Source organism: Xenopus laevis, chromosome 4L (assembly GCF_017654675.1).
Source record: "Xenopus laevis strain J_2021 chromosome 4L, Xenopus_laevis_v10.1, whole genome shotgun sequence".
NCBI lineage: Eukaryota > Metazoa > Chordata > Amphibia > Anura > Pipidae > Xenopus > Xenopus laevis.
This window is the reverse complement of record NC_054377.1, coordinates 153,074,868-153,135,815: the sequence shown is the minus strand read 5'-3', so window position 1 is coordinate 153,135,815 and position 60,948 is coordinate 153,074,868. Positions and strand designations below refer to the sequence as shown.

The 60,948-nt window shown below is 43.1% G+C and overlaps 1 protein-coding gene across 1 annotated transcript; it reads left to right on the top strand.

The window, feature by feature from the left end:
* The first annotated feature begins 660 nt into the window (after positions 1-660).
* LOC108704038 (protein Wnt-7a) lies at positions 661-27,231 on the top strand. The gene is made up of 4 exons (XM_018240409.2): positions 661-1,618; positions 4,879-5,105; positions 8,341-8,612; positions 25,052-27,231. Exons 1-4 carry the CDS (start codon positions 1,548-1,550, stop codon positions 25,529-25,531), a joined length of 1,050 nt encoding a protein of 349 aa, XP_018095898.1. The 5' UTR covers positions 661-1,547; the 3' UTR covers positions 25,532-27,231.
* The last annotated feature ends 33,717 nt before the right edge of the window (positions 27,232-60,948 follow it).

Genomic DNA, 60,948 nt, shown 5'->3' with positions numbered 1-60,948 from the left:
ATCTGCTTCAGTGAGTCTCAGGGTACCCCCAGATCACAGGCTGGCAGTAATGTACCTCATTATCAATGAACGCCTGAAGAGCTGTTGGGCTAGTGCAATGTACCCCTTGATTGATTTTGGGTAATTCAATGTACCCCTGGACTGGAGAGATTGTGGGTAGTACAATGTACCCCTGGAGAGATTGTGGGTAGTGAGTACAATGTACCCCTGGACTGGAGAGATTGTGGGTAGTACAATGTACCCCTGGACTGAGGTGCTGGGCAAGGGCTGGGTGCTCAGATGACCCCACTTTGCCCCAGGAATAAATCAATGCGAGTGGGAGGCGAGTGAGACAACAATGGGTCATTTCTCTGGGCTCATGACTCCCAGTCTCGCCTCCCATTAATAAATTCTGATAAGATCTAAATAGTCCTAAGGTGGGTGGGAGTGTGGGCCCCCCTGTGCCTGTGGCCCCTGTGTGTATCTGCCCCCCACTAGGGGTATCTCTGCCCCCTCTCCCCTGCTCTGGGAACTGTAGAGAAGACCTGGGGGAGTCATAGAGGGAGGGGCAATTAATGAGAAATCCTGCCCCACACTCCCTCCTGCTCCTCATAAAGAACAAGTGGGGCCAAGTCTAAACACAGGAGTTCCGCCCGCGCAGGGACACTGACACCCCCAGGGACCCCCCCCCCCCCACAGGTGAATTCTGAGCTACAGGGAAAAGGGTCTGAATGTGCCGACCTGGTGCTCACTGAGTCTCAACTCACACTCACACCTGGAGGGGGCACTCACACCTGGAGGAGACACTCACCTGGGGACACTCACACCTGGAGGAGACACTCACCTGGGGACACTCACAACTGGGGCGGAGACTCACCTGGGGACACTCAGACCTGGGGACGTTACAGGTGAGCGAGTCACCCAGTGAAGCGCAGGAGCAGCGGCTAATTGAGGGCAGGAGGGATTGGCTGGACCCCTGAGGCGCAGGACAAGTGGAATATTGAATATAAATCTATGTACTGATTGTGCGACTTCCACCAACCACTGGATCCCTGAGTCTCAGGACTGATTATTGGAGGCGCAGGGGGTTGTGGATAGGGGGGCGCAGGGGGCAGTTGGATTATGATGAAGGTTCCAGCCCCCCACACACTGAGCTCCAGGACAATCTATCGGGCGACTCCCCCTGTGTCTGGGGCACTGGATCGGGACAAATAGGGGCTCAGTGTGACATGGGCACAACTAGTCGGACTGGACAGTGTCAGTAGCAGAAAAGATCATCAGCCCCAGAGTTGTCTGTAGCCACTGAGCGGGGCACGAGGGGGTCGGGGGTAGAAAGCTGGTGGTGACACAGGTGAACTGGCGGTTCTCCCAACCCAAATCCCCGCCCAAGTGAGAGGCAGAAGAGTCAGACAGGAGCCTCATGCAGGACAGGGGGGGCAGCAAGTATCTCTCTGAAATGCCCCCCCTCCCCCGGGATTCTCTCACTGCTTGATACAGAGCTGCTCGTGCTGCTTGTCACCGTCTGTCCGACCCCCCCAACTCTATCCGACCCCCCACAATCCGGGAATATGAAGAGAAAGACTCGGCGCTGGATCTTCCACTTCTTCCTCAGTCTGGGGATCGTCTTCATCAGGATCGGGTGAGTTGTACAAAGTATTGGGGCGACTTTATCCTCTAGTCTGCCCGGTCCTACATCTGCGCGATCTGTAGCGATATCTGAGCGACTCTTTTACTTATAGCTCTTTCTGATCTACACACACGTGTCATATATATATATATACATCCAATATAGACACAAACACACACACACACATATATATAATCTACACACACACGTGTCAATCCACTAGAGGCAACAAGACTGTTGATGTACAAGGGGCTAATACTGAGGATGAGACACTGGGGGGCACAGGGATGGGGTGCGAGGGGCTAATACTGCTGGTGAGACAAAACCCTCCCCTGATAAACAAGGGGTACAGGTGATTCTCCCGGAGTCCCGGACACTTTCTCTGTAAATCCGTTACGTCTGGGTTATTACTGGTCAAGTTCCTGGGAATCGCACAATCGATAAAGGAAACATTCATTTATGAGCGATTGTTCGCGGATCAGGGCGATCAGGGCGGGGCAGGTGAGTGAGTCAGAGCAGGTGAGTGAGTCAGGGCAGGTGAGTGAGTCAGGGCAGGTGAGTGAGTCAGGGCAGGTGAGTGAGTCAGGGGCAGGTGAGTGAGTCAGGGCAGGTGAGTGAGTCAGGGGCAGATGAGTGAGTCAGGGCAGGTGAGTGAGTCAGGGCAGGTGAGTGAGTCAGGGCAGGTGAGTGAGTCAGGGGCAGGTGAGTGAGTCAGGGCAGGTGAGTGAGTCAGGGCAGGTGAGTGAGTCAGGGGCAAGTGAGTGAGTCAGGGCAGGTGAGTGAGTCAGGGGCAGGTGAGTGAGTCAGGGCAGGTGAGTGAGTCAGGGGCAGGTGAGTGAGTCAGGGCAGGTGAGTGAGTCAGGGGCAGGTGAGTGAGTCAGGGTAGGTTAGTGAGTCAGGGTAGGTGAGTGAGTCAGGGGCAGGTAGGAATGATGATTGGACACAATGTGTAGAGAGGTACAGTAGGTAGGACACAGGGCACATGGGTAAGTGGTACCGGGTGGGCAGGAGGAAACTACTGTATCTAAATATTTGTTGCTCTATCCGAGAGTCTGTCCAACTGCAACTCTTTACTGGAAGTTCCATTGACCCAGTATCTCCCTACATTCCTAATCTATTTGTGTCTCAGCCCCTACCCCTTACCTCCCTGTGCACCTGCTCTCACCTGTCCCTCTGTCTACCTAACTGTCATGTCTTTCCTTACCTTCTTGTACTGCCAACTATCTACCTGTCCATCTGTCTACTTACCTCTGTATGTTGTCTTCCTATCTTATATTTACCTGTCTGTCTACTTACCTGTATTGTCTATCTGTCTATCTACCTGTCATCCACCTGCCCACCTGTTTGTATTTCTGCTCAAATCCTTCTGATCTCTTCTCTGTCCATCCCTTCCCTGTGATTAAAGTGTCTGTAACACTAATGATAGTTAGCTTCATGGTCACCTTAAAGGGAATGGAAACCCAACAAGACAATTTTGTTTAATGAGAGAAAGTCTAATTCTAATCAACTTCCCAATATCCATTCATTCCTCATTCTCACTGGGTTTATAGTTCTGTGTAACTGTCATTGTGTCTGTCCCTTTCTCTGCACTGCTGCTTCTGACTCCTGATACAACTTCCCAATATCCATTCATTCCTCATTCTCACTGGGTTTATAGTTCTGTGTAACTGTCATTGTGTCTGTCCCTTTCTCTTCTCTGCACTGCTGCCTCTGACTCCTGATACAACTTCCCAATATCCATTCATTCCTCATTCTCACTGGGTTTATAGTTCTGTGTAACTGTCATTGTGTCTGTCCCTTTCTCTGCACTGCTGCCCCTGACTCCTGATACAACTTCCCAATATCCATTCATTCCTCATTCTCACTGGGTTTATAGTTCTGTGTAACTGTCATTGTGTCTGTCCCTTTCTCTGCACTGCTGCCTCTGACTCCTGATACAACTTCCCAATATCCAATCATTCCTCATTCTCACTGGGTTTATAGTTCTGTGTAACTGTCATTGTGTCTGTCCCTTTCTCTGCACTGCTGCCTCTGACTCCTGATACAACTTCCCAATATCCATTCATTCCTCATTCTCACTGGGTTTATAGTTCTGTGTAACTGTCATTGTGTCTGTCCCTTTCTCTTCTCTGCACTGCTGCTTCTGACTCCTGATACAACTTCCCAATATCCATTCATTCCTCATTCTCACTGGGTTTATAGTTCTGTGTAACTGTCATTGTGTCTGTCCCTTTCTCTTCTCTGCACTGCTGCCTCTGACTCCTGATACAACTTCCCAATATCCATTCATTCCTCATTCTCACTGGGTTTATAGTTCTGTGTAACTGTCATTGCTATTGTCTGTCTGTCTTTCCCTTTCTGCACTGTGGTTCCTGACTTTTGAAACAATGTAGCAGAAGTCAGCCTTGTATACTTCTTCACAGGGCTAAGTGCCCTGGGGTTAAACTATCGCATTATCACAATATCACCCACTCATGAGGGACCTGTCGGAGGAAAGATTTCCTAATTTGATGAACTCATTAAACAAGCAAATCTTACTGAACTGCTGCTGGGAAATCCCAGAGGGAAAAAATTAAAAAAAAATCGCTATTTTTAAATTAAAAAAAACTGTAAAAAAAAAAGTAGAATGAAGCAATGGGGCAGGGGGCACCAGTGACCACCAAACTGCATAGCAAAAGCTTTAACTCACTTTAGGGGTTGGAGGGAAAGTAGAGGCAGAAAAAATGTCATCCTTTTGTTACTCGTGGGGGGTTACATACATTTTTGAACTTGTAGGATGTAGAAGATACTGATATTTCATAAGCCAGTTTGCAGTTGCTCTTCATTATTTATTCTGTATTGATTTTGGATGATCTTACATTTCATTCTGCAGATATTCTGTTGCCAGGGCTCCACTTAGCTTAGCAACCAGGCAATTTTAGATTATTAATTGTAATTTAAAGGGGTGGTTCACTTTTAAGTTACATTTTAGTATTTTATTGAACGGCTCATTCTAAGCAGCTTTTCAATTTTTTTTTCAAATAGTTTTTGCCTTCTTCTGATGATTTCCAGCTTTCAAATGGGGGTCACTGACCCCATCTAAAAAACAAATACTCTGTAAGGCTACAAATATATTGTTATTGTTACTTTTTATTCCTCATCTTTCTATTCCGGCCTCTCGTATTCGTTCGGGCACAGACATTGGTGCAAATGGGCACAGCGAGGAGACAATTTGCTGACATTAAACTAAATTTTCTCTTTTTTCCCTTTTCCCCTTTTGTTTCCTATAATAGAGGACTCTCTTCGGTGGTGGCCCTTGGGGCCAGTGTAATCTGCAGCAAGATCCCAGGTTTGGCCCCCAGGCAGAGGTCGATCTGTCTCAGCAGACCCGACGCTATCATTGTGATCGGGGAGGGGGCGCAGATGGGAGTAAACGAGTGTCAGTTCCAGTTCAGACACGGCCGCTGGAACTGCTCGGCGCTGGGAGAAAGAACAGTATTTGGGAAGGAGCTGAAAGTGGGTACGTAGGCAACGATCATCCCAAACTCTCATGTCCTTGTATCTAGGTTGGTTCCAGGACACAACTATAAGGATTTTATCTGCTCGACTCTCCCAGCTGCATAACTGGGCCAAGAATCAGCCACAAAGCATTTATCAAAGGGAGAAACAGCATTAAAGTACTCAGTTACTTGTCTGGGGGTTATGTAAGAAAAGGCACTACGTTTGCCCAGGAGCAGTAACCCATAGAAACCAATCAGCACGTTGCATTCTATTTAAAAGCAAACATCTTATTGGTTGCTATGGGTTACTGCTCCTGGGCAAACTTAGTGGGGGTCATTTATCAACACTGGGCAAATTTGCCCATGGGCAGTAACCCATGGCAACCAATCAAACTGCTGCATTCATTGTTCTACTTGCAGCTGGCTTTAAAAAGCTAATCACTGATTGGTTGCTATAGGTAACTGCCCATGGGCAAATTTGCCCAGTGTTGATAAATGCCTTTTATTACATATGTGGGTTGGTTTTTTAATTCTGAACTGGGGGGCCCATTCACTCCTTTGTACCAGTGGCGGAACTACCGGGGGAGCAGGGTGTGCGAGCGGGCCAGGGCCCGCACCCCCCTCAGGGCCCCCGGCAGTCCGTTCGCCATTGAAAATGTGGCCAAATGCGGCCGCACGGAGGGGGGCGGGGCCCAGCTGCGCGTCAACGCTACTGCTCAGTACTATTATTCTTCCTCTCCTCACTCAACCCCTATTCTCCTAGTCTATTTTCTTTACATACTATACTCTATGTTTCCATCTATTTAGCCTCTTTGTTCTCATACAAATAGGGAATGGCCATGAAATAGGCCAAATGTTTAGCAGCATGAGGGCCCCCTGACACCTGGGCCCACCGGGACTTTTCCTGGTTTCCCTGTGGGCCAGTCCAACAATGGCCTTAAGGAGCATTTGTTTTTAGATGGGGTTAGTGACCCCCATTTGAAAGCTGGAAAGAGTCAGAAGAGGGGTACTGACTGCTGAGGGCCCCTGTGCAGCTGCACTTTGGGGAGTGAATGTCATTTTCTGACTGTCAGGGGCACATTTACTAAGGGTCAAATATCGAGGGTTAATAAACCCTCGAATTCGAACCTCAAAGTAAAATCCTTCGAATTCAAAGGATTTTAGTGCAAAACCTACGATCGAACGCTCGAATAAAAAAAAACGATAAAATCCTTTGAATCTAAAGGTTCGAACGATTTTAAGCGATCGATCAAAGGATTTTTCTTCGATCAAAAAAAGCTTAGAAGAGTGCTGGGGAAGGTCCCCATAGGCTAACATTGTACCTCAGTAGGTTTAAACTGCCGAAGTAGGTAGTCAAAGTTTTTTTTAAAGAGACAGTACTTCGACTAGCAAATGGTCAAACAGTCGAACGATTTTTACTTCGAATCATTCGAATCGAAGTCAAAGTTGAAGGTCATAGTAGCCTATTCGATGGTCGAAGTACCCAAAAAAATACTTTGAAATTTGACGTTTTTTTTCATACGAATCCTTCACTCGAGTTTAGTAAATGTGCCCCTCAGTGTCTCCAGTGATTTGCCACTCTGTATATTACTCGCCCACTACATCTGAACAGACAGTCAGGGACAAAGAGCTGCAGACAGTCAGGAGAGGAGCTGATCTGGTGCAGTCATTATTACCCCAATGGGAAAAGCAGATCTGCCCAACTGATATCTGGAAGATGTTTGAACCCCATGCAAAGGCAAAGACAATCATCAATAGGCTGTAGGCTTATTAGTCAGGAAGGGAAGGCTTATTGGTTTTATCAGTTGGGAATGATCTACATTCTACAGTATAGTTCCCCTTTAATTCGCTAGTAAAATAACTTCTCCTTGGGGAGACAGAGGGTGAATGTGAGACAGGGACAGAGGGGCTGATATTTACATATTTAATAGACTGCATGGAGACACTGAAGTCATTTTCTAGCACAATCCTGACTCCAGGTATCGGGGGCAGGCAGCCCCCCTATAATATAATGGATGGAACATAAATCAGATTCTGACATTGCAGATTCCCAATGGGGGGAATAAGGGCCTTCCCACTGTCTCCCATATAATAAGTCTGTTCCTGCACTGGAATAACCTGACTGTCAGTTTTCTCTGCTCTGTAACTGATCTGCCTGACAGAGGGAATAGAGGGGCAGCCTGAGTGTATCACCCCGAGTTACCTCTATAGTGAGTGTGATTACAGGAGAAGCACAGGGCATCACTAGCAGTGTCTATGGACTGGACTCATAGGGAATTTAGGGTGCATGTGAGGAGCTGGGAGTTGGCTAATTGTGTAGGGTGCAGGGAGTTGCCATGGATAGCATCATTTGGCAGCACCTAGACCTGTCGAGATCACTGATAGGGGGGTGAATAGTCACATAACAGAAGGAAGGTCGCTGGGCTGAAGGGTTCGGGGAGTGACAGCTCATGTTATATTCATGAAGTGCTAGTTTCATATGTTCCACATTAGTGTCGGGGGGAATGTAACCCCCAGCGCCATGTTTTATGGATTAGATCCCATTTATACTTAGTGATGAGCGTCATTACCATATAGCATTGATTTGGGGGTTTCTGAATGATTTGGGGCTTCACCCCATGTAAACCCAAGTATGGAGACATCGCCTTAAAGTGACAGGTCACCTAAATATGAACATTTAGCATGGTGTTGATAACAAACTGCTCAATATAAATTTTTTATTGATTTCTTTGAATTTGCCTTCATTCAGAATGTGGGATTGAAACCCAGGGGATTGGATTTGTATTGTCACTCTGCTACTGATTCAAGGTTTGTTTCCAGGGTACGTGGTAGTTTCATTTCCAAGCTGGAGATCTGCAGCGCTCTCTCTATTTTCTGGGGTGTGCACAAACAGTGGCATTACTAGAAGTTACAAATTCATTTTAGGGCCCCAGAGGTTGTTCTGTTTTACCAATATATATGTTGAAATTGCTCATTAATTAGGGCCTCATGGGGGGCCCTGCAGCCGCTGGGTCTGCTTCCTCTGTAGTTACACCCCTGTGTACAAAAATCCCATCAGACACATGGGCCAAAAGGTCGGATATTTGATTATTTCAGAAACATTTTTTAATGATTATATTAAGAAATGTTTTATTTTAGTATAATGAAGCTTATATTCATTTTTCATTTTTGTAAAGGTTTCCCTGTAACCGTAGCTCTGTCTGTAGGTGGCTGTTTCTATATATTTTATATTGAGTATCTCCCCTTGTATTACAGGCAGTAGGGAGGCCGCATTCATGTATGCCATCATTGCCGCCGGAGTAGCCCACGCCATCACCAGCGCCTGCACCCAGGGGAACATCAGCGACTGTGGCTGCGATAAAGAGAAACAAGGGATGTTCCACAGGGAAGAGGGATGGAAGTGGGGCGGCTGCTCGGCCGATATCCGATATGGAATTGGGTTCTCCAAGGTGTTTGTGGATGCCAGAGAGATCAAGCAGAACGCACGGACCCTCATGAACTTGCACAACAACGAAGCCGGACGCAGGGTAAGGGGGTCTCTCCCGACGTTGCTCTTTAGGGTTATTCTGGGGTGGGAAGCCCCCCCACATGTAGTGATTCCCACCCCCACATGTAGTGAACTCCTGCCCAGGAGTGGTGGGTAGATACCCAGACAGTTACCCAGAAATCAAGACTTTTCCCAATTTCTATTTTCTGTTTGTGCCAGTTTTTCTAATATTGAAGTGTAACGTTTCATGTGTTTGTATGGGGGGGGGGGTCAGCGACCCTGTAACTGATCCATGAGTTGATCCATGTGTTTGTCCCTGCTGAGCAGAATCTCTGCGTTTCATTATTGATACATATATACATACATATAATTGATACAACAGTTGCACTTATATTCCCCATGGATCCTACTGAGAAATGGATCAACTAATGGATCAGCCAATCGGAACCTGTACCTGGATCACTGAGCTGCCACATTCACACTCACACACCAACATTACACTTTGGAAAAACAGTAATAAAAACACAAAAAATGGAAATTAAAAAAGGCTTTATTTCTGGTGAATAATCGGAAAACCGAACTGAACTAAAAAAAAGGGTTTGGAAGGGGAACAAGCCCTTTAAAGTGGGGGTTCACTTTTAAGTTAATTTTTAGTATGTTATAGAATGGCTAATTCCAAAAAACCTTTGAATTGGACTTCATTTTTTTTTTTTTTTTATAGTTTTTGAATTATTTGACTTCTTCTGAATCTTTCCAGATTTCAAATGGGGGTCACTGACCCCATCTAAATAACAAATGCTCTGTAAGGCTACAAATGTATTGTTGTTGCTACTTTTTATTCCTTATCTTTCTATTCAGGCCTCTCCTATTCATATCTCAGTCTCTTATTCAAATGAATACATGGTTGCTAGGGTAATTAGGCTCCTAGCAACCAGAATGCGGAAATTACAAACTGGAGAGCTGCTGAATAGAAAGATAAATAATTCAAAAACCATAAATAATAAAAAATGAAAACCAATTGCAAATTGTCTCAGAATAGCCCTCTCTACATCATACTAACAGTTAATTTAAAGTTGAATAACCCCTTTAATGAATGGAGCTGATTTGTGCAACAACTGTGTGTAAAGTTGAACTGGTGGTGTGTAACTGAGCATTATTTCTCTGATATTGAGTGTTTGGTGTTAATAGGAATAATTGGAGAGCTGAGTAAAAGGAAAGACAAGTAGGAAGTAATTCACATACTGGGAATATCAGCACTGGGTTTGATGCAGACATTTCCTGGCAATACTTTATATGTTTCCCAATAAAAACAGCAAAAGAATATGATTTTTCCCTTTTGTTAATAACTAATTGACTTGTGTGCCCAGAGAATGAAACAAAAGGACCTTTCTATATTTAGTAGAACTCTGTGTTTAGACACAATATAAATCAATATAGCGATTATTCATGGGGCGGAGGTTCAGGGGAGTTGGGGAATGACTATTTCAGAGCTGAAGCTTCTGTTTATTTTTCTCATGAGCAGATAACCCATTGTTACAAGTGCTGACATCTCTAATAAATGCACGGAAGCCAAGGGCAGTTACAGCTGCATGGGTGCTGGTTTTACCCCGGAACACCCATTATTAGATACTGTAGCTGCTTTGAAATCCATCCCATGGCCCATCAGTGGCCAACTTAATACCTACCTGATTTCCTCTACCTACCCCTATAAACCATTGTGCCCCAGACAACCCCCTATCCTCTCATTGAATAGTGCAAAATGGCAAAGGAGCAACTATTGTAACCTGTGTATTTGTGATGAATCCCTGCATTCTGATTGGCCTCTAGCCCCTCTTCTGTCATTGTGTATCAACCATTAGTCCCATTTTCTATGGGATAGTCCCTAAGGCTCAGGGCTAAAAGAAGAAGTGGGTGAGACTTGCGGTTATGCCCAGGGGTAACTGTAACTGGGGCAGCTCAGGGATGTGGCCAAGATTGTCTTATTTTTTGAAAAGGTATTCATATGAGAAGGAGCACCACTTAAACCTAAGAGCATGTGATTAAATCCTGCATTCATATTGCATGTTGCACAGCTCCTTCTCCAGTCATTCCCCAGTCTAGTGCAGAGCTGTTACCCTACCCAGGTTTATTGGCAGTAGGGGGGCATTGGTGAGGTATAACTTGATTTGACCTCAGAGTAACTGTGCATGGTCGAGAGTAACTGTGCATGGTCGAGAGTAACTGTGCATGGTCGAGAGTAACTGTGCATGGCCGAGAGTAACTGTGCATGGTCGAAAGTAACTGTGCATGGCCGAGAGTAACTGGGCATGGCCGAGTATAACTGTGTATGACCAGGAGTAACTGTGCATGGCCGAGAGTAACTGTGCACGGTCAGGAGTAACTGTGTATGGCAGCGGAGTAACTGTGCATGGTCGGAAGTAACTGTCCATGGCCAGGAGTAACTGTGCATGGCCAGGAGTAACTATGTATGGCAGGGTAGTAACTGTGCATGGTCAGGAGTAATTGTGCATGACCAGGAGTAACTGTGCATGGTCGGGAGTAACTGTGTGTGGCTGGAGAATAACTGTGTATGGCCAGGCAGTAGCTGTGTATTGCTGGGAGTAACTGTGCATGGTCAGGAGTAACTGTGAATGACTGGGAGTAACTGTTCATGGCTGGGGAATAACGGTGTATGGCCATGGAGTAACTGTGCATGGCTTGGAGTAGCTGTTCATGGTCGGGAGTAATGCACATTGTTGGGGAGTAACTGTGCATGGCAGTGACTGCGTGGCTGGAAGGAACTGTGCATGGTCGGGGTGTAATTTTGACAGTTGGGAAATAACTGTGCATGCCTGGGACTAAAGGTGGCCATAGACACACAGATCCGATCGTACGAATCGAGGATTCGTACGATTTTCGGATCGTGTGTGGCGTGTCCCGACTTCTTTCGTCCGGCGGAGATCGGTCGTTTGGACGATCGGTCAGGTTTGATTTTGACCCGACCAATCCCGCCGGAACCCAGGGCACATCGTAATCGGATCATTCGGCCATGCGGCCGAACAATCAGATTACACCCGATATAGCCATGTTTGTTAATGGCATATCAGGGAAAGATCCGCTCGTTTGGCGATGTTGCCAAACGAGCAGATCTTTGCATCTATGGCCACCTTTACAGTGCATGGCTGGGAGTAACTGTTCATTGTTGGAAGTATTGTGCCTTGTTGGGGAGTAACTGTGCATGACTGGGAGGAACTGTGCATGATGGATAGTAACTGTGTATGGTTGGGGTGTAATTTTGACAGTTGGAGAATAACTGTGTATGGCTGGGAGTAATGTGCATTGATGGGGAGTAACTGTGCATGGCTGGGAGTAACTGTGTATGGCTGGGAGTAATGTGCATTGTTGGGGAGTAACTGTGCATGACTGGGAGTAACTGTGCATGGTTGTGAGTAAATGTACATGGCTGGGAGTAACTGTGCATGGCTGAGAGTAACTGTGCATGGCTGGGAGTAACTGTGCATGACTGGGAGTAAATGTACATGGCTGGGAGTAAATGTACATGGCTGGGAGTAACTGTGTACATGGTCTGAACTAACTGTGCATGGCTGGGAGTAACTGTGCATGGCATGGAGGGGAACTGTGCATGACGGGGAGTAACTGTGTATGGTTGGGGTGTAAATGTGATTGTTGAGGAAGAATTGTGCATGGCTGGAGAGTACCTGTGCATGACATGGGGTGGAAACTGTGAATGGTCAGTGAGAATTGTACATTGTTGGGGAGTATGCATGGTTGAGGGGTAATTGTGGAGTTGGGGAATAATTGTGCATGGCATGGGGGGTGGAACTGTGCATGGTTTTGCTCTAGTCTCTTGTTTGGTAGGGGTGGGGTGTGTGATTCTACAATATCTAGAGAGATTGTATTGTGTGTGTGTCTATCTTTATCATCAGACCTGGGACATCAATAAATGAAGCATTCTGGGAAATACTACTTCCAATAACTGATTAGTGATAAAGAAGAAGATCAATATGGTTGTTTTGTTCTTGCTACAGACACAAGATCTTTACACTGGAGTTACTTTCTCCTGCCGCCGGCACAATTTAAGATTTGGGAGTTGTCTGTTTGTGAGGGTCAGGAGTGGTGTTTCCTGAAGCATGAAGTCAAACTCTCAACAATGGAGAAGTTCATTCTTCATTCTCCCTGACAGGAGGGTTTCTTTGGCCAAGTGCAGGCAGCACAAAGTGTAGTCTCGTCGCTCTTCATTCTCTTTTAGCTAAACAGTGAGTGGCCTGTCAGGTTGGGACTGGGGGGCTGGTGGGACCCTCCTCACTTGTACAGTGCAGGCAGATATTGTGTAGGAGGAAAGCTGAGCCGAATATCTTAGCACCAAGGAATTCTTCTCACAAGGTCCTTGCAGGGGTGGTCATTAGATTCCCGGTATACAATCCCCCCTCCCTTCACCCTTTGTTGTGTCAGTTTTCTTAGCAGGAGCTTATTATGCTACTATTAACTATGCACTGCCAAATCGAATAATAGACAACTGCTTTCTAAACTGTTTGTTGTTTGTATATGGATAGGAAACTGGCTACAGGATTGGGTACAAAGGGTGGTTGTTAATGGTACAGCTTCAAATGGGAATTATGAGACATATGATCACTATATATAAATATATAAGGGGATATGATCACTATAAATAAATATATAAGGGGGATATGATCACTATATATAAATATATAAGGGGGATATGATCACTATATATAAATATATAAGGGGATATGATCACTATAAATAAATATATAAGGGGGATATGATCACTATATATAAATATATAAGGGGATATGATCACTATATATAAATATATAAGGGGATATGATCACTATAAATAAATATATAAGGGGGATATGATCACTATATATAAATATATAAGGGGGAAATGATCACTATATATAAGTATATAAGGGGATATGATCACTATATATAAATATATAAGGGGGATATGATCACTATATATAAATATATAAGGGGATATGATCACTATATATAAATTTATAAGGGGGATATGATCACTATATATAAATATATAAGGGGGATATGATCACTATATATAAATATATAAGGGGGATATGATCACTATATATAAATATATAAGGGGATATGATCACTATATATAAATATATAAGGGGGATATGATCACTATATATAAATATATAAGGGGGATATGATCACTATATATAAATATATAAGGGGGATATGATTACTATATATAAGGGGGATATGATCACTATATATAAATATATAAGGGACATGAAATAGAGAAAGTACAAAGAAGAGAGACTAAGCTGATAAAGGGAATGGAAGGGATCAGTTATGGGGTAAAGAAAAGTTGGGATTGGTTACACTGGAGGAGAGACAGTTAAGGGGGATTTGATCACTATATACAGGGGCGCGCCGCCAATGAGGCGAGCTGAGCCGCTCGCCTCAGGCGGCAGCACCTGAAAGGATTCCAGGGGCGGCAAAAAGCCGCTCCTGCACCTTTAAGAGCCGAATTTCCGGTTTCTGCCTCCCCTCCCGACGCGTAAGTTGGTGAGGGGGGGCGGCATTGCAGGAGCCGCCTCAGGCGGCTCCTTAGTCAGAATCGCCGCTGACTATATATATAAATATATAAGGGGGTTATACAATATATTCACCAGTAGCGCCTCCCAGCAGACAGGAGGGATCCAATCAGATTAGAGGAAAGGAGGTTTCATGTTAAAGAGGGAAAGGGGTGTTACAGGGAGAGTTGGGAAGTTTTGGGATTTTCTTTCTGAAGTGGCTGTACTGGCAGATACATTAGACAGCTTTAGTAAAGGGTTGGAAGAGGTTTAATCGTGTCCGTAAGCCAATTGCACTATTAAATAGAGCTGGTGTTCTAATAATGTTGCTGTCTGTACTGATACAGGTGATACAGGTAGAACTGCAGTTACACAGCTCGGTTACACTAGGTTTCCTTTTATGTTTAATACCGTTTTTTCTAGAAGATCCTGCATCTCGTTCTATACAAGTTCAGGCATAACCTTGGACAAAACACTGTTGGAATCAGATTTGCTATTGAGAGAAGTGTCTTTTTTCTTTCTCTTCACTGCTGCTTCTGACTTTTAAAGCATCATAGCAGAAGCTATTGTGGTAACTTTTAGTATGTTGTAGAATACCGATTTCCTAGCAATTCTCCAATTGGTCTTCATTATTTATATTATTTTTGAGCTATTGGCCTTGCTCTTTTGCCTCCTTCCAGCTTTTAAATGGGGGTCAGTGACCCCATCTGAAAAACAAATGCTCTGTAAGGCTACACATGTATTGTTATTGTTACTTTTTATTACTCATCTTTCTATTCAGGCCTCTCCTATTTATATTCCAGTCTCTTATTAAAAAAAGTGCATGGTTGCTAGGGGAATTTGGAGTCTGGCAACCAGAAACTGCTAACTAGAGAGCTGCTGCATAAAAAGAAAAATAACTCAAAAACCACAAATAATAAAAAATGAACAACCCCTTTAACAGGCCTGAACTGAATTCTGCTACATTGTTTCAAGAGGCTGAACAAGCAGTGCAGAAAGGGATAAAAGCAAATACTGCTTCCAATTACAATTACATTTAGAAACAATGATAAAATTATTAAAATTTACAGATTTGGGAGAGTTTAGAATGCAATTCTATTTGTTATGCAAAGTACAGGTATGGGATCCATTATCTGGAAACCCGCTATCCAGAAAGCTCAGAATAACGGAAAGGCCGTATCCCATAGACTCCATTTTATCCAAATAATCCAAAATTTGAAAAATGATTTCCTTTTTCTGTGTAATAATAAAACAGTAGTCTGTACTTGATCCCAACTAAGATATAATTAATCCTTATTGGAGGCAAAACCAGCCTATTGGGTTTATTTCATGTTTATATGATTTACTAGTAGACTTAAGGTATGAAGATCCAAATTACAGAAAGATCCGTTATCCAGAAAACCCCAGGTGCAGAGCATTCTGGATAACAGGTCCTATACCGTAGTAGATTAGAGTTTACATTGGAATTAGTAGGAATTATTTGAATTTGCCTGAACTTGATGGAACCTTTCAGCAACAATATTACAACAGAAGCATCGACTGTCTTACCTGTGTTGCTATGGAAACAATAACTCACACATACTGCCAGTCACCTGCTTAGTAGAACCCCATTATCATCATTTCCCATTTTCTCCCATTTAAATCATTAAAAGGAGGAGCTTTTGTCTCTGCCTGCACTGCTGGTTCTGCCTCTTGATACAATGTAGCAGATCAGCTTTGCCTGCATCTGTACAGATCTGTTAATTAGCAGCAGCAGTGCAGAGAAGAGAAAGGGACAGACAGTCACTGACACTGGCAATTCTGGGTCTTATTTCCATGGCCCCTCATTGAGTCAATACAAGAAGGGGCCACATTTAAAGGGACGGCTGCAATTACGCAGTTCGCACGATTGTTTCTCGCAGTTGTCAGGTGACTCCCCCTGAGAGGTACTGGGGGGTGAGTTGCAAGGGGCCTGAAAAACAACACAGACCCCCCCACTGCAGATCGTACTATAAAATAACGCACGGCCTGACACTTCAGCTCTGTGAATTCTCAGCGACTGTCAGATAACAGGATGGTGCTAAATTAGGAAGGAGAATGAGATGCAACAAAAGCTGAATTCCTGCAGATAAATTCCATACTAGCGCTGCTTTATCAGTCTCCGTTAATCACCCAAACTGTGACACTGCACCCACATTTTATTTATCCCTCTGTCTCCCTGCAGTGATTAAGGGTGGAATGGCCCCTTTGTCCACAGGATTTGTGAGTAGCAAGTATCCCCCTGGATACCAGCACAGATATTTACTTTACATGTTAGCTCCAGGTGTTTTTCACTGCACTGCTTTTCCCATGTACACAAAATGTACTAGGCTTATAGCAAAGCTCAAAGGGTGCTTCTCTGTATATTTGTATTTATACATATGGGAGGAGGTGCCATATTGATTCCCTTAGACAGTACAGTATGAGGGTATAGCTTATTGTGTGCCCAGAACATTCCTTCTCTGTATATTTGTATTTATACATATGGGAGGAGGTGCCATATTGATTCCGTTAGACAGTACAGTATGAGGGTATAGCTTATTGTGTGCCCAGAACATTCCTTCTCTGTATATTTGTATTTATACATATGGGAGGAGGTGCCATATTGATTCCCTTAGACAGTACAGTATGAGGGTATAGCTTATTGTGTGCCCAGAACATTCCTTCTCTGTATATTTGTATTTATACATATGGGAGGAGGTGCCATATTGATTCCGTTAGACAGTACAGTATGAGGGTATAGCTTATTGTGTGCCCAGAACATTCCTTCTCTGTATATTTGTATTTATACATATGGTGGGGAGGAGGCGCCATATTAATTCCCTTAGACAGTACAGTATGAGGGTATAGCTTATTGTGTGCCCAGAACATTCCTTCTCTGTATATTTGTATTTATACATAGGGATGTAGCGAACCGCCGATAATGTGTTCGCGAACGCCGTTCGCGAACACCGGCAAAAAATGCGAACAGTTCGCGAACTTCGAACATCCGAAAATCGTTCGATTCGAACGATCGAAGGATTTTAATCGTTCGATCGAACGATTTTCGTTCAAATCGAACGAAAATCGTTCGATTTTAGCGACCGAATGGTCGAATGGTCGAACGATTTTGACGCGAACGCCTATTGGCGAACGTCGCGCGACGTTCGCGAACTTGCGGCGGACGCGAACAGCCGATGTTCGCGCGAACAAGTTCGCCGCAGAACAGTCCGCGACATCCCTATTTATACATATGGGAGGAGGAGGTGCCATATTGATTCCCTTAGACAGTACAGTATGAGGGTATAGCTTATTGTGTGCCCAGAACATTCCTCCTCTGTATACTGTATTTGTATTTATACATATGGGAGGAGGGAGGTGCCATATTGATTCCCTTAGACAGTACAGTATGAGGGTATAGCTTATTGTGTGCCCAGAACATTCCTTCTCTGTATATATGTATTTATAAATATGGAAGGAGGTGCCATATTGATTCCCCTAGACAGTACAGTATGAGGGTATAGCTTATTGTGTGCCCAGAACATTCCTTCTCTGTATATTTTTATTTATACATATGGGGGGGAGGAGGCGCCATATTAATTCCCTTAGACAGTACAGTATGAGGGTATAGCTTATTGTGTGCCCAGAACATTCCTTCTCTGTATATTTGTATTTATACATATGGGAGGAGGAGGTGCCATATTGATTCCCTTAGACAGTACAGTATGAGGGTATAGCTTATTGTGTGCTCAGAACATTCCTTAGGAAATACTTCTTGCTGACAGGTTGCTATGGGTTACTAGACCTTGTATTTTATATGACATATTGGAATAGCTAGGAGCAGTCATGGCAGAAGGCAATTATTCTTTCTGTGGTTCTGGAACATTTTGTGGCAACATCCGACTTTGGGAAACTTGTATCACTTCTTTTCTCTCTTTCATCTCCCACACCCTGACTAAACAGAGCCAACACTCCCGCTGGATAATGGATCTGCCCGAATTATTTTGAGATGAATTTAGAGATAAGGGAAGAGAAAGTGGGATATTCCAGCCATACATTCAGCGCAGAGCTTAGTGACTAACATCTCTCACTATCAGCCTCATTCTCCATTAAGTCATTAATAATCGTCAGGTTTTATCTCTCCAGCTTCGCCATGTACATTATCATGGGGTTTATGGAGGTGAGAAATTCTGGAGGATAAATCTGGATCCTGATTAAATAATATAAACAGAGAGAAATATATATTTCTGAAAACATTCAAAATATTAGTTGGATATGCCAGTTTCTGAAAGGGAAAGTTCACTCTATTTAAGTGTTTTAACTTGACAGTTTCTACCGATGGGAAAGTATATAAGGGAAGCCTGGCATATCTGTACTTGTTAATGTGAGTGGGAGCTGCAATGAGCAGGAGAGTGGTACAGTGGCTCCCATTCCACTGCCTTCTGCCTGTTATTTGCAGGGAGTCAGTATGTTCTGTCTGTCTGTCTGTCTGTCTGTGTATAGACAAATGGAGAGGAAAAATGGAGAGGAGAAATGTATAAGGGGAGAGAAGAGGTAGGATGGGGGAGAGTAAGGCCAAACAGTTGGGGGAGAAAAGGAAAGGAGAGGGGATGAGAGACAGAAGGAGAGAAGGGAAAGGGGGTTAGGGAGTAGAGAGACAAATGGGGGAGAGGAGAAATATAGAAGGGGAGAGAAGAGGGAGGATGGGGAGAGTAAGGCCAAACAGTTGGAGGAGAAAAGGAAAGGAGAGGGGATGAGAGACAGAAGGAGAGAAGGGAAAGGGGGTTATAGAGTAGAGAGACAAATGGGGGAGAGGAGAAATATAGAAGGGGAGAGAAGAGGGAGGATGGGGAGAGTAAGGCCAAACAGTTGGGGGAGAAAAGGAAAGGAGAGGGGATGAGAGACAGAAGGAGAGAAGGGAAAGGGGGTTAGGGAGTAGAAAGACAAATGGGGGAGAGGAGAAATATAGAAGGGAGAGAAGAGGGAGGATGGGGGAGAGTAAGGCTAAACAGTTGGGGGAGAAAAGGAAAGGAGAGGGGATGAGAGACAGAAGGAGAGAAGGGAAAGGGGGTTAGGGAGTAGAAAGACAAATGGGGGAGAGGAGAAATATAGAAGGGAGAGAGAGAAGAGGGAGGATGGGGAAGAGTAAGGCCAAACATTTGGGGGAGAAAAGGAAAGGAGAGGGGATGAGAGACAGAAGGAGAGAAGGGAAAGGGGGTTAGGGAGTAGAGAGACAAATGGGGGAGAGGAGAAATATAGAAGGGGAGAGAAGAGGGAGGATGGGGAGAGTAAGGCCAAACAGTTGGGAGAGAAAAGGAAAGGAGAGGGTATGAGAGACAGAAGGAGAATGGAAAGGGGGTTATAGAGTAGAGAGACAAATGGGGGAGAGGAGAAATATAGAAGGGGAGAGAAGAGGGAGGATGGGGAGAGTAAGGCCAAACAGTTGGGGGAGAAAAGGAAAGGAGAGGGGATGAGAGACAGAAGGAGAGAAGGGAAAGGGGGTTAGGAAGTAGAGAGACAAATGGGGGAGAGGAGAAATATAGAAGGGAGAGAAGAGGGAGAATGGGGAGAGTAAGGCCAAACAGTTGGGAGAGAAAAGGAAAGGAGAGGGTATGAGAGACAGAAGGAGAGAAGGGAAAGGGGGTTATGGAGTAGAGAGACAAATGGGGGAGAGGAGAAATATAGAAGGGGAGAGAAGAGGGAGGATGGGGAGAGTAAGGCCAAACATTTGGGGGAGAAAAGGAAAGGAGAGGGGATGAGAGACAGAAGGAGAGAAGGGAAAGGGGGTTAGGGAGTAGAGAGACAAATGGGGGAGAGGAGAAATATAGAAGGGGAGAGAAGAGGGAGGATGGGGAGAGTAAGGCCAAACAGTTGGGAGAGAAAAGGAAAGGAGAGGGTATGAGAGACAGAAGGAGAGAAGGGAAAGGGGGTTATGGAGTAGAGAGACAAATGGGGGAGAGGAGAAATATAGAAGGGGAGAGAAGAGGGAGGATGGGGAGAGTAAGGCCAAACAGTTGGGGGAGAAAAGGAAAGGAGAGGGGATGAGAGACAGAAGGAGAGAAGGGAAAGGGGGTTAGGGAGTAGAGAGACAAATGGGGGAGAGGAGAAATATAGAAGGGGAGAGAAGAGGGAGGATGAGGGAGAGTAAGGCCAAACATTTGGGGGAGAAAAGGAAAGGAGAGGGTATGAGAGACAGAAGGAGAGAAGGGAAAGGGGGTTATGGAGTAGAGAGACAAATGGGGGAGAGGAGAAATATAGAAGGGGAGAGAAGAGGGAGGATGGGGAGAGTAAGGCCAAACAGTTGGGGGAGAAAAGGAAAGGAGAGGGGATGAGAGACAGAAGGAGAGAAGGGAAAGGGGGTTAGGGAGTAGAGAGACAAATGGGGGAGAGGAGAAATATAGAAGGGGAGAGAAGAGGGAGGAATGAGGGAGAGTAAGGCCAAACATTTGGGGGAGAAAAGGAAAGGAGAGGGGATGAGAGACAGAAGGAGAGAAGGGAAAGGGGGTTAGGGAGTAGAGAGACAAATGGGGGAGAGGAGAAATATAGAAGGGAGAGAAGAGGGAGGATGGGGGAGAGTAAGGCCAAACATTTGGGGGAGAAAAGGAAAGGAGAGGGGATGAGAGACAGAAGGAGAAAAGGGAAAGGGGGTTAGGGAGTAGAGAGACAAATGGGGGAGAGGAGAAATATAGAAGGGGAGAGAAGAGGGAGGATGGGAAGAGTAAGGCCAAACAGTTGGGGGAGAAAAGGAAAGGAGAGGGATGAGAGACAGAAGGAGAGAAGGGAAAGGGGGTTAGGGAGTAGAGAGACAAATGGGGGAGAGGAGAAATATAGAAGGGGAGAGAAGAGGGAGGATGGGGGAGAGTAAGGCCAAACATTTGGGGGAGAAAAGGAAAGGAGAGGGGATGAGAGACAGAAGGAGAGAAGGGAAAGGGGGTTAGGGAGTAGAGAGACAAATGGGGGAGAGGAGAAATATAGAAGGGGAGAGAAGAGGGAGGATGAGGGAGAGTAAGGCCAAACATTTGGGGGAGAAAAGGAAAGGAGAGGGTATGAGAGACAGAAGGAGAGAAGGGAAAGGGGGTTATGGAGTAGAGAGACAAATGGGGGAGAGGAGAAATATAGAAGGGGAGAGAAGAGGGAGGATGGGGAGAGTAAGGCCAAACAGTTGGGGGAGAAAAGGAAAGGAGAGGGGATGAGAGACAGAAGGAGAGAAGGGAAAGGGGGTTAGGGAGTAGAGAGACAAATGGGGGAGAGGAGAAATATAGAAGGGGAGAGAAGAGGGAGGATGAGGGAGAGTAAGGCCAAACATTTGGGGGAGAAAAGGAAAGGAGAGGGGATGAGAGACAGAAGGAGAGAAGGGAAAGGGGGTTAGGGAGTAGAGAGACAAATGGGGGAGAGGAGAAATATAGAAGGGAGAGAAGAGGGAGGATGGGGGAGAGTAAGGCCAAACATTTGGGGAGAAAAGGAAAGGAGAGGGGATGAGAGACAGAAGGAGAAAAGGGAAAGGGGGTTAGGGAGTAGAGAGACAAATGGGGGAGAGGAGAAATATAGAAGGGGAGAGAAGAGGGAGGATGGGAAGAGTAAGGCCAAACAGTTGGGGGAGAAAAGGAAAGGAGAGGGGATGAGAGACAGAAGGAGAGAAGGGAAAGGGGGTTAGGGAGTAGAGAGACAAATGGGGGAGAGGAGAAATATAGAAGGGGAGAGAAGAGGGAGGATGGGGGAGAGTAAGGCCAAACATTTGGGGGAGAAAAGGAAAGGAGAGGGGATGAGAGACAGAAGGAGAGAAGGGAAAGGGGGTTAGGGAGTAGAGAGACAAATGGGGGAGAGGAGAAATATAGAAGGGGAGAGAAGAGGGAGGATGGGGGAGAGTAAGGCCAAACAGTTGGGAGAGAAAAGGAAAGGAGAGGGTATGAGAGACAGAAGGAGAGAAGGGAAAGGGCGTTAGGGAGTAGAGAGACAAATGAGGGGGAACAAGGGTTTGTTCACTTTTACATAGAGGGGCACATTTACAAAGCTCGAGTGAAGGATTCGAATTAAAAAAACTTCGAATTTCGAAGTGTTTTTTGGGCTACTTCGACCATCGAATTGGCTACTTCGACCTTCGACTACGACTTCGAATCGAACGATTCGAACTAAAAATCGTTCGACTATTCGACCATTCGATAGTCGAAGTACTGTCTCTTTAAGAAAAACTTCGACCCCCTACTTCGGCAGCTAAAAGCTACCGAAGTCAATGTTAGCCTATGGGGAAGGTCCCCATAGGCTTGCCTGAGATTTTTTGATCGAAGGATATTCCTTCGATCGTTGTATTAAAATCCTTCGAATCGTTCGATTCGAAGGATTTAATCGTTCGATCGTTCGATCGCAGGATTTGCGCTAAATCGTTCGACTTCGATATTCGAAGTCGAACGATTTTGGTTCCTAGTCGAATATCGAGGGTTAATTAACCCTCCATATTCGACCCTTCATACATCTGCCCCTAAGTTGTAGTAGAAATAAGTCAAATCAACTGGACTCGCTGTGTTTATCTTGAAGACGTTTCACAAGTCATCTGGCCGGCTTTCTCAATTCAGAAATCTTCAAGAAAAAACACAGCGAGTCCAGTTGATTTGACTTATTTACAGAAATACCATGACCTGGATGAATGAGAATCTTCACAAGCTTCAGTTGTAGTTTGCTATAGAGTGTCCAGTTCTTTGCAAATTTTCAATTGAACTTCATTCATATAGATTTTAAGTTGGTTATTTTTCTCTTCTGCCTCTCTTTCCCATATGTGTAATGGGGGGTCACTGACCCTCCCCCCACAGACAGAAACCTATTGTTCTATAAAGCTACACCATTGTTGTTATTGACACTGTTTATTACATCTCTTTCTATTCAGGCTCCATATATTGCTCTTGGAGTTGCTCATTCAAACCCACTGTTTGGTTGCTATGGTAAACTGGACCCTGGTAACCAGATAGCTGGTGAAATTTCAAACTGAGGAGCTGCTCAACTCTAAACTAAATCGTTCAAAAACATGATAAAATTAAAACCAATTGCAAACAGTGTTAGAAAATGTCCATCGTACGAAATGGTCACTTAAAGGTGAACCAACCGCTGTTTTTATTATATTATTATATTATATTGCTGAGGAGCTACAGCTTCTACTATATTGACTTGTATGTAACTCACGTGCCTTTAGCCTTAAACTAATCCATTGACTTCATCATAATTGGAAGGTCCGTCGGTACCAGAAAACTCTGGGCTGAAAGAGTGCCTGACTCAGCGCATATTGTACAGCGGGGCTAGTGATTGTTGATCCAGCGGCCCACTCAGCATATTCCAACCCAGCGTTGATTCCGTAACTATTGTCTACATCCCGGCTTCCAATGGGATTCAAGGCGAGGAAATGTCTGTGGCTGGTGCACAATATACTGACACATTCAATTAAAGGCCCAGCTTCCTACTCACTGCCTATTGGACAGCAACATGCAAAGATCTGTTGAGAGTTATATACATTGGAAAGTTCTGCTATTTATGGCAGGCATCTCCTCTACAGATCCCTTCCTCTAAACTATTTGCAACCCTACCAATTCATTCTATTACTTGATGGTCTTTACAATAAAGAAAGCCTTTCTATGCTTATGGTGAAATCTCCTTTCCTCCACTCTCACTTGCAATACCCTATACCGATTCAATGTATGTAAGAGGGATGTTTCCTTCTTCTTCTGGTTAAGTCACAATGATTGAGAGCCAAGTTTATAAATAAGCAACCGCTATTCAGCTGGCAGTTGGTATATGATAATCATAGTTTAATGCAATTGGTGGATGCTAATTCACCAATGGATGACAAGGACAGAAGTTGGATTCTGGGAAATTCATATTTTTGGGTGTACTGGGTGTTGGAGGGTGTAAAATCTTGTGTGTTCTATAAGTTTAATGATGCTGTTTGTGGATGCTGGGGATTAGGGTTTAGCTGCTGGGTATGTATTGCTGAGAGATGTAGGATGGTTAGAGTTGATGGGTGATGCTGGGAGTTGAATGCTGCTGTTTGAGATTATAGGAGTTTGTGAATGATCTTGGTGCATAGAGTCGAGGGGTTCGAGTTGGTGCAGGAGATCTGGTTGCTAGAGTCCAAATTCCCCTAGAAACCATACATTGATTTAATAAGATTTAAATAAGAGACTGGAATGTGAAAAGGAGAGGCCTGAATAGAAAGAGGAGTAATAAAAAGTAACAATAACAATACATTACAGAACATTTGTGTTTTAGAAGGTGTCAGTGACCCCCATTTGAAAGCTGGAAAGAGCCAGAAGACGGCAAATAGTTCAAAAACTATAACAAATTAAGGCCAATTGAAAAATTGCTTAGAATTAGCCATTCTCTAACATACTAAAAGTTAGTGAACTATCCCTTTAAAGGATGTCATTGAGATATTGATGTTTGGAGAATATTCTCGGCTGACATTCAGAATGGAAGGGTGATGTAGGGTAATTGTAGTATTGGAAGGAGGCTACTGGGTAATTCTGAGAGCGGGAGGATGGTGTTGATGGGTGCTGAGCATTTGGAGGATTTAAAACTTGGAGAGGGCTGTTGGCAGATACTAGTTGAAGTATCCTCTTGGTGGATGGTAAGAGTAAGAAAAGTTGTTGATGGGTTTTGGTAGAAGAAGAATGTTGCTGGATGTGCTCAGAGATGGGAGGGGGTTTCTGTTGTGGGACTCTATGTAGGGTGCTGTGGCCAAAAGCTGAAAGAAGAAGGGTGCTTTGGCATACAATAATGATTGGATGACTTTGGGTAGGGCCTACAATGAGGTATCCCATTAGCTCAGATCATGTCAGTTAGGATCCTCTATTATATATTAATTGTAGGGCAAAGGTTAACCATTTCCACTGCAATTGTTGCTTTACATTTTCTTCTTTTTATTTTCTATTAGATGCTTGAAGACAACATGAAATTGGAATGCAAATGTCACGGGGTCTCCGGATCCTGCACCACGAAAACCTGCTGGACCACCCTCCCCAAATTCCGCGAGCTCGGCTTCCTCCTGAGAGACAAGTACAACGAAGCTGTTCAAGTGGAGCCAGTGAGAGCGAGCAGAAACAAGCGCCCCACCTTCCTCAAGATCAAAAAGCCCCTCTCTTACCGCAAACCCATGGACACCGACCTGGTCTACATCGAGAAGTCCCCAAACTACTGTGAAGAAGACCCAATGACTGGCAGCGTGGGAACGCAAGGGCGACTGTGCAACAAAACAGCTCCGCACACGAGTGGCTGTGATCTGATGTGTTGTGGGCGAGGGTATAACACACACCAGTACTCCAGGGTGTGGCAATGCAACTGCAAGTTCCACTGGTGCTGCTACGTCAAATGCAACACTTGCAGTGAAAGAACGGAGGTCTTCACCTGTAAATGATTCTCTGTTGCAGCAGCGTCGGACTGGACCACCAAGAGCAGATTAAGGCATCAAGTTGGGTCAGTCACTTGGACTTATAACTTGTAACATTGAGGAAAGCAAGAGAAAAGGAGGGAGGTGATGGAACCAGCATCACGGTTGAGAAGAACAGGAATGGAGAGATCAAAGGAGAGAAGTGGGAAGAAGAAAGGAACACTAGAGAACAGGTGAGAAGAGAGGAGAGGATGCAATTGGAAATTTTAGTGAGATAAAGAAGGAGAGTAGGAACATTATTTTAGAGTGGCCCATGGTCTATGGCTTTCTGGTGGTCTCCTATCACTCCAGTCCAACACTGAGCCAGACAAGAGGACACCCAAAAACCCTGGGAACTTATTTTGTACATTTGCACAAGACTCTCATTTGCATTCTGAACTCTTTGGATGTGTATAACCCCCCCCCCCGCTATTTATAAGGGGCATCTGATGTCACTCATTCAGAGGCAGACAAAAAATAAATGACTGGAGTGTCAGCCAATAAAGAACAGACACGGAATGATAAGAACTGTCTTCTTCTGGGGAAAAGTCAATCACAGGGGCAATAATAGATCTATACAGAGTGTGTGTTCTCACATGGACCCCCAGAACAGCTGGCGTCTGAGGGGATAGGACTCCCCCACAATGGGCCGGCGTGACTTTCTGCTCAGAGTGTGGATTATGCAGATTTTGTTTGTGAAAAGACTCACAATCATTCCACTCTACTCTACTTCCCAGACACCCCCAGCTCCTTCCCAGACACCTCCCCCCAGCTCCTTCCCAGAGAGCCCCCCGAGTCCTTTCCAGACACCCCAACTACTCCTTCCAAGACACCCCCCCTCTCCTTCGGAGACACCACCGGCACCTTCCCAGACAGTCCCCCAACTCCTTCCCAGACACCCCCCTGTTCTTTCCCAGACACCCCCGGCTCCTTCCCAGACACCCCACTGACTCCTTTCCAGACACCCCCCTGTTCCTTCCCAGACACCCCACTGACTCCTTCCCAGACACCCCCCTGTTCCTTCCTAGACACCCCACTGACTCTTTCCCAGACACCCCCCCTGTTCCTTCCCAGACACCCCACTGACTCCTTCCCAGAAACCCCCCTGATTGACTTCTCAATGACTTCCCTTTCTCTGTGTCCCTAATGCATTGTCACTGGACTGAGCATACTAGTTATGATATTTAACAAGATATTATAGATTAAACTAATATTAATTTATTGAATATGTGGGGGAGGATAAGATCACTGCCTGCTGGAAATATTCTGTATAAAAGTAGTGTAACGGCTGAGAGATATTATCTGTAAATAGAGGGTTCACCCTGATGTTCTTGGGGGTTGAAGTTCTTTCTCTGACATCTCTTTGCTGCTCATCATCTTCCTCTTCGCTCAATATTTAATTGTCTGGAAGCAGTTTGGATGCAAAATCAGTGGAATTCTATTGGCAAATCTTTCATCTTTTTGTTAAAAAACCCCAAAAAAGAATATATTTTGTAAGAGACTATTTTTATATGAATATTTTATTTATACTCTTTGCTCGTCTCATTCTATAACCTCCCTTCCTTGGGGCACATAACAGCCGGAGGGCACATGTCGGGGGGTTTCATTGGTGGGTGTAGCCTCAGGCAGGAGAATTGTATTGATTATGATGTCATTGATCCAAACGCACAATGAATGTTATTAATGCGGCCGGATTAAGCTTTTTATTGGCAGTGTGGATTTTTCCATTATCCGTTTGCAGAAGATACACATTGGGCACGCAAGCGCTGGATTAACTCCATTGGATTCATTTCTGCTCCCTCACCCTATTTGTTTCCCACCCATGAAAGCGGTGGCGTTATTACTGGTAAATGCGCTGTGTGTGCTCTCCTCTAAACCTCTGTATTGTGCTGCTGTCACACTGGATTTGATCTCTCGCAGACTATTATAAGCAGCCTGATCTACAGTCTCATACACATACTGGTCTTGGGGTGGGGCAGAACTGCAATTCAAACACCAAAACAATCCTAATTGGGCTTTGAACTCAACCAAATCAATCTATTTATTATCTAAACACAGTTTCCCCAGTTTGGCCTTTAAAATTTACAGTTTTGGATATTGTATTAAAGTAAAACTAAGCTTAAAGGGATTAACTTTGTATTTTGACTTTCATTATATATATATATATATATATATATATATATATATATATATATATATATATATATATATATATACATATATATATATATATATATATATGTGTGTATATATATATATATATATAATGAAAGTCAAAATACAAAGTTAATTATTAATTAATATCCCATGGCAGTATAAATACCAGCATCAGACTTGATTCATAATTAATAACTTTCCTCACTTTCTGCTTGATGATTTCTCCCTACCCCTAATCTTAGCTCCTCCCCAGAAGCCCAGAGCCCACTGAGCATGTGCAGTGCCACTGACACACAAGAGATGCCTAATAAAATAAGGAGATGGTGGGCTGCTGGGGGGCCTCATTTATCCAAGGGGTGGCCTCCTGCTCCAAATCTTTGAAGCAGGCATGTGCTTGAAGGGTGTTTTTTTTTGTTTTTTTTTTATGGAAGTGGGGTGGGAGCGATTGGCTGCACCTGGGGTGACAGTTTGGGGCAGAGGGGTGGTTGCTGGAGGTGCAAACTGCCTTTTTGTAGGGGCGAGTGTTTGAGAGTTAAGGTGCAGGAATTCTGGGATTATGGGGAACTGTTCCACTTCTGTTCCTTTGCCCCTTTCACACTCTTTCTAAATAAGACCCATAGTGATTTCCAGGTTTCCGTGCAGTTGGTCTGGTTTAGTCCAATCCCGGTTCATGTTGACAAGAGCAGCGCCGCTGTAACCGATATCCAATGAAATTGCAGATTTGGATAATTTATTGTCTGACCACTGAACTGATGAAAAACATAAGATTACAGATATTTCTTATATAAAAGACCTTTTTTGTTTTTGTGTAATAACGACTGAAATGGAAACCCGTCTTCCAGTGATGTTTCCTGAAGAATTTCAGCAGTTTGGATAAGTCTGAACCTGATCTCACAGAGAACAATTCGACTTGGCTACGAGATCTGCGAGTCTTGTGGCAAATTTACTACTCGACTGGCTTTGTCGTCTCTTCTATCGTAATGCAAAATATTTGTCATTTATTAAAGTCCTGCTCTGCAATTCTTATTCGCCTGAAATGGGGGCTCACTTTTACCTGAACTTTTTGTATGTTGCAGAATGTCCGAATGTTTCACTTGGTCTTCCTTAGTTTTATTTATAGTTTTTTAATTATGAATCTTCTTCTGCATCTTTCCAGCTGTCAGGTGGGGGGTCACTGACCCCTGCAGCTGAAAAACATTTGCTCTGTAAGTAAGGCTACTTCTTTTGTTATCGTTACTATTTAGTCAGTGACATAACTAGATATTACTCGGCCCAACGGCATATTATTTTTCAGACCCCCAACATGTTTAAAGGTTGACTTGTTTTACCAATATTTATTGAAACTGTACATGAATTAGGGCTTTATGGGGCCCCCATACCCCCAGGGCACCCCCCTGCACCCTGATTTAAGTACTTATCTTTCTATAACAGCCCTCCTCTACTCATCCTTCAGCCTCTCATCCAACCCAATTCCTGGTTGCTAGGGTAAACTGATCCCTAGAAACTAGATATCTGCTAAAATTCCACACTTGAGAGCTGCTGAACAAAAAGCTAAACTATTCAAAAACAAAAAAATAAAACAAAATGCAAATAGTCTTAGAACATGAATGTCTACAATATACTCAAAGTTAATTCCACCCCTTTATAAGGAAACATAACAAAGCTTTTGGCCATGAATTCTTTTTTTCATTGGTGATAAGAGACCAATGATTGTATCAGTTCAGCCATGTACTTAGCATCAATACATTTTTCGATCTGAAAATGTAATTTCTTTGCAATTTTCTCTAAAACTCTCAACAAATGTTACATAGATCATGCACAAAGTATAATGCACCTCGCAAGAAAAGGAGGTGTATCAGCTAGGCAACCTCTAGGCACAGGAGTGGGCAGAACTAGTTCTTCCGCCTACTGTCAATAATAAGGATATTAGAGGGGTTGTTCTGTGACCATATAAAGGCACAAGGCTGCAGGCTGAGTTATACAGGGAACTCTGAGTATCACTCATGTATTATAAGGGATAATGTACCCCCTACTGTAAATGATAAGGATATTAGAAGTCACTGAGGGGTTGTTCTGTGACCATATAAAGGCACAAGGCTACAGGCTGAGTTATACAGGGAACTCTGAGTATCACTCATGTATTATAAGGGATAATGTACCCCCTACTGTAAATGATAAGGATATTAGAAGTCACTGAGGGGTTGTTCTGTGACCATATAAAGGCACAAGGCTGCAGGCTGAGTTATTCAGGGAACTCTGAGTATCACTTATGAATTATAAGAGATAATGTACCCCCTACTGTAAATGATAAGGATATTAGAAGTCACTGAGGGGTTGTTCTGTGACCATATAAAGGCACAAGGCTACAGGCTGAGTTATACAGGGAACTCTGAGTATCACTCATGTATTATAAGGGATAATGTACCCCCTACTGTAAATGATAAGGATATTAGAAGTCACTGAGGGGTTGTTCTGTGACCATATAAAGGCACAAGGCTACAGGCTGAGTTATACAGGGAACTCTGAGTATCACTCATGTATTATAAGGGATAATGTACCCCCTACTGTAAATGATAAGGATATTAGAAGTCACTGAGGGGTTGTTCTGTGACCATATAAAGGCACAAGGCTGCAGGCTGAGTTATTCAGGGAACTCTGAGTATCACTTATGTATTATAAGAGATAATGTACCCCCTACTGTAAATGATAAGGATATTAGAAGTCACTGAGGGGTTGTTCTGTGACCATATAAAGGCACAAGGCTACAGGCTGAGTTATACAGGGAACTCTGAGTATCACTCATGTATTATAAGGGATAATGTACCCCCTACTGTAAATGATAAGGATATTAGAAGTCACTGAGGGGTTGTTCTGTGACCATATAAAGGCACAAGGCTGCAGGCTGAGTTATACAGGGAACTCTGAGTATCACGCATGTATTATAAGGGATAATGTACCCCCTACTGTAAATGATAAGGATATTAGAAGTCACTGATGGGTTGTTCTGTGACCATATAAAGACACAAGGCTGCAGGCTGAGTTATACAGGGAACTCTGAGTATCACTCATGTATTATAAGGGATAATGCACCCCCCTACTGTAAATGATAAGGATATTAGAAGTAACTGAGGGGTTGTTCAGTGACCATATAAAGGCACAAGGCTGCAGGCTGAGTTATACAGTGAACTCTGAGTATCACTCATGTATTATAAGGGATAATGTACCCCCTACTGTAAATGATAAGGATATTAGAAGTCACTGAGGGGTTGTTCAGTGACCATATAAAGGCACAAGGCTGCAGGCTGAGTTATACAGTGAACTCTGAGTATCACTCATGTATTATAAGGGATAATGTACCCCCTACTGTAAATGATAAGGATATTAGAAGTCACTGAGGGGTTGTTCTGTGACCATATAAAGACACAAGGCTGCAGGCTGAGTTATACAGGGAACTCTGAGTATCACTCATGCATTATAAGGGATAATGTAACCCCTTACTGTAAATGATAAGGATATTAGAAGTGATGAGTTCTGTGACCATATAAAGTACAAGTAAATCGGTTGATTCATACTGTGTGGGGTTTGGACCTACAAGTGCTTTGAATGACTGATATGCAATGTACTTCCATTAGGACCACTCAGCAGATGATACACTACAATAAAAACATAAAAACACATGGAGATGCATTCCTCATGTCAGCAGGAGAAAAGGAATAGGGGAGAATAAAAGTCTGGGGGGCACTGTCTGTTTCTGCCGCTGCCCATGCCTCTTGAGTGCACCATTTTGGAAAGTCAGCCTATCGTTTTATTGAAATGTAATATTAAGAAGAGTTCACTACAAATTAATTTAAATCCCCATATATCAGTATCTAGCGAGTCTTTCATTTACATTGTGCCATTGCTTTGCTGTCCCAGCACGTGACACAGGGCAGCTCAAGGTGCCCACGAGAATATATTTACAGTCAAACCCTGATTTTAGGTGCCCCTGTATTACGTTTTCCTGGATTTTGTGATCTACATATCCTACAATACAGTATTTTTATTCTCTGAGCCCCCTAAAAGGCATTCCACAGTGGCGGAACTACCTGGGGTGCAGAGGGTGCGATTGCACCAGGGCTGCACCCACTCAGGCCCGCTGGTGGAAAAAAATCTCCTCAAGAGGGGGGTGTGTGTGGGGGGGGGTCCCGGATGCATGGCCTGCACCCGGGCCCTGCGCCCCCTAGTTACGGTACTGGCATTCCAAATCCCCCGGTGCATTTTATTATGCCAAAAATGCCTCCAAACCAGACATCTCCTTGAACCCTTTTATCTTTTAGCTCAATCTAGATCTCCCCTGAATAGGTTCCAAATTCCTATCAGTATGTACTAAGGCCACCACTTGTAGACTCTAGCCTTTGCTATTAACCCTTCCACATAAATACTCTAAAAGGAGGAGATGAGTGAATAACAGGCATTTCCAGGCTGCACGCTGTGACTTGTCTCCCCTGTGACTGTTGGAGAGACTGTGGAAACATTTTGACAAAAAGAGATATATCTATATAAAAATACTGTAAATATACATGATCACTCCATGGCGAGGAATAGAGCTAGTTCATTCCTGTAGAAGCAAGTAGGAAATCCCCATTTCACTGTATGAGAGCTGATCATTTCTCTGAACCTGTTTCTGACAGGAAGATTCTTAGATCCGATGGAATGAAGAGTCTTTCCGTCTTTCTAGACATGGCTCCAGGTGCTTTTGTTGACTGGGAACTTCTACAGACTAATATCTCATGATGGATGGGATCCAGGGAAAATATTTAGCTCTTCCTCGAGGCAAACTCTTGCCCAGGATGTCTTCATCACAGTAGGTGCTCTTCATTGCAAGTTTGGGAAAGATTCCTACAAAGCCATGTTTGGACAAAGAAGTCCCAGAAGTGGTTCTGGAAAGAATTCATAATCCTACATCTGTTTTATACTTCTCACAAAATGGGAGATGGGACGTTTATGGGTTCTTCAACCTCAAACTCACATAGCATTGTTTCACTAGGTTTCTTTTCAGCCCACATTGGTTTCACTATTGGTTTCCACTTATTATCACTTGTAGCAGGGTGAAGGGGATCCATTATGTAAAATGTTTGTGATTAGTGACACTAGACAAACAGGGCAGTAATTTACATTTTTCCATGAAACTCCTCTAATCATGTTTTTCTATCAGTTGCTTTGGCACAACCATTTTAAAAGGTTAAGGCAGAGGATGTTGGGTTTATATCTTGCAATTTAAGGGAACAAACAATTTAAAATCAAATTCAGTACTCATTTCAGAAGAAAACATTTTAAATCTAAAGGGGGCCATACATGGGCAGATTAAAACTGGTGATAACGGTCCTTTAGACCATGTTTGATTTTTCCTGCGATGAAGGATTGGTCCTACGACCCGTCGGCACCCATTCTCTTCATTGTAAATCGTTTGTTCGGCCTTAATGCCGAATGTTAGGATTAACGCAATATCTTATTGGTGGATCTTATTGTGTATGGTCACCTTTAGTCGTATTTTGGTCTTAAAATGTTTTTAACAAGAGCTTGAAGTCTTCTTCTGGGATTAGATGAAGCAGTTACAAAATTTGGCATCATCTGCCCTTTTTTTTCTGTTGGTCTGAATGTGACCAGTGTTGGTTAAATCACGACCTTGGCTCATACTTGACAACCTTCTCATCTTAGTTTTGACTTCTGCTTGAAAACTCTTTTATCTGGGATGGATAATCAGGACTGGGCGATGGATGTGGTGGTTCCGTCCTCAAGGAGTGTTGACGCTCCATTGTATTGGTCACTTAGCCTGTGAGCAGCAAAGAATGAGGACAACCATGTCCCCATCAGGCACTAATTCATATACCATTTCAATTAATGTTGGGAAAACAGGTCAACCTCTAGGCATTTGCTGTGGGGCCCAGTAATATCTAGTCACACCAGTAACGTAACTAGTAGTTCCCAGGCCTGGGTGGAGGCTGTACACCCGGACCCCCCACCCCCCTCTCCGGAAGAAATTTTTATGCTGGATTTGCTCCAGTGAGATTATCCAGCAGGCCCTGAGGGGATGCGAGCCTGAGTACAGTCCCACCTGCCTCACCTCTGGTAGTTCTGCCCCTGAGTTCCGCCATTGCTTACCACCTGTCTATTAGACATGTTACTTGAGGCTGGGGGTGACATGATGCCACCCCCCTCACTGACCTCTCTGGCAGGTAGAGGCAGGGGCCACTTGCAAGTGCAAAAAGCACAATTGTGCTCTCTGATCTAAAATAGCCAAATTGTACATTTTGATGAACCAGACAGAGCAATCTTCTTCTAACCTACATTTTATTTATTCTTGTACTGGAAAGTAAAGTACAGAACACAAAGGGAATTTTTTAGTTAAAACGTCCCACAAGAATGGGAAAATGGCAGGGATACCCTGTAAGTGCTCCAGCTAAAGTACTGTTTCAATGACTTGCTTGAGCAGAGGGAACGTGGAGGCATCGCTGATGGATGGCTTTCTCTTGGCTTTATCACATCAGCCATCAGTTGCTACAACAACGCTACTGTGCTGCAGAAAATTCTACTGAGCGGCTGAGAGAATCCTGATTATCTGTGAACACAATGTTAGCTATGTCAGACCGAAGAAAAAACATCCGGGTTTTCTTGTGTTTGGCAGAAAAAATAAAGTCAGAGTTTGCAAAGGCCAAGTCATTCTGAAAAGAATTTACATTAAAAAGAGAGATGTTTGGTGCATGATGTCACAATCACTCAGAGATTCTTTTTTACCTCAACGTTTAACTTGGGGGAAAAAATAAGATATAATTTGTTAAAGAAGATAAAAATCTGATTTCCCTTCAACACTACTTGGAGTTTCATGTGAAGATGTTGATTATCACTTTTAACGGATGTAATTCATGATAAGTCTGAGAGAGAGAGAGAGAGAGAGAGAGAGAGAGAGAGAGAGAGAGAGAATATGGGGTATAGCTGAGGCAATAAAGGGAATCTAAAGGATGATACAGAGTGTGCTGCTCATGGTATATAAACGTTTTTTTCTTTATAAGATTAATGATAAAACGGCTCTTTCCTTTCGCAGACTCGATGAATACAAGTTGCAATTTCTAGTAGGACATCCGGTGGCCCTACTCTCCAGCTGCCACATGAGATATACCTGAAAGTTCCCAGAGAAAGATGCTGTGGTTGGCATGTGGTCTTCTTATTACACCAAAAATGCAATTTTATTTGCAATATGGTGCCAAGAACCCAGAAATAAACAATGGAAACCATGAGTTAAGGTGCCCATACACTGAGAGATACGCTCGTTTGGCGATGTCGTCAAACGAGCGGATCTCTCCCCGATATGCCCACCTTGAAGTGGGCAATATTGGGCTGTTCCGATCGTGGGCCCTAGGGCCCAACAATCGGATCCTAACGAATAGCAATGGGCGGTCGGATCGCGGGACCACATCAACGAATAGATGCGGCCGGGATTTTTTGTCCCATCCGATCGAGATCTGGCCGACTTTCAGCCAGATCTCGATCAGTGAAGCCCGTCGGGGGACCCCATACACGGGCCAATAAGCTGCCGACAGGGTGTGTCGGCAGCTTTTTTATCGGCCAGTGTATGACCACCATTAAACTGGTTGAAAGGTGTCTTTGTCAATGTCATAGTCTTATTTCTTTATAGAGAGCAGATCAGGATGTCTAGAAAAAACTTCAGGGACATCTGCCATTGACTTCTACATGACCTTGACAGGTTTGAGATGTATTGGAGTTTATTTTCATATTTGAATTTTTAGCTGCTTTGGGGGTATCATAGATCTCTGAAAATTTGAGTTTTTATTTTTCCACAAAAAATTCAAGTTTAAACTGACCATAAAAAGTCAAGGCTTAATAAATGAGCCCCTTACACACTGTACCAAGTCAAACTAGATCTAACATGAAAAAGCCAAAACCAGTCAAATCCGGATTTGTCCTTTAGCCATTCATTAATGTGTAAAAGCAAGTAAAGTTATTCAGATTTGTTTATCTTCCCACGTCAAGTTCAATCGGCTTTGCTGAGACCTGAAAGCAATGATAATGGGATAAGCCTAAACATCATTTGCATAATATAAGCACAACAGAAAATACATTCTCCTTGGAGGTCCCTCCTTTGTACCATAGAGTAAAGCCAAGGTCAGATGGTCACAGGTCAAAGGTCGGAATGTCATACTTCCCTACATCAGGGTATTTAAATGATGTCTCTTCTTTTCTCTGTCTGCTCCTTTTGTAGTCTTCTTAGAACATAAGTCGCCCTTTGTACTAAATGTAGAAAGAAAATGGCCCCCTTGGAATGTTGCGTTTTGTAAATCTTGTTGGCCATTTCTTTCCTTCTCAGATGTGACTTCAATATAAATGTAGAGCAGGGAATTTATCATTGTAAAGCAAAAGTGGAGCCTACTTCATGTGTTGATGGATTTTGATAATTGACAGTGAATATTCACGTCTTAGGTGCCGGCAATTTTCCATGAAAATAGTTGTCAATGTTGGAATAGAAAATAATGCATTCTAACACATTTCGGAAATGCTAAGATTTGTATCGTGCCTCAGAAGTTTTGCTAAGACCAGCGATGCCCAGGAAACTTCTCACGGGTTTATTCTTTCATTTTGTTAAAAAGAAATTCTCAAGACTCGCATAGGAAATGAAGGATCTCACAGGTCTGGATTGGAGAAGAAGATATGGAAATTGTAATATTCCAGTGCATTGCCATTGCAGTACATTGTCTATTTATGAAGCATCAAAAAGTTTCCATCAAAAGATTCCAGGAAAATCAGTGTTGATATTGAAATAAAAATTTCAGTGAAATGGCAGAATCTTCTTGCAAACTCTTTACATTTCCACGTGATTATTGGGATAATGATCTGTACCTTTATACAGAACCCCACTGTCCCTCTATACTCCTGCACCCCCAAACCTTGGGGATAATGATCTGTATCTCACACATATATTGATACTGTACATCAGTCAGGAACCCCACTGTCCCTCTATACTCCTGCACCCCCAAACTTTGGGGATAATGATCTGTATCTCACACATATATTGATATTGTACATCATTCAGGGACTCCACTATTTCTTCTATACTCCTGCACCCCCAAACCTTGGGGATAATGATCTGTATCTCACACATATATTGAGTTTGTACATCAGTCAGGAACCCCACTGTCCCTCTATACTCCTGCACCCCCAAACCTTGGGGATAATAATCTGTATCTCACACATATATTGATATTGTACATCAGTCAGGAACCCCACTGTCCCCTCTATACTCCTGCACCCCCAAACCTTGGGGATAATGATCTGTATCTCACACATATATTGATATTGTACATCATTCAGGAACCCCACTGTCCCCTCTATACTCCTGCACCCCCAAACCTTGGGGATAATGATCTGTATCTCACACATATATTGATATTGTACATCATTCAGGAACCCCACTGTCCCTCTATACTCCTGCACCCCCAAACCTTTGGATACTGATCTGTATCTCACACATATATTGATACTGTACATCAGTCAGGAACCCCACTGTCCCCTCTATACTCCTGCACCCCCAAACCTTGGGGATAATGATCTGTATCTCACACATATATTGATATTGTACATCAGTCAGGAACCCCACTGTCCCCTCTATACTCCTGCACCCCCAAACCTTGGGGATAATGATCTGTATCTCACACATATATTGAGTTTGTACATCAGTCAGGAACCCCACTGTCCCTCTATACTCCTGCACCCCCAAACCTTGGGGATAATAATCTGTATCTCACACATATATTGATATTGTACATCAGTCAGGAACCCCACTGTCCCCTCTATACTCCTGCACCCCCAAACCTTGGGGATAATGATCTGTATCTCACACATATATTGATATTGTACATCATTCAGGAACCCCACTGTCCCCTCTATACTCCTGCACCCCCAAACCTTGGGGATAATGATCTGTATCTCACACATATATTGATATTGTACATCATTCAGGAACCCCACTGTCCCTCTATACTCCTGCACCCCCAAACCTTTGGATACTGATCTGTATCTCACACATATATTGATACTGTACATCAGTCAGGAACCCCACTGTCCCCTCTATACTCCTGCACCCCCAAACCTTGGGGATAATGATCTGTATCTCACACATATATTGATATTGTACATCAGTCAGGAACCCCACTGTCCCCTCTATACTCCTGCACCCCCAAACCTTGGGGATAATGATCTGTATCTCACACATATATTGATATTGTACATCATTCAGGAACCCCACTGTCCCCTCTATACTCCTGCACCCCCAAACCTTGGGATACTGATCTGTATCTCACACATATATTGATACTGTACATCAGTCAGGAACCCCACTGTCCCCTCTATACTCCTGCACCCCCAAACCTTGGGGATAATTATCTGTATCTCACACATATATTGATATTGTACATCAGTCAAGAACCCCACTGTCCCCTCTATACTCCTGCACCCCCAAACCTTGGGGATAATGATCTGTATCTTACACATATATTGATATTGTACATCAGTCAGGAACCCCACTGTCCCCTCTATACTCCTGCACCCCCAAACCTTGGGATAATGATCTGTATCTCACACATATATTGATATTGTACATCAGTCAGGAACCACACTGTCCCTCTATACTCCTGCACCCCCAAACCTTGGGATAATGATCTGTATCTCACACATATATTGATATTGTACATCAGTCAGGAACCCCACTGTCCCTCTATACTCCTGCACCCCCAAACCTTGGGGATAATGATCTGTATCTCACACATATTGATATTGTACATCAGTCAGGAACCCCACTGTCCCCTCTATACTCCTGCACCCCCAAACCTTGGGGATAATCATCATCATCATCATCATCATTTATTTATATAGTGCTGTCAAGATACGCAGTGCTTAATATGATCTGTATCTCACACATATATTGATATTGTAACTTGCTCTAATATGCGTCCCCACTCTGCCACTCTGAAGAGCCCAGGTAGTAGTCTTCTATGTGCTCTACCCAAAATCAGCTCCGATGTCAGTAGAGTGGATTAAAGACACCTTTTTTTATAAATAAGTAGGAAAGGAAATAATCAAAACTGTGAAATTCCTAAAATACAGTAAATCTTCTGATTAAAGAAGGTACCGTATTGTTGTAGGTATTAACAGAAATCATCTGGATTGAGGTTCAATGGAATTTTTGGCTGAAACTTACACATTGCCAGACCTGGAAATCACATATAATAATACAGATAAATAATTCACAATTCTCGATCGTTTTGCATCTAATGAGCGGCTGAATAGAAATATCTCTCATTTGTATAAATTATTTTCTGCTGGGAAATGCACAAACTCTCAGTGAGACAAAGTGGTGGAAGGAATAATTTCTGAGTTCCAATTTCTAGACTTAACTACTAGCCTTGCAACTACAACAACCTACCCCAGACTATTGCTGGCAATATTTTTGGTAGCAAAAATAAATGAAACCGAACTCAGACATATTACCTGGAAAATCACTAGAAAATAGCACAGCCCAGGCATTTTGACTATGCCCCACATGGTCCTTGACCTCCATCTTGAATTTCTGCCTCCATCTTGTCCTACCGTCTCCATCTTGACCTATTGTCTCCATCTAGTCCTACTGTCTCCATCTAGTCCTACTGTCTCTATCTTGCCCTATTGTCTCCATCTTCAATTACTGCCTCTATCTTGTCCTACTTTCTCATCTTGTCCTACCGTCTCCATCTTGCCCTACTGTCTCCATCTTGCCCTACTGTCTCCATCTTGACCTATTGTCTCCATCTAGTCCTACTGTCTCCATCTAGTCCTACTGTCTCTATCTTGCCCTATTGTCTCCATCTTCAATTACTGCCTCTATCTTGTCCTACTTTCTCATCTTGTCCTACCGTCTCCATCTTGCCCTACCATCTTCATCTTGCCCTACTGTCTCCATCTTGTCTTACTGTCTCCATCTTGTCCTACTGTCTCCATCTTGTCCTACTGTCTCCAGCTTGCCCTACTGTTTCCATCTTGTCCTACTGTCTCCATCTTGTCCTACTATCTCCATCTGGTCCTATTGTCTCTATCTTACCCTACTGTCTCTATCTAGTCCTACTGTCTCCATCTTGCCCTATTGATCCCTGTATTCTTCCCACTTACAACTACTGAACTACATACAAGTCCTAGTCAGTTGCTCTTATATTTGGAAATTCACAAGGGTGTCACTGTTAATTGCATCCTTGGAATGTGTTAGTAAAACCAGTGGTGAATCCCAGTGTAAAACAAATGCAGTCTCCTACCAGCAGAACTCAATTCATCTAAATGTTATTTCCAAATGAAAGATATTTGCTATTTTATTGCCAAGTTGCTGCTTAATGAAAGCCACCCAATCATATATCATTTACAGAAGTCAATTTTGCTTCATGGGGAGATTATGAAAATCCACTTTTATTTGATTTTTTCCTCAGACTGTATCAGTTGCAGGTTCAACAAACAGAGCCGTTCATGCCGGGGCTGGATTATAATGGGAGGTTTTTATGCAGGCGGCTTACGCTTGTTCCATGAAACCTATATTGTGGCAGGTATAATTATGACTCGGAGACTCAATACTTTTTGTATCAAGCCACAACAGAAATCCAAACAATTTTTCTTGTCTTTCTCTGCCGAGGTGGGTGCCAACTTGGGCTTCTTTGATGTTTGCGCCTCGTAGTTAACACAGGAGTTCCCTGCGAAGAGCGATAAACAGGTAACACCATCCACTTCTTTTTATCTTATTTCTACCTCCCCAAGGGCCAGGAAACTCACAGATAAGGCGTCATGTTATTCTAGACGTGTTCCCTATCAGGTCAGTCAGGAGGGGCACCCTTATTAAGGAGTGTGAGTGGCAAATATTGCTCTGTGCCCTGTTCTACATCATCACAATGGGATGGAGCTGAATTAGGGAAGTGTTTTGTATAGACAAAAAGGTATGTACTGAAACTATATGGCAACTCCGATCCAAGTATTTTATACAGGACAATATAGTAAATCCAATTATTTAGGTCCCCCTCATGTCTTGCGCCTTACAATGGCATGTAGGGCTCCTGTAAAGATGGTGGTCACTCAACCTGCCTAAACTGGGTTATTCAACAGCTCTCCAGTTTGCAATTTCAGCCATCTGGTTGCTATGGTCCAAATTACCCTAGCAACCATGCATTGATCTGAATAATAGACTGGAATATGAATAGGAGAGGCCTGAATAGAAAGATGAGTAATAAATGTGTAGCCTTACAGAGCATTTGTTTTTAAGATGGGGTCGGTGGCACCCATTTCAAAGCTGGAAAGGGTGAGAAGAAAAAAGCAAATAACTCATTAAGTATAACATAAATAATGAAAACCAATTGCAAAGTTGCTAGAAATTGGACGTTCTATAACATATTAAAATTTACCTCAAAGGAAACCACCCCTTTAAGGTAAAGAGATTGAAATTTTCAAAAGGCCCCTTATCTGGAAAACTGCATAACAGGTCCCAATACCTGTATATAAACAATATAACAGGTCCCAATACCTGTATATAAACAATATAACAGGTCCCAATACCTGTATATAAACAATATAACAGGTCCCAATACCTGTATATAAACAATATAACAGGTCCCAATACCTGTATATAAACAATATAACAGGTCCCAATACCTGTATATAAACAATATAACAGGTCCCAATACCTGTATATATATACAATATAACAGTCACAATACCTGTATATATACAATATAACAGGTCCCAATACCTGTATATAAACAATATAACAGGTCCCAATACCTGTATATAAACAATATAACAGGTCCCAATACCTGTATATATATACAATATAACAGTCACAATACCTGTATATATACAATATAACAGGTCCCAATACCTGTATATAAACAATATAACAGGTCCCAATACCTGTATATATATACAATATAACAGTCACAATACCTGTATATATACAATATAACAGGTCCCAATACCTGTATATAAACAATATAACAGGTCCCAATACCTGTATATAAACAATATAACAGGTCCCAATACCTGTATATATATACAATATAACAGTCACAATACCTGTATATATACAATATAACAGGTCCCAATACCTGTATATATACAATATAACAGTCACAATACCTGTATATATACAATATTACAGTCACAATACCTGTATATTTACAATATAACAGGTCCCAATACCTGTATATATACAATATAACAGTCACAATACCTGTATATATACAATATAACAGTCACAATACCTGTATATATACAATATAACAGTCACAATACCTGTATATATACAATATAACAGTCACAATACCTGTATATATACAATATAACAGTCACAATACAAAGTTGATTAGTAACGAATTCAGTGTCACGTGAGATGGCAGCATAGAAACCAGTGCAGTCTGCATAATCAGCCCTGTAGCATCAGCTTGACAGATTTGACCCCACTTTATGCTCAATAATTCCCCCGACCCCTTAGCTTAGCTCCTCCCCAGCAGCCCATAGTCCACTGAGCATGTGCAGTGCCACTGACACTAAACCCAAGATGAGGAGCTCCAGTCACAACTATGAAGGGTTGGATCATGACTGTTATAGGGCTGCTCCGTGCTGGTACAGTAAGTGTCAAACACAGAATTTCCAGCCATATTCTTTTGTCCCTTGATGTTTAATTGCATTAATGCAGCACAGGGAGAAGCTTGGAATCATGTTTATATTATGACACCATTGCCTGTTAGAGTTGCTCATCTCCTCGACATGTTCCTTTATTTTTAGTGTGACACCTACTGTATCATTTTAAATAAATAGTTGTGTCATTTGCTATTGTACAGCGGAATCCCAACAAAGCATGTATTTACAAAGCAGTGAGTCAGGAATCCCCCCTATGTGGCCAAGTCTCTCAGAAAGGCTGTCAAGTTGTGCAACTCCCAATATAAACAGAGTGATATCTGCCAACTCCCATAGACTCACTGCTACCATTGATTTATGGATTTGTTCAATTTCCTTACAGCCTACAGACCTCCAGCAACTCCTTTACTGTATTAGTCCTACCACCCCTGCTGGGAGTCTGTTCCCTGTATCTATCCCCCTTTCTGTAAAGTATCACTTCCTTATGTTCCCTTTCACTCTCCCTTCTATTCCTTTACTGTATTAGTCCTACCACCCCTGCTGGGAGTCTGTTCCCTGTATCTATCCCACTTTCTGTAAAGTATCACTTCCTTATGTTCCCTTTCACTCTCCCTTCTATTCCTTTACTGTATTAGTCCTACCACCCCTGCTGGGAGTCTGTTCCCTGTATCTATACCCCTTTCTGTAAAGTATCACTTTCTTATGTTCCTTTCACTCTCCCTCCTATTCCTTTACTGTATTAGTCCTACCACCCCTGCTGGGAGTCTGTTCCCTGTATCAATCCCCTTTCTGTATTGTACCATTCGTTTCTATCAGCCACTATTGCTCTACCCTCAGTGCAAGTCTCAGTGGGCAACACTGCTGTAAGGGAACACTGACCCAATCTCACTGTGATCATCTTTCTTTAGTGCAGCCAAGCTTGCTTTATGGCAATGCTGTGAACCTTCTGGTGACAACCCAGGCCGACAGCTCTGCAATCGGTCATTATATGCCATTAGACAGAGGCATGACAGGGGTCTATTTTTACACGGGGGGGAAAGTGTGATTCAGCCGGCCCGTGCCACAGGAAAGGTTGGGCTAGCTTTATTCCACGATGGCCACTTCCTTCTCTGTTAAACTGGACTTGCCTTGATTGTGTGACAAATGGAAACATGTCATTGTGTTATCAATCGGAGCGGCACATGGCGAGGGAATCAGATATGTCTGTCCGACCACAGGGAATGCAAATATTATGGTGTTGGGAAGCAGAGGGAATGGCAGATTAAACCTTATAATAAAAAAAAGCTGTGGATCAGCCCGGGGGCCGGGTTATTATCAGTATAATGTCAGTGTGACTCGCACTATAACCTTGTTATTGGACTTGCTGCCCAGAATAACACAATAACGCACAATCTGCAGATACACAGATACAAACTGCACTACAGAATGTAACAAGAGAAACGATTGCCTCACACAATCCATGAGGTTCTGGTACCTGCAACATACATATATACTTACTGTACATACATACTATACATACATACATACTGTACATACATACTATACATGCATACTATACATGCATACATACTGTACATACATGCATACTGTACATACATGCATACTGTACATACATATATACTGTACATACGTATGTACGTACATACATACATACCATACATATATACTGTACATACATACATACTGTACATACATACATACATACCATACATACATACATACATGCATACATACTGTACATACATACATACTGTACATACATATATACATACATACTGTACATACAAACATACATACATACTGTACATACATACATACTGTACATACATACTGTACATACATACATACTGTACATACATGCATACTGTACATACATACTGTACATACATACTGTACATACATACATACATACATACTGTACATACATACATACATACATACTGTACATACATACATACAGTGCTGGAGCGATAACATTCAGGGGGTGTAACAACAGAGGAAGAAGACCCTGCTACTGCTGGAGGGCCCCTGAATGTAAAGGGACCAGTGGGGCCCTGACAGATGCCCATTATTACTTTGTACAAGTAGCTTACAGGTGAGAGTTTTTTGAAGCCCCAGAAACACTGCTCTTTAGTAAAGTTGTTTAACTTTAAAGACTTAGTGAGAGAGGAAGGTGCTAGCCTAATAATAGGTACTATCCAGGGTCAGCACCCCACTTGTATACAGAGAGCACCACATTGGGTTACTTTGGGGCACAGCAGATCATGCAGTTGTGTGACTCAGTTTTGCGTTTAGCAATTAGACTGAATAAGGCAACCAATCTGCTGCTTCCGTTAATACTATCAGCTGATTGGTTGCTCAGGGTTCCTATAAGTAGAACCAGGGTTGTACCTTTCATTACTTTACCCAATAGCAGAGGTTCAGTAATTGTGACTTGTCCCCCACAGAGGGGCCAAACCTGAACAGGGCAGACCCATTCACTGCCAGGAAAAGATTTGGAAACAGAGCGAGATATTAGTACTTGCGCTGCCGGTATAGGGATCTGACCAAACTTTGGGCTGAACCCAAAATATCCAGAAGCCTGTGCCCTATAGATATATAGATGATGCTACTGCAAGTACAGGTATGGGATCCATTATCGAGAAAGCCGTTATCCAGAAAAGCCGTCTCCCATAGACTTTATTTAATCCAAATAATTTGAATTTGGAATTATTATTTGAATAATAAAACAGTCACTTGTACTTGATCCCAACTAAGATATAATTAATCCTTATTGGAGGCAAAACCAGCCTATTGGCTTTATTTCATGTTTATATGATTTTCTAGTAGACTTAAGGCCCCAGGTCCCGAGCATTCCGGATAACAGGTCAAATACCTGTATCCATATTAATACAGCAGCTCACTGGGGCAGGGACTGATGGGAATGTGACAGGGACCTTAGATTGTAAACTCACTGGGGCAGGGACTGATGGGAATGTGATAGGGACCTTAGATTGTAAGCTCACTGGGTCAGGGACTGATGGGAATGTGGTAGGGACCTTAGATTGTAAACTCACTGGGACAGGGACTGATGGGATTGTGATAAGGACCTTAGATTGTAAGCTCACTGGGACAGGAACTGATGGGAATGTGATAGGGACCTTAGATTGTAAGCTCACTGGGGCAGGGACTGATGAGAATGTCATAGGGACCTTAGATTGTAAGCTCACTGGGGCAGGGACTAATGGGAATGTGATAGGGACCTTAGATTGTAAACTCACTGGGGCAGGGACTAATGGAAATGTGATAGGGACCTACGATTGTAAGCTTACTGGGACAGGGACTGATGGGAATATGATAGGGACTTTAGATTGTAAGCACACTGAGTCAGAGACTGATGGGAATGTGATGAAAGGGACCTTAGATTGTAAGCTCCTGCGACAGGGACAGATGGGCATGTGATATGGACCTTAGATTGTAAGCTCACTGGAGCAGGGACTGATGGGAATGAAGTAAAATGTTTGTAAATTGCTGTGAATATGCGTGGTTCTACATATCTACCAGCAAGTAAATAAATAAACACTAGTTACCTCATCTGTTCCTTTAATTAATTTGGTTACACAGTTTCATTACTGATTTGGCTAAAATGCTAGAAAGACATATATCTTCCTGCTGAGACTTAGCCCCATCCTATTATTTCCTAAGGGAAGATGAAGAATTTTTTTGTTGGCACAAGGAGAGATACAAAAATCCACTTTTATTCCTACCTACCTGCCTCCATTTCCCAGCAGCCCTATGGGAATTCACAATTTGCAGTTCATAAGCAGCCTCAGGAGCCCCGGGCCCCACTACAGACATTGTCTGAGAGATGGAAATGATTTTATTAAGCTTCATGGTATCTTGTTAATTTTCCAGCTATTTTAATTCAGCCCGGATAAGACAGGAAGACAATTAGAACAATTTAGGAATAACGTGGGCAGGTGCCAGGGGCTTATTAAGCCGGCCGCTCCCTGAATAGACCTCTTGTCTTTGGTGTCATTGATTCATCATAAAGACTCCAGATCTTACCCAGACTGAGACTGGGCCGTGTATTAGTGACAGGTTTATAGGTGCCCCCGTGCCAGAATAAATGGCTCACCCAGCACAAGGGTGGCTGCATGTGCTACAGTCCATAGGCCAGTTCTTTTTTAGGCTGTGTACAAAAATGCATCCCTACTGCTGCTGCATCTCCATCCAATGGAGCTGTATAACTGTTCCATGTGCTGTACTCGCTAGGCCAGTTTTCTGTTTTAATATGTCTACTCATATCTCCCATAGTCTCCATTATATCCAAATAATCCGATTATTTCAAAATGATTTCCTTTGTTCTCTGTAATAATAAAGAAAGATCCGTTACTCGGAAACCCCCAGGTCCCGAGCACTCTGTATAACAGGTCCCATACCTGTAATAGGACAACCTGAAATACAACGCCCAGGCACCCCTGAAGGCAGGAGGGAAAAAGGTTAAAAACACCCCTTACAAACCATGGGGCTTATTTACTAAAAGATTTAAAAAGTACAAAAGTTTTAACCTACAATGCCACATAATTACCCAGAATTCCAGCAAGGTTGTACTCTCAAAATGTCAAATCCCAGTTCATATTTTGCCAAATCCATAAATGATACACACACATTACATTAGGGTTGATGTGGATGTGAACCCGCTGGCACAACTGGGTGTTCCTTTGGATAGCCACATTAGCCCTGTACCTAGTGCTCAGGGCAGATATATATAGTACAGGACTATACGGGTATATTGGGGCATCTCTAGGTGCATGTATGGGGGCCACTACTTGCAATGGTAATTTGCAAAGGTGAAAGTTCAGGGCACATTTATATAGTATTATAATGCAAAATAGTTCCCAATCTGCCCACCTCCTTCAGGGAGATGCTTGGTGGATGCCATCAAACTGGCATAGAGAGTCCAATGTGTGCCAGCTCTCTGTACTCTCTATAATGGAAGGCCAGACAAACAAAGAGCTTTTATAGAGGCTGTAACTAAGGCCCAGCTTGTAAGAATGGGTTGATGCATAATGGGGGCCTCTGGAAAAGAAAAGACAGAGCAAAATTCACAGGAATTAAAGGGGAAGAGCAGAGCTGGCGTATGGAGTCAGGAACACAGGCTGTTTCCCAGTGCGGCAGACAATTCCTGGCAGGTAATGAAGGGAGCGTTTATGTGATATGTCAGCAGTTAGTGCAGTCTGTAGGGGAGAATGAGATCCTGGGCTCAGATAGGATTCTAATGCTCTCCCCGAGGGCCCACATCAGCGCTTTCCTTGCTAAATGGCCATTGTTGCTATTGCTGGTGCCTTTTCTATAGAAACAACATTGGACACGGCGCTGTTAGCTGATACCTGTGCGATTGCTCCTGCCACAAACGCTCCCTGTTGGGTTTTTATACTGGGCCCAGACAGGATTCCGGGGCATCAGGCCTAGCGAGAAGGAATAATGCAAAACATTCACGTGCCACATACAGAAATGGTGGCCACACATGGGCTAACCCACGGGCCACTCAACTGCTGCACAGAAATACTGTATATGTATATAGAGTGAGGTTACATGTGCCTCTCCCCAAACAAGCGCATCTTTCTGTGTGTGTATGGTGTGAGGGCAATGGCGCACATGGCTGCCACAGAGACAACTTTCTGATGTTAAAATTTGCAATTAGAGACGGAATATTCTGAAATGCAGTTTTATACCATGCAAATTATATGTAAAATAGTTGTTAAACAGTACCTGTCCCCCGGCTTCCCCACCTCAGCAGAGAGATTCTCCTCAGCAGCCAGGCCTTATCTCCCATAATCCCCTTCTCCAATCATGTGACTAATGGCAGAGAGATTCCCCTCAGCAGCCAGGCCTCCTATCCCATAATCCCCCTCCAGCCATGTGACTAATGGCAGAGAGATTCCCCTCAGCAGCCAGGCCTCATATCCCATAATCCTCTTCTCCAATCATGTGACTAATGGCAGAGAGATTTTCCTCAGCAGTCAGACCTCCTATCCCATAATCCCCTTCTCCAACCATGTGACTAATGGCAGAGAGATTCCCCTCAGCAGTCAGGTCTCCTATCCCATAATCCCCTTCTCCAACCATGTGACTAATGGCAGAGAGATTCCCTCAGCAGCCAGGCCTCATATCCCATAATCCCCTTCTCCAACCATGTGACTAATGGCAGAGAGATTCTCCTCAGCAGTCAGGCCTCCTATCCCATAATCCCCTTTTCCAACCATGTGACTAATGACAGAGAGATTCTCCTCAGCAGTCAGGCCTTATCTCCCGTAATTCCATTCTTCAACCATGTAATGGGTGGCAGAGAGATTCGCCTCAGAAATATTTACCTTTAAAACAAAAAGAAGTGAGATCTGAGGCACAAATAAAAAACAATGGCTGAATCTCTGTCTCTGGGCTGTGTGTGTGGTTTTGCTGTCAGGCATATAACTAGAGTTGCCACCTTTTCTGGAAAAAAATATCAGCCTTCCTGTATATTTATCTTTTTCCCCTATTTATAACATTAGGATCAGCCATCATTTTTACTGGCCAGGCCAGTAAAATACCAGCCAGGTGGCAACCCTGCATGTAACTTAAGGTGGCTATGCACGGAGAGATCCACTCGTGAGGTGGGCAATAACGGGCTGATCCGATCGTGGGCCCTAGGGCCCAGCAATGAGATCCTAAAAAATAGTAACGGCGGTCGGATCACGGGACCGCATCAACGAACAGATGTGGCCGCGATCCGACGGGATTTTTAGTCCCAGTCGGCCAGATCTCGATCGGGGAAGCCCGTCGGAAGCCCCATACACTGTCCAATAAGCTGCCGACTCGGTCTGTCTGCAGCTTTTATCGGCCCGTGTATGGCCACCTTTAGAGTTCATTCCATTCAGATCTTGACCGAGGGCTCAGCACTTTATTCATGTTAGAGCGATAAACACAAACAAATATGAATATTTAAATTAAGGCAATGTTTCAGTTTAGCTAAATGTATTGGCGATGGCCGAGCGAGTTGTTATAAGTTCTAGGGCAGAATGTTGCTATGACGACAGGGGCCCAACGTTCAGGAGTCAGAATTCCTTTATATTCCCTGTGGAACCTGCTCCAGGTGACACTTATACCCAGAAGTACATATTTTATCATTTATCAAATATCTGTTTATGAAATTGCCCTAGTTTCCATTTTTTTTCCACTTCAAATGATTTAACCAATAGCGATTCCCTTTCACCCCAACGAAAACCTTTTCAGGAGCTTTGTCGGCCGTCGGGAGCAAAATTCCATTTTCTAATGAATTTCCTTCATGTCACAAGTTCAACAATGGTTCTTATTTCACAAATACGGGCGAAAATGCTGCAGGCAGGGCGTTATTTACCCCAAACTTTTTACAGTGAAAATGGAAATTGTTGAGCACATTTCATTACTCAATTGGAGTCACCGCTGTGCCAGTTGTGCTCATCATACATTTCTTTTTCATCCTGGCATCCTGCTGGGCACTGTGTTTGTTTTTGTAGAGGAACCGACAGCTCGTGGCAAAACAACTGCATCTGTACCGATAAACAAAGGATAGAGGACAATAAAATGCTCAGATTTTCCGATGACAATGTCATGGACAATGGAATTTCACATTTTTTTCTGTTTCAATCAGCAGCAGCGAATAAGAGAAATGTTCTGTATGTTTTCCTCTTATAATACATGTGTATTTCCCTTTACTCGACGGATGCCATGAATATATAGCAATTACCTACCTCCCAATTGTCCTCTTTTCTGCAGGACAGTCCCGATTTTGACAGCTCAGCCCGCAGTCCCGGGTTTCTTACTGAAATGTCCCAACTTTCTCTTTGATCTCCTGCACTTAAGCCAGAAAAAGATGAAACTTAATTAAATAAGAGGTTTTTTTGGCAGAGAGTCCAGAACACCCAGCACCTGCACTTTTGTAACAATTTATGATGAGGAAAGATACAATTAAATAATTATTTAAGATAAGCAGGTCTCTTTGGAGAACTGAGACTAAAGAGCAAATCACCTTCATTAGCAAAACTGTTATAACACATAAAACATGGCACTAAAACAGAAATGTTTTCAAACTTTCATAACCCGCCAAATTTTTTAAAAGGGACATGGCAAAAAAATATGCACAGCACAACTTTTTTTCCCCTCTTTTCGTTTTTTAAATGTTGGGAGGTATTCAATTACATTTCGGTTATCAAAGACTATGAAGATTTTCATTCATCCAGGTCATAGTATATATAATATAAGTAATTAAAAAAAAACTGGACTTGCTGAATAATTATTGAAGACGTTTCACTACCCATCCGAGCAGCTTCTTCGGTTCAACTCGGGTATCAAAGTTTCCCACAATGCTCATTAAAGTCTTTGTGCTTCACAGAGTCTTTATTTGCAGTAAATATCATTTCATCTTTTTCGCAGTCACCGTGGTTTTACCCTAAATGGATATAATGAGCCTAGGAAAGCTTTGGGAATTTACCTGGATCTCTTATGTATAGTTATATGTTGTGCAAACGATTAATAAAAAATGTTTTAGTAAACTTACTTGAGAAACACTGCAACTTAATCTTAGTTTTACCCTGCTTTCCCATAATCTCTGCACAAATGTCACATCTAGGGGAAAGCTTTGTGTATCCAGCATCCATTTATATAGCTTCAGTTGAAATAAAACACATTTTTTTGTACATATTGTACCTGCAGGCAATGCAGCGCAAGGTATTTGGCACAACGATGGAATGATTTTAACCAATTTCTGCTGCTGATTGTGCCAACTCCTCCCTTACCTTAAGCACAAACCGCTGTTGCACTATAGGAATGTTTCCATTCCACAGTGATGACACAATGGGGTGAATGTTTCAGTGCATGAGTTATGAGCCACCTAATGAACATAATGATACAGTTTAACAATCCATCTTTCTGACGGCTCAAGATTCTCTCTAGGAGATAAATATAAGATCCGATACCTGTGGCTAATTTGGGAGTGAAATAACAATAAATATTCCAGTCTAAGGATAACGATCTGTCATTGTGGAAACAAAGATTACTTTCCCCTTTCAAGGACCCATTCAGTACAAGTGCACTCCTTGTATCCATGCCTGAGAGCAATACAATTATAAAACGTAATGATTGGTAATGAAGAGAAGTGTTGGAAACCAACAATTAACTTATATTTTTAAAACACAGTTGCAGATATTCTTGGATATGGAAGAGAATTTCTGTGGATGTGACACTTTCCTACCCAAAAGTCTCACAAAAAAATATATATTATGGAACTGAACCCCTTTGTTAGGGAGAAAACAAATAGGAACAATATGAAGAAAGATTAATATCTAAAAAAATAGATATTCTTCCCCTACCCAAAGCAAGAGCACCCTGGGAGCACAGTGATGAGATGTTAGGCGCAACCTCAGATTTTCTTTCCTTTAATTGGAAAAGCTGTTCTCTTTGCTCAGATCTACTAATTATACATACTGAACACTGATCCTTCTCCTGGTGATGTAACAATGGACTGGAAACATTGGTAATTAACCCCTTCTCTCTGCCCAATGTAATTACAGGCTGGCTAATTACTATTCTTCAATCCTATGAATGTCAATATAAGCGCTATTTTAATAGACACACAAGGCATATCTTATTGTTCCAAAACACAATCTTCAGTAAAGACTGACAATAAGCAGAGGCATTTTTTTATTAAAGAGATTCTAGCAGCATGTAAAATATCACCCCTTGTCACCAGAGGGAACCAATTATCCTGAAACATCGCCTTTGGTAGTTTTGGAGTGATTCATTCATGGGGAGGAAAGGAGATATCACCATCAGCATAGGAAGGGGTTCTTCACTGTAAGGACAGTCAGGTTATGGGGTTCCCTACCAAGAGAGGGGGAATGAGTTATTCATTGGTGGGGAGGAAAGGAGATATCACCATCAGCACAGGAAGGGGTTCTTTACTGTAAGGACAGTCAGGTTATGGGATTCCCTACCAAGAGGGGGGAATGAGTGATTCATTGGTGGAGACTGGGGAGGAAAGGAGATCTCACCACCAGCATTGGAAGGGGTTCTTTACTGTAAGGGCCGTCAGGTTATGGGATTCCCTACCAAGAGAGGGGAATGAGTGATTCATTGGTGGGGAGGAAAGGAGATTTCACCATCAGCATAGGAAGGGGTTCTTTACTGTAAGGACAGTCAGGTTATGCGATTCCCTACCAAGAGAGGGGGAATGAGTGATTCATTGGTGGGGAGGAAAGGAGATCTCACCATCAACATAGGAAGGGGTTCTTTACTGTAAGGACAGTCAGGTTATGGGATTCCCTACCAAGAGAGGGGGAATGAGTGATTCATTGGTGGGGAGGAAAGGAGATCTCACCATCAACATAGGAAGGGGTTCTTTACTGTAAGGGCAGTCAGGTTATGGGATTCCCTACCAAGAGAGGGGAATGAGTGATTCATTGGTGGGGAGGAAAGGAGATCTCACCATCAGCATAGGAAGGGGTTCTTAACTGTAAAGGCTCATGTATACATGCTGTATTTTTTCTGCATTCGGCGCCTATACGTGCCTGTGTGAGTACAGCCCCATTGGAAAAAATGTAATGCATCTATTCCTGCGCTCACCTGCGGCTGAACGCAGAAAAGCGGAACGCAGGGGTGCGCAGCTGCAACCGCTTGTGAGTAAGAGCCCTAAGGGCAGTCAGGTTATGGGATTCCCTACCAAGAGAGGGGGAATGAGTGATTCATTGGTGGGGAGGAAAGGAGATATCACCATCAGCATAGGAAGGGGTTCTTTACTGTAAGGGCAGTCAGGTTATGGGATTCCCTACCAAGAGGGGGGAATGAGTGATTTATTGGTGGGGAGGAATGGAAATTTCACCATCAGCATAGGAAGGGGTTCTTTACTGTGAGGACGATGATGTCATGGAGGGGGAATGAGTTTGATAGGATATAAGAGTGAATAGGCTATTTTCAGGTCTGTGATTATATAGACAAGCAGCCCCATGTGGCATTAGCTTTAATTAATAGAATTCTACTGGAAACATCATGAGATTAAATTATACAAAAATACGCAATTCTAGCATTTCTCCCAAACTCTTTTTTTTAATGTAGAAATGTTACCATTGAGGGGTAAATTAAAGGACAACTGGACCTGTTATTTATGTTTAATGATTTGAAATTTGTATCTACAGATTCAGTTATATTTCTATAAATGTATGTTTGTGCAATTTATAACTCTTATTTCGTTTATAGATGATCCAGCCGTTATTCTGTTCCCAATGAAAGCAGGTGCATTATTGGTTAAAAAGTCCTTTATGTCGGGGGTTTACAAAACTCAAGGATCCACAGGATAAAGGTTTCCGTTTTCTGATAAATGAAAAAAAGTTTCAGTAAATTGGTATGTTGACTCCTGGGCCTAAATCAATCGTGCGCCTTTGATACGGGGGAGAGATGATCTAGATACAAACCAGACTATGGCTTATTCTGGGAGCAGAGGGAAAAGGATAGGGATAGGCTGTTTCTGGGCCGCATATGAAACATTTGTTAACACGGATTCTGACAGATTCCCACGATTTCGCACCTCGTTCTGCAAATATAAATTCAGCCCATGCTCTTTGTATAATGTTCCACAATATGAATTACTGGTCTCCTCCTCTTCACTTGGTTCCTATGGGCACTGGTGGGGGGGGGGTAGTGTCAGTTATCAGCAAGTGAGATAGTGGGGCCCTCAAGTCTTCCATCACTGGTGGGACTTTCTTTCTGCTGATCCCAATGGTGCAGAGAGGGGATTTGCCCCTGGGACCCCACAATGAGAAGTACCCCTGGGTGTGAATAAAAGTAGTAAAGAACTGCACTTATCAGTGCCAAGACGAATGAGGAGTCAACTTGGCCTCATTAGAATTGCAAATTAGGGTGACAAGGAACATAGTTAGGGTTTACCGATCCGCAGGACAGAAGAAGGAACACTGCACAGGTAATGGCTGTGATTATTAGTTGGGCTTGTCCATTGTGATGACACCTGTATGGTTTTGTTCACATACTGATCTACCAATAAGTGTTAGGGTGCTAAAATATATATATACAACAATACAATCCCAGGGTGTAGGTATCCTAGAGGAGCCATTGAACCAAGTCTTCCTGCCCACTTATATCTGGTATGTAAGGGCACATGAGTTGGGGTATGACCTGTTAAGGACAATGGTACCCAAGAAGAAATATGTTGGGTAGGTGTCTGGCCTTCTGGGGTGTAGATCAATCCTTTGTCTCAGATGTCATGTTTCCAGACTAGCACTTGGCGGTATATCCCTTGCAATATGAACTTATTGGACAATTGACCATGTTACAGATTCATTGTGCCACAATTTGTATATCACAATGACCAACATGAAATCTAATGCTGGTCCCATCAGTCAGGGGCCACTGAAATCACAAAGATTCTCTCTCTGAAGTTGTTCCATGGCCCAAGTATCTGCTCTTTCCTTCCATTCCCCAAACCCAATCCAATTTATCTGACACAACAAGTTCCAGCAAAGGAAATGAGCTGAAGATTTTGCTTTAGGGGCAACACAGTGTCTCTATTGTAAGAGAGAAGATGACTTCTGGCTTCTCATTGTGTGACGTTGCTCTGGGAGAGACAAGTCTGAACGCTTTCCCTACCTATCACTTTGTAGGGGAGAATTTATGGCTCTCACATCCATTTGCAGGAGACAGAAAACATTCCAAACCTGATTTGTGACTGTAGGTCCCAGCCACTCACTTTCAAAGAGGAGAGATTCCAATGGGGCAGTAGATAAGGGCGGCAGAGGGGACCAGCCTTGCCAGCTAAAGGAAATTGATCCGGAATTCCTTTCCGACAGAGAAGTTTTTATCCCTGTAGAAATGCTTCTCACAATATCCTACTCACAGAGCTTATCTAATAGGCACATTTATCATTAAACCATTCACAGGTAGGAACTTTGGAAGGGGAAGACTTTCAGCCCGAGGCTCAATGAGCTCCATTGATGGGAAATCTAGTGAAAGTGTCAATTGTTACAAATTGCTTTAAAGCTAAAAGCACTAAAAGGGACAGAACCACCTCCAGATCATCCTCAGTTAAGATCTTTTTGTAGTGCAGATTGGCATGGGGGGGTCCAAGATCCGTCAGAGTTGACAGTCAACTCTGAGCTGGCATTAATAAAAGTACAGACTCACAGGCATACGAAAATGTCAATTATTACACATAATTCATTATATACCCAGGGACCACCTGTCCCACATCCCATTACCAAAACCCAACATCAGCAAAAGAAGGGGTTCATTATGATAAAGCATTGATGGTACAGAATGTTCTGCATATGGAGGGGAAGTGCCTGCACACAATATGGCCAAAAGTATGGGGACACCTGCCCCCCAAACATCCAGTGGCTAAGTTAAAGTTGCCACTTCCTTTGCTGCTATAACTGCCCCGGTGTTTCTGGGGAGGTTCCCTCTAGATGTTGGAACATTGTTACTGGGAGTTGTTTCTGGGAATTGCTTCCATTCAGACACAAGAGCATTAGTGAGGTTGGGCACCAATGTTGGGGATCAGGCTCACAGTCGGGGTTCCAAGTCATCCCCCAGGGGTTCAGTTGGGTTGAGGTCATGACACCATCTCAGCAAACCCATTTGGACCTGGCTCTGTGCATTTGGCATTATTGCGCTGAAACAGGGAAGGGCTCCCCCAAACTGTTCCAGAAAGTAGGGAGTATATAGTGTAGTATAGTGTGTTGGTATCAGACTGTATATCAGTCACTAGGCAAGTGAAAGTGGATGTGTGGTTAATTGATGCTGGTGGCACTGGCATGTATAGTTTAGAGAGCAGAGGGAAGATATTGGGAGGAGAATAATAATAATAATAAATCATTAATACTTTACAATCACAGTTATTTACACTGAGGGGCAGAAAAACATAATATATTGTCTGCTCTTTGCCCCAGAGTGTTAGGGTCACGGTAAATATTCCTTTCTGGAAGTCGCACTGCTGTTCCTGCCTGATGCACAATATTAGCTGGTTACTAATATAAATCCTATGTCTGGGCAGGGTAGAATTCCTTTGCTTTGCCTTTATCTAGAGAAGTGTCACTGGGTCAGTCTGTGGGTTCAGGTCACAATGAAGGAAAGTGGATTTGGGTGAGAGATACAGAAATGATCAGTAAAATCCATGACAAGGATCATAAACAAAGGAAATATTCATAAAAATGTGGCAAATTGATCACCCAGTCCTATCTCAAGCCATTGATCTGTTGCTGCTCTCTGTGTCATTCACTCAATGAGGATGAAATGTTTCCTGCTGCTGCAGTATATATATATATTTCATACCTCCAACTATCCCGTTTTTTGAAGGACAGCTCCAATTTTGACAGCTCAAACCGCAGTCCCGGATTGTTCGTGAAATGTCCTGACTTTGGGGTAAATTTATCAAAGAGTGAAGTTCCGCCACTAGAGTGAAATTCCGCAGCTCTCAATTCATTTCTATTGGATTTTGAAAGGCATATTTATCAATGGATGAAAGTGAAAGTTCACCCTTTGATAAATACGCCTATAAAAATCCCATAGAAATGAATGGAGAGTGGCGGAATTTCACTCTAGTGGCGGAACTTCACTATTAACTTCACTCTTTGATAAATATACCCCCCACTCTTTGATCTCCTGTACTGAACAGCCAGCAAAAGATACAAAGTTTCTAACTTAATTGGCTTTTGGCAGAGAGTCCAGAACATGTGGCAGGTGCACTTAGATATATTTGTAACAATTTTAGATAAACAGGTCTCTTGGGGAAACTGTGACTTGCAGCTTAAAGGACAATTCACCTTCATTAGCAAAACAGTAATAACACATAAAAACCAAAGAAATGTGTTCAAACTTTCATAACCTGCCAAATTTTCTAAAATGAACATGGTAATTAGGGGGTGTGGCCACAAAAATGGGCGCAGTCAAAAAACCTTCAACGCGCTCCACAAGGCAAATCCTTTTATCTCTCTTTCTATATCCAAAATTTTGGAAGGTATAATATTTTATTACATAGTCTGTAATTCACTGGGAATCAGGAAACCTTTCATTATCTTGTGTAATGCAAGAGACATTGTTGCTAGTGTTTGAATAGAAAAGATATTTTAGGTAACACAATAGCGTTCCTTGGATTAGTGATATAAGTTAGAGTGCAAGCTTTCCAAAATAAAGTCAAATGACACCAAATGAGACAAATAGGAGCAGTGACATAGGAATCAGTGGAACTTGTAGTGATTGATGCTGTGTGGCCCTTTGTAATGTCCATGGGTCACAAGGTGGGAGTCCCTTAGATACAGACACCCATGGGTTATACTGCAATATCTGAAATATGAGTTTAGTTGGAAAATTAATAATATTCTACATAAAAAATACATAGTGGAATAGTTATCTATATATCTGTCTCTCTGTCTGGCCATAAGTCTGAGAAAATCACAAAATCACCTGGTTAAACCTGAACGAAAGTCACTGAGGACACACGGGTGTATTCCATCAGCCACTGGAACCTTGTTCACTGTAGCTTTGTATCATGCAAAAACTGACAGTTTGATTGGACTGGGCCTTCTGAACTACTAAACACTGAGTCCTGTAACACTGGCTCATCAACTGTATATACTGACAAACATTATCACAAACCCCCATAACCACTACACATACTGACACTGTTTATATATATCTGTAACCTTGTTATGAGCTAAGGGGGCCTAGTCTGAAGGTCAGTTAGGGGGAGATTTGGGGGTGAGTGCTTATTTGTACCCTGGGTACCCCTGGAACTATAGCAGGGTGACACCCAATGTTCTATTATATCTGTAACCTTGTTATGAGCTAAGGGGCCCAGCCTGAAGGCCAGTTAGGGGGAGATTTGGGGTGAGTGTTTATTTGTACCCTGGGTACCCCTGGAACTATAGCAGGGTGACACCCCAATGTTTCTATATATCTGTAACCTTGTTATGAGCTACGGGGCCCAGCCTGAAGGTCAGTTAGGGGGAGATTTGGGTGAGTGCTTATTTGTGCCATGGGTACCCTGGAACTATAGCAGGGTGACACCCCAATGTTTCTATATATCTGTAACCTTGTTATGAGCTAAGGAGGCCCAGTCTGAAGGTCAGTTAGGGGGAGATTTGGGGTGAGTGCTTATTTGTACCCTGGGTACCCCTGGAACTATAGCAGGGTGACTGTTACCCCAATGTTTCTATATATCTGTAACCTTGTTATGAGCTAAGGTGGCCCAGTCTGAAGGTCAGTTAGGGGGAGATTTGGGGTGAGTGCTTATTTGTACCCTGGGTACCCCTGGAACTATAGCAGGGTGACACCCCAATGTTTCTATATATCTGTAACCTTGTTATGAGCTAAGGAGGCCCAGTCTGAAGGTCAGTTAGGGGGAGATTTGGGGTGAGTGTTTAGTTGTACCCTGGGTACCCCTGGAACTATAGCAGGGTGACTGTTACCCCAATGTTTCTATATATCTGTAACCTTGTTATGAGCTACGGGGGCCCAGCCTGAAGGTCAGTTAGGGGGAGATTTGGGGTGAGTGCTTATTTGTGCCATGGGTACCCCTGGAACTATAGCAGGGTGACACCCCAATGTTTCTATATATCTGTAACCTTGTTATGAGCTAAGGAGGCCCAGTCTGAAGGTCAGTTAGGGGGAGATTTGGGGTGAGTGTTTAGTTGTACCCTGGGTACCCCTGGAACTATAGCAGGGTGACTGTTACCCCAATGTTTCTATATATCTGTAACCTTGTTATGAGCTAAGGTGGCCCAGTCTGAAGGTCAGTTAGGGGGAGATTTGGGGTGAGTGCTTATTTGTACCCTGGGTACCCCTGGAACTATAGCAGGGTGACTGTTACCCCAATGTTTCTATATATCTGTAACCTTGTTATGAGCTAAGGTGGCCCAGTCTGAAGGTCAGTTAGGGGGAGATTTGGGTGAGTGCTTATTTGTACCCTGGGTACCCCTGGAACTATAGCAGGGTGACACCCCAATGTTTCTATATATCTGTAACCTTGTTGTGAGCTAAGGGGCCCAGTCTGAAGGCCAGTTAGGGGAGATTTGGGGTGAGTGTTTATTTGTACCCTGGGTACCCCTGGAACTATAGCAGGGTGACACCCCAATGTTTCTATATATCTGTAACCTTGTTATGAGCTAAGGGGGCCCAGTCTGAAGGTCAGTTAGGGGGAGATTTGGGTGAGTGCTTATTTGTACCCTGGGTACCCCTGGAACTATAGCAGGGTGACTGTTACCCCAATGTTTCTATATATCTGTAACCTTGTTATGAGCTAAGGGGGCCCAGTCTGAAGGTCAGTTAGGGGGAGATTTGGGGTGAGTGTTTATTTGTACCCTGGGTACCCCTGGAACTATAGCAGGGTGACACCCAATGTTTCTATATATCTGTAACCTTGTTATGAGGCCAGTTAGGGGTAACATGTTTAAGTGTCAGTTCTATAAAAAGGAATTGGAAAAGGGAGTGTAGGTATCACATTAAATAAACTCTGTATTCCCATGTTAATAGATTCCATGTAGAACAGCAGATCTGTCAATGAGGATGAGGAGATGAGGCACTCTTGGTGTTACATGTCCATCACAGTATCTCCCCTTTGTTTGATTTCCATGTACAACATGTGGTCGGCCTGATTCTAGTGGAAGTGACACCAGCGCAGAAAGGGAAGAACTTCAAGGGCCGGGAGTCCGATTTCTTCTCACAAAGTGAAGCGACACAGAAGAACCTTTGTAGATAAAGGGGAAGGGACGGGGCTCGGTTCTGCCTTTAGGTGTTTTATAGAATTATCTGTCATTTCCAGAGCTCAGTCGGGTTACAGAGAGAAATGCTCGGAGGCAACAGTTTAAATTTAAAGTGTAACATTGATATGGGGGGGGACCCAACAGAACAGGAGAAGTAAATACTAATGTGAGTTCTTTGTTATGTCTTTGTCCAGGAATTGAACACAAGACGGGGGGCTGCAATAAACCCACTGATCATGTAACTACAAACATACAAAATACAATGGGTCCAGTTAGGATTCTATTTAATCACAGAGACAAGGGCCAATTAATGTTTCCACTTCGGACCCTACCAGACCACCTTATTGGCACATGGTTGTTGCCCACACATATCACCTGTAATCAGGGCCGCCATTAGAAATCACGGGGCCCCATACAACAAAATTTTTGGGGCCCCCTGGGCCCCGCCCACACTGACGACCAAGCTCCGCCCCATATTCCGCCCACATCGCAGTTAAAAGACCACACAGACATCAGCGCTAAAAAAGTAACCCCCCCCCACACAAGTTGTAAAAAGCTATTGATGGTCAGGGCCCCCTTATAAAAAAATTGGGGCCCCAAAAAAAAAAATTAAAATTTTTTTTTTTTTTAAAAACAGGGGCCCCCTGTTAAAAAAAACTTGGGGCCCCAACAAAAAAAAATGTAAAAAAACTAAAAAAAAAAAAAAACATTGGCGGCAGGGGCCCCCTTATAAGTTAAAAACAAATTGGGGCCCCAAAAAAAAATTTGAAAAAAAATTTATTTTTTTTGAAAAAA

Excerpts from the sequence above, each read along its gene's own strand:
- LOC108704038 (XM_018240409.2), top strand. The coding sequence starts at position 1,548 with ATGAAGAGAAAGACTCGGCGCTGGATCTTCCACTTCTTCCTCAGTCTG. Across the intron at positions 5,106-8,340 it reads TGGGAAGGAGCTGAAAGTGG|GCAGTAGGGAGGCCGCATTC; the intron begins GTACGTAGGCAA and ends CTTGTATTACAG. Across the intron at positions 8,613-25,051 it reads ACAACGAAGCCGGACGCAGG|ATGCTTGAAGACAACATGAA; the intron begins GTAAGGGGGTCT and ends ATTTTCTATTAG.